The following is a 72089-nucleotide window of genomic DNA, read 5'->3' as shown; positions in this document are numbered from 1 at the left end:
ACTCGAGAGAAACTGCTCTCCTGAACACCTGTGAAAACGTGCTCTCTAATCTTGACTCTAATATATATATATTTTTTTTTATTTACTTGTTTATAATCAAAACCATTAGATTTTTACAAGATGTTGATACGCAAAGCGGTGAAAAGCACTTTTTGTGAAAAATAGATATCATGGATGCAGATAAAGAAGATAAAAATAGAACTAAAAGTGGATAACAAGAAACAGAGGAATAATTGGAACCAGAAAACTAGGCACTTCACTGCAGAAACTTTGTGTCTCAACATAAAATAAAGTCACTGTTCTTTAAATTGCACTTGACTAGTTTGTAGGTTCTGGTTTAGACTCAATGCTGCTTCTAAAATCTTTACTGTCGCTGTCGACCACTTAGTTCTGTCTCCAGCAATCAGATGACACCACCATGTGTTTTCCTCTCGGAGTGGTACGTCATACATCAAAGGGAGCAGATAGGCTTCCCACAAAAATAAGGTTCTAGTGCAAGTCATAAGTAAGTGTTTCAGAGTTTCCACTTTTCCTGGGTCCAAACAGAATCTGCACGTACGAGCGTCCGTTTTCGTACGGATTGCTATGATTTCCTGTGTTGGTAATTGATTGAATCTTATTTTCTTAATATTCCTTCTGCCCTCATTCTCCTTGATCTATCCTCTGCTTTTGACATGGCCAACCTGGGTATCACTGGTCAGGCTCTGTCCTGGGTGACCTCCTTTCACACGTACCGACCCTCCAAGGTCCATCTGCGGTCTTTCCTCTCTTCTATCTCTCTTTCTAATTGTGGTGTTCCCCAGTGGTCTGACCTTTCTCCCTGGCTATTCAACCACTACCTGCCTTCTCTGGCCCACTGCATCGCTACATTCTGTTCCAACTTTCTGTTTTATGCAGGTGACACCCAGCTCTCCTTTAGGCTGCCTCAGCCACCTCTGCTTCTTCTCTCATGCCAGACCTTCTGGACACAATTCAGGAATGGTGTGCTGCCAATGATCCCTGCCTTAATGCCAGTAAGACCAAGATCCTCCTCATCGGGATACCTGCTCCCTCCTTTCCTCTCGCTCTCTCTGGCCGCCCATCCTGGGCCCTCTTCCCGCTCTTTCCTGTGAGGTTAAGAACCTTGGTGTCATCTTCAACTCCACCCTATCCTTCTCTCCTCACATCTCTGACGTCTCTAAGACGTCACACTTTCAGTTGCACCTCCTCAGAGGTATTCTGCCTTTTCTCACTTTCCCCCAGATACTCACTGTCTCTAGAGCCCTGGTCCTCGCCAGGCTGGACTATTGCAACAGCCTCTTTCTAAATCTGCCTGTCTATACTTTTCGACCTTTACAACTCATCCAGAACAGGACTGCCAGGCTTGTCCTTGACCTCAAGCCCAGGGGTCATATCTCTCCAGCTCTGAAATCTCTGCACTGGCTCCCTGTGGCTGCAAGGATCAAATTCAAGACCCTTTGCATTGTCCTCAAGGCCTTCTGGGCCCTGGGACCGTCTACCAGTTTAACTACACGCACAGCCTGCCTTTCCAATTGATAAATCATGACTGATAGCCTACCAGTCCAACTGTTCTCGCTACCCATTCGATTTTGACTGCTTCCTTTGTCTTAGCCTGTGTTAACCGGCTTAATAATTATGCCATGCTGATGCCCTACTTGATACTTACCTACTGTCCTACAGTTAGCCCACCATAATACTTGCACTCGCCGCAGCACCTAAGTGCTGCTTCCTGTGTGCTCATCCGCCATTGCAGCCAGTATCTCATATAATGTACTAGTATTGCCTAGACTGTATCAAGTAACATTAGAATTAGCTCCTCAGCCTCTCGGCCCGCCGCTCTCAGTGAACAGCAAGCGCTAAAACTACGCCCATGGCGACTTAGGAGGGTGTCATCTACACTTGCCGGAGTGTCCTCAACATCTGGTAATTTGCCGCACCCTTTGCCATTCCCACCATAGGCATCTTAAGCCCCTCTACGCACACAGCCACAGCAGCACATCAGGATCTCAGGTTCCTGCTCCTCAGCCCCACCATGCACATCACAACATACAATACCACAAATCTACCTTCTCTACCACCTCCAGGAACAAAAGACTTGGCTTCTGCACCATGACAAAACCCAGCAGACAACATAAAACCTCTTTGATCAACAGCAATCTACAACTAAACAGCACCAGTTCCACAAGTAATGTTCCACACACTCCCACACCTCACGTACCACAAATCCCCTTGCCCAAGCCCCGCAGGTCCAGCTCAACCAGAAACTACCACCATTAAAGGGGCCTTAATCACGCCCAGATCTCTAATTGCTCATGCCTTATATATCTCAGATCTCATCACCGCCAATAAACTTGATTTCTTAGCGATCACAGAAACGTGGTTACACCCGGCTGTGGGCCCTGCGCTTATGATAGCAAGCCCAGACGAGTATAACATTATCAGATCTTATAGAACTACCAAAAGAGGGGGTGGAGGAGCTATCATTGCCAAAAATACATTGGCCATTAGAGAAAGGGATAGCACACCTTTCCCCTCAGGATAACTACTCTCCATAAAACTCCCCCTCTCACCTGAGAGGACACTGCTCATCCACATACTATACAGACCGCCGGGTCAACTATCCCCTTTTGAGGAAGACCTAACATGCCTCCTCACTCAAAATGCCAAGTCTGGACAAATTCTGCTTCTTGGAGATCTGAATCTCAGCCTATATGACAAATCTGATACTAATGCCTTAGCCATCCAAAATACTATTCTAGAATTAGGCTTCTCACTGCGCATATCCTATTCCACACACTGCAAAAGCAGAATATTAGATTGGAAAGCCGACCTTAGTTGCAATACCAAAATCCTCTCTAATACACCATGCGCATGGTCGGATCACAATGTCATCTCCTTCGAATTCCATGATTCTAAACAATTGTCTCCTAAGGATCTTCAAGCCCACCTGCCTTAACCAGAAATAACCACCTTATCTCCTTAGAAAGCATACTGCCACTATTGCAACCTATCGCCCATCAACAGCTGGCACCTAATCTAGACCCTTCAACAATGGTAGATCTATATAATCAGAATCTACTTAAGGCCCTAGACCATCTAACCCGCTTAAATTAAGGAAAGCCAAACCCCTGGCACACCTTAATAAATGGTTTTCTGCTGAGCTGAAAACCCTACATAAATCTAAAAGAGACGCAGAGGCTTCTTGGAGAAAAAATCCTCAGCGCAGAACAAGGCTAATTTCACAACTGCCTCTGCCGCGTATAAAACGGCTATTCGAGTAACAAAAAGGGACAATTATAACAACAGAATCCTCAATGCAATATCTAGTACCAAGGAGCTCTTCACTATGCTCAAAGAATTGGAATCTCCCATCTCCCCATCAGACTCCTGTGGTGTGCAAACATCCAAAAAGCCTTACTCAATATAATTGCACTACTTCAATCCAAAATTGAAGCAAATAAATCCAGCCTGCTGACCACTGCCAAAGCTAGTTACTCAGCAAAGGCACAGCCTGGTCTGAGCCCATTGCACCCTACGCCCAATAATCAAAGCATTTGATTTTACCCCTGTCACCACCTTAGAAGTAGAATCCATCATCAGAAGTCTCAAGCCATCTAAGTGCCAAGGAGTGATTTTCCCAGCCTCAATCATAAAAGAAGGAGCCAAAGAACGTGCCCCTTTTATTACTTCCTTTATAAATGCCTCATTTACCTCCTGTACCATTCCCAAAAATCTTAAAGACGCTTGGGTCATGCCCCTTCTCAAAAAACCAAATCTTGACCCCAATATTCCCACCAACTTCAGACAAATCACCACAGTGCCGTTTCTTCTAAAAATCTTAGACAAGGCTGCATACATCCAGATTCAGAATTATCTTGAGTCGAACAATATCCTAGGCTTCAGAAAATCTGGCTTCTGTCCAAGACATGGGACAGAAACGGCCCTCTTGGATCTGAAAATCCAAATGGATGAGGCAAGGGACAATGGAAAGCCTGCTCTTCTCCTCCTACCGGACTTATCGGCAGCGTTCGATTTAGTCAACCACAATATCTTAACTAACCATCTCACAACAGCGGCCTCCTTCTCTAATAGAGCCGCAGCCTGGGTCAACTCCTTCCTTTCGGACAGATCTATGAGAGTCTTCTCCCCCATCGCCTCAGCTGATCCCGCCCCCATCTCATGCAGAGTCCCACAAGGCTCTTGTGTCTCCCCCACCCTCTATAATATATTCACCAAGCTCCTATTTGACCTTCTAGATGACCTTGGCGTATCTTATACTAATTGCGCAGACGATACACAAATACTCATCATGCTATCAGGCGACCACCAAACAGATTCTACCCTCCTAAACAACATCTACAGCAAAATCCAGGCCTGGATGGCCAAGTACGGGTTATGTTTCAATGACGATAAAACCGAGCTACTACTCATTGGATCAAAGTTGAGACTCAATAAGCTTGGCCCCAAATACTCTGCCTTCATTATTGATGGAAACCTCATTAAAGTTGACAAGGAAGCCAAAACCTTAGGTTTCTATCTAGACTCTGCACTCTCCCTTCAAAGACAAGTAAATGCCACATCCTCCACAACGGCTTATACCTCAAAACTGATCAACGCATGCAGACAATTCTTGTCCGCCAGTAGCTGCATCACCCTTGCAAGAACCCTGATATTGTCCAAATTGGACTATTGCAACACTCTGTACCTTGGCACCAGCCAAAGGAACTTACACAAGCTACAAGTATTGCAAAAGAATGCACTCAGAACTGCCCTAAACATCCTGCGCTCCAATCATATCTCACAAATCCGATGGAACACTAACTGCTTCCCTATCCAAGACAGGATCACCTTCAGAAAGCTCATGATTACTCCCAAGTGCCTAAAAACTCAGGCCCTTAGTACCTGATGGAGAAATTTGCCAGGAATGAATCCACTAGACCCACCAGAGCGAACTATGCCCATTGTCTCAAAACTCCCAAATTCAAAATCCCCAAAGCAGGAGGTGCCAGCTTTCCGGTGCTCATGTCAAGGCCTGGAACAAGCTACCTCCTGCACTCAGGACAGAAGCTAAGTTCCTATCATTCCGGAACAAAGTTAAAAACCTGGCTGTTCTCACAAACCAAGTAGCTATCACCATGTACTATCGTGACTCCAGGACCCAACCACCGACTCACTGACCATGCCCATAGCTTAATTATGCCCCACCTACTAGCCACCTGAGGCTTTGCCACCACCTTCTTAAGCATATGTATATGTATATCATGAACAGTCGAACATATTGTATTTCTTATTATTTTTATATATATCTGTATATAACCTCATCTTTTACTGTAAATATTATTGTATTATACTTTACTTTATTGTTGTAACCTTGATGCACCCTAAGAAAGCGCCCAGATACCCTTGGGTTCGGTGCGCTATATAAGCAAATAAAACAAACAAAACAAACTACCTCCAACTTACTCTTCCTAAACATCTTCCTTCTTGAGCTCTCCACTCATCCACCTTCAATTCTCTGAGGGTCAGATGCTTTTCCAAGCAGAGAATAGGGGGCAATTCTCTTACCTCGGCTGGGGCCTCCCTCTGGAACAGCCTTCCTGCCTCCCTCAAACTTGAGCAGAACCACATCTGGCTCCGGAAGCAACTCAAGACCTTCCTTTTTGCTTTCGCTTTCACTCTTCCTCTACCCTGCTAATGTCCCTGATAGCTCTGCATACTGGTCACCTGGCCAGCCCTGAACTCGGGCCCATGCTCCTGAATGTCCAGTTGCCCTTGCACTGCCTCCGGGCTCCCTCAGCACTTAAGGGTCTGTATCTATAACCCTACAGTCCCTTCTCTTTGCACTTAAGAGCCACCCTCTGGCAACACTTATTGAGTCACCAGCACCAGAAGTGTGCTGCCGATGACAACCATTTGTCATCGGCAGCACACTTCTCCCACTCTGCGGTCACATGGATCCAATCTTTCCTGGACAATAGGACCATGCGGGTCTTCTCTCCCCTAGCAGCAGCTGACCCCATCCCCATCACCTGCGGTGTCCCACAAGGATCCTGTGTCTCACCCACTCTGTACAACATATTCACAAAGCCCCTATTCGATAAGCTGGACAATCTGGGTGTCACCTACACGAACTACGCAGATAAAATAATAATAATAATAATTAGGCTTTTATATAGCGCTACAAACCCTCAGGTATCCGAGCGCTGCTTATTATTACCCACGGTGTGTGGTGCTCATTTATCGACCTCGGAAGGATGAAAGGCTGAGTTTGGCCCCGCCGGGATTCGAACCTGCGTTAACAGGCTCTGCACGGGTGTCAAAGCGAGCGCTCTACTCGCTGTGCCACTTGACCGGCACCCAGATACTCCTCACTTTATCAGGTAACTACAGCGTGGACGCCAAATGGATCAATGAAGTCTTCTCCATCATTCAGGCATCGATGGCCACACATGGCCTGTGCCTGAATGATGATAAGACCGAACTGCTTCTTGTCGGCTCACCTAACACCATCCGAAAACTCTGTCCCGGCTACACTAGCTTTACTATTGACGGTAACACCATACCCATCGCCAAGAGCGTAAAAACCCTCGGTTTCTACCTAGACACGAATACCAACATAGCTAAACAAATTAATATGACTGCCTCAGCCACTGCCTACACTGGTAAATTAATTAGGGCCTGCAGACCATTGATCTCCCCTAACAACTGCCTCATCTTAGCCAGAGCACTCATTCAATCCAAACTTGACTACTGTAATAGCCTCTATGTAGGTGCCAACAAAACAGTAATCAATAAATTACAAGTCCTACAAAACAACGCACTCCTTGCCGCCCTAAATCTCCCCAGAAGAGAACACATCTCCGCCACTAGAACTGCATGCAAATGGCTTTCCATCCAACAAAAAATAGACCTGAAAACCATATGCCTTACATACAAAGCTCTTAACCATCTTGCCCCGCCCTATCTCTCTAACAAATGTACATTAAGACAGAACGCTAGAACTACCAGATCGTCTAACACACTACAACTAACCAGCTTCCCAGCTCTGGCATCACAACTTTGGAACACTATTCCACTGGATATCAAATCTACACCCACTTTCCAACCCTTCAGAACTAAGGTCATCACTTGGTTACTCAACAAATAACCTACCAACTATGTATGTATGCATACCTAATGTTCAAATGTTTCCTATGTTGTTTGCCTATTATTATCTATGCACTAACTGCCTTCCTGTCAACCTTCTTATGCCTTACTACTACTGTACTATTGTCCCCTTCTGTTACCTGTAACCTGATGTTCAAAGCGCACATATACCCCTGGGTCAAGAGCGCTATACAAATAAATAAACAAACAAACAAACAAACTTCTCCTCAGCCCCCACTACCCTTGGCACTTCTCCCCTCATCCCTGCACTTGCGTGAATGTAATGACACAAGGCCTAGAAATATTGTTGTTTGTCCTCCTTCTGTTTTCCCTTCCTTGTCTTGTTGCGCCTAGAAACACTTATCTACAGGCGCATTATAAATGACTTATCATTTCATATCATATTGGCCAAATGTTTATCAATATCATTGTTAGCACTCCATACTTGGCCTAGCCCTCTCACATCACTCTACGAGAATCTCATGCACCACTTCCTGCCAATTACACCTATTTGTTACAGGCCGGATAGTATCCTGGAAGCCTACCTCCTACCGTCTACTTAGAAAGTATATGTTCCACCATTATAACTTATAGCGAGATGTACGCCATCCCGCTTTTAGCGCTATTTCTTATCTATATACAAACCTACTCTATATTCATGATGTTCCCTTTTTGCATTGTGGAAAATAGCTTACCCTGCTTTGGCAATCAATTTGTTACCTTTAAAAACGGCTTAGCCAAACCTGCTTGTCCCCAACACCATCCCAATCCCCACCAGCAATTATACTACATATCTGGCACGTCTTACCTAAGCTCCTTTACTTTTTTCAATTTCAGATTTACAAGCTGCCGTAAATTCTTTCTTGTGGCATTCGGTTGCGGTTTGTCTCATATGGGACACACTGTCGCTGCCTTATATACACGTAGGGTTTGCAGCACCCAGATTTCAGGAAATACTGGTTGGCAGCACAGCCGCAATATGCGGCCTACTGGTTTGTGCCAGGGGAGTCGCCCCCACATCTCAAGCTTGAAAGACACTTGGCTGGTACGCGTGTTGTTAGGTCCCTGGTGGTGACCCCCGGTTTGTGGAGCCGTGCCCCTTTGATCCTGCGAGCATCATTGTTCCGGCCTGGTGTATGGTGTGGAAGTTAGTTGGGGTTTCACATCCTTATCATGAGAATGATCTGCTGTGGAATTGTACGCTGACTTTTCCATTGTGAATGTGGTGTCGGAGCAGCGGTGGGCTCGGGAGGAATTTGGCACATTGGGGAGCATATATGAAGGGAATGTTGTCCTGACGGGTGATGTTTCTGCACTTATGCTATCCACATCTTCACACTGGCTGCAGCACACAGTCGTTTATAGAGCCTTTAGGAAGTGATGTGCATGCTTCCCGAATAAGCCAGAGAATGATTCCCTGCTGGGATACATTATAGACACGTATGGCTTGCAGTGTATGGTTTCTTCTCTCTACAGCATAATCCAGAACCGAGCACTGTCGACCTTGACCAAACTCTATTCTAAATGGGCACTGGATTTGGGCCTAGACATTACAGCTGAGATGTGGGATGATAGGTGTGAACAGACCTGCAAGGTCTCTTACAACTCCCGGTTACGTCTCATTCAATTTAAGGTGTTGCATAGGTACCATTATACCCCGGCCCGACTGAAGTTCTTCGCCCCTACAAACACTAGCTACCGCTCGAGATGTGGTGAAGATGATGCAGGATATGACCATATGGTGTGGGGCTGCCCAAAACTGAGGATGTTTGCACCATACTTACAGATATGACTGGATACAGGTTGGATGCTACTCCCATGCAATGCCTTTTCCATGTATTTGATGGTCAATTTGGGCGAGTGCGTCAGTTGGTGAATTTAAGTTTAGTTCTTGCAGTGCGATGTCTCTAGGCACGTTATAAATGCCATATCATATCATATATCATATTATTACATTGGTCATAACCCTCTTTACCAACTACTGACCAGTGGTTGTGAGCTATGGCATGGGCTAGCGATACTGAAGAACAATGGTCCGCTATGCAGCCATTAGTGACCCGTCCAAGAGACCTATGGTAGCTCTTCAAGGACTATCTTGCACACACACAGGATGCTCACACAGAGACTAAAGGAGGATTACAACTGTGAGCTCCTTTACTGTTTCCTGCTCTCGGTGGGCGAGAGTTTCACCCACAATGGCATACTTCCCTAGCTCTGTTTCTTCATCTTTTAACGTTTAATGTTATCTTCGCTTCTTTCCACTCACCGGTTCACACTTGTGATTTGAACAATGCTGCTGGTCTTCATGTGAATGTGTATTGCTATGTATTGTCTTGAACCAAGTGCTTTAATAAATTAAGTTTAGAAGAAAAAAAACAAGGTATCAATATATCAGAAATTTGAGTTGTGCAGTGTGGATAGAGATTACCATCTGAATTGGTGAAGTGGTTGGAGCCCATTCTCTTTTTATTGCCAGCCTCAAACAAACCTGTTTCCATTACCTGACATTTTTTAACTGTATAAAGAAGCCATGTGGTTTGCCAAATACAATGATAACAAATGAGACCTGTCATCTCATTTCAAATCAATGATTAAAGATCTGTTCACATGAGCCAGTGTGCTGAAGCATGAGACACCAAGTTGAAATACAGTGCATGGTGAATCATGCATATTGTGTTTGGTTTAAACAGCACATGTTATTTACTAGTAACCCTATATGCAAATGTGAATGTTAATAATAACCCTGGAACTATTAAACTTAGCAGCCTGAGGGTGAGTACACATTTATCGTGGAATCGTCCTCTAATCAATGTCATTTTGAGTTTCTAATGCTTGTAGTAATTAGTAAAATTACCAAAATGCATAACTTTTTGAGGGATAGTGGGAGAAATTCATTTCAGGTATCCAGACATGCAGCTTGGCCTGGCAAACATAGTAATCCACATTTTATTGATGTGTCATGTTGTTGTGTTTATTTTTAAGCAAAACATGATGTTGCATTCAGGCGCATTATGAGTGAGATTAGCCCCCCTCCCCTTCTTTAATTGTCAAATGCCTAGCACTATAAATATCCAATGGAGATTGGACCAGAGTTCTAAATAGGTGACACTGCTTCCGTAATCTGAAACCTGCAGGGGTCTGATGCAATTCACTATGAGCCTATTTTAAAAGACACACATATATTAGCATACCTCGGCAACATATTTACATGGAAATGGGAGGGGTGTGCAACAGTTCCAGATAACAGCACTTGTTGGTAATATTGGGGAAAGCAAAAGTCCTCTGTATTATGTGCAAGTGTAACTTAATTACATTTTAAAGATGCTAGCATATTAGAGAAAGTAAAATGTTTTGCAGATTTTAATTATTGTCACAACCCCTCTGCCGTCTTGATTGCTTTGTGGCACATTTAAACCCAATTTTGCCGGTAAGTGGCCGAGTTACAATTAGAATGCTTTTGTTATTTAGACCTCAATATGTACACAGAATTGATTATGGAAATGAATGTGTGTCTAAAATAGTGAGATAAATGTAGCCAGGTCAATTTTGTGTTTGTAGACAAGCTGCCTGTGATTGTGTAATATTGTGGTAACTTCCTCTGCATAAATCTGGGGACCACCTTTGCTGCCGCTCCTTCCTTCCTCCTAATGGTATCTTGATTCTCCTCCATCTCAACATCTGACATCACCAAAAAAAACACACTTCCTTCTTCTTGTTCCCTGTTTCTATCCCTCCTTCTCTGTCAGGTTTGGATAGTTCTCCCTGGTCCATCTGGCCCTGTCTTCCCTACGCAGGGCATGTGTGTGTGTGCATCGGAAAGTAATAAGAAGAGGCTAAACCCTACCCATTTTCTCACTGCGGGCTTGCTGAGTATGGTTGATGGTGTCCCGGGAATGCCAATGGCCCCCAGTGGCCTAGGGGAACTCTGTGTGGGAACGCGAGTTTGCCTGCTATGCTTGGTAGCTCTGTTATGCACTCAACGCTTCCATGCATCGACACAGCCTCTCGTTCTCCTTGCAGTGCGGCGGCTCTGGTGTGCTCCGCTGGCCACACCTCTCCTTTCATCCCGCATAAAGGGGCTATCTTTCTTCGCTAGCAATCCCCATAGTACTTCACTGTTTTTCTCTGTTCTCTCTGTTGCTTGTAGCTTTACCTATGGTGCTGGAGCTCTGAAATTAAGAGCAATACACTGGCAAGTATCTGATAAAACAGGCAAGGCTGGAGATGACAGTGGTCTGCAATTTGACATGCAGGCACAAGGGTGCTTGTTGTACGTTATACGTTAGTGGAGAAACTTTCTCAGTGATTGCGTAAGGTCCATGCCACTGGGTCCATAGTTTGTTTTGAGTGGTAGTTAGAAGGACCATTAATTGGTCCACCACTTGGAAAGTATTATGCAGTTGTGCTTCCTTCTCTCTTGTTTGCTCTGGGCCTCCTCCATTTCAGAGCTCCTCAGCTGCCAGACGTGGTGTTCTGGATCACAGGGTGATCACTGGTTGATCACTGGTTTGTCAGCTGTTAGGCCCCTGCTGTCTTTTTCCATACACCAACTCAAAGGGAGAAAACCCTGTTGAAGCTTTCAGGATCTTCTTTGTGGCAAAAAAGAACCCACGGAATCAATAGGTCCAAGCCCTTTCACCTTCAGCATCTAATTTCCTGAGAACCTGTTTTAGGGTTTTGTTAAACCTTTCCACAAGGCCATCTGTCTGTGGATGAAACACAGAGGTACGCAGGGTACAGATCTTCATCAATTCTTTTATCATGTACATCCGTTTTCACATGCAGCTACTTCCCGGGTCCATCAAGATTTCTGCTGGGAACCCTACTCTGGTGAAAAATGTAATGAGTACCACATGGGGAGAGCTTCCGGACAGTGGGTTACAAAGTCGACTATAACCAGGATATATTTGGTGCCTGATCTTAAATGGCTGTAATGGTCTGAATACGTTCATGCCATCGATTATGTGGCAAGGTTTTCTGGCAGATGGGGCAACACGCACAAAAACAGTTTAATTTTGGTGTACACCCAATAGGATTGCCAAATTAGGGCCTTCTGTGTCTTTTCTAGGCCTAGGTGTCCAGTGGAGGTGTTAGAGGGGGCAAGCTCCAATACGTCTTTCTGGAATGCACTCAGAACCAACAATTGGTGGTAGTTTGGTCGTTGACTCCATCTCCTCACTGAGTCACATTGACTCAATACAGAAGCCCTCTCCTCTCTATGAAGTTTGGAGTCTTCATTGTTCAGCTTTCTTTCTCCCCTACTAGGTTTTTCCTGGCTTGGTCGAGTAGGGGATCTATTCTTTGCGCCTGTGAAAACTCTGTTGATGCTGGACCTGAGAGGTCGCTGTAAAGATTCTCTGCTTCTTAGGCTTCAGTCATTTCTCCAAATCCTGCTTCAGATCTATCCGTACTCTCCAAGGTAGCAACTTCTCAATTTTGGGAATGAGTATTCACTCACATATCAACTGGGTAATGTGTTTCCCTGGTCATTTCTGTCAATCACACTAGCTATTACATCCAGGCAATGCTTATGGGCCAACCCTGACGTGGGTGCCACTCTTCCACAGGTTTCCTCCAGTATGTACAGCTCCAGTCTGGTCCAAACCAGGGCCTGGCCATTGGGAAGAATGATGACTTCTTCATCTCTATATAGGTCACAAACTGCGCCTCCCGCTGTGACTTGAGTGGGAAGTCTAGCTTTGTTTGCCATTCTGGCCACTTTCAAAATCTTGGATGGCAATGGGAAACCTCTGTATTGGGGACTGAATGATTCCACTTTTGATAACATGCAGGTCACTCTGATCTTGCTGAATTACTCCTTGTCGTAGAGACAGTACAATGGTTCTTACTCTTCATTTTCTTCATTTTGTGAGGCCTACAGCTGTCCCTCTCTCTCACTCTCTCGCTTCTTTAATATGACACTCTTCTCTGGGCCCATAACCACCGGTTAGTGTTATTGAACGGTGATCCCTACTGTCTAAATCACTATCTTCTAATACGATAATAGTCTATATGCCAGCTATCTAAACTTACTCAGGGACATCCTAGCTGTCCCTATTCGAACCAAATATTAGTGTTCTGATGGGATTTTGGGACAGTGCCTTCCAATGACTCTCTTTGATTCAGGTTGTTCTAACACACTCTCACTTCTGCCCTTCTAGTCTCTCCACTTCTCCCCTCCTTTTAACTCCTGCCAATGATCTCCTGGCGTTATTATAGCACATTCCTCCGCGTTCTCGCCTCCACCCTTTTATGTTACTTTTCCTCCTTTCCTTCCTTCTGCACACTAGTACCCCGTCCTCCACACTACTACTCCCTCCTGCACATTACTATTCCCTCCACCACTTTACTACTCCCTCCCTCCAGACCACTACTAAATCACCCTCATTCCCCACAGCATAATCCGCTTCACAATCACTCCTTACACTACTTACATGTACTGTCACCACAAAAACATGTGCACCACTGTCACTCATAAGCCAATACATCACCCGTTCCACAAATCTTCTCTACAAGCAACCGCTCTTTCCTCCTGCTGGTCTCCATTGCTATCCATCTCCACCTCTGAATTCACCTGAAAAGCCCACACTTTGTGCTTCCTGTTCCCTGTTTTTATCCTTCCTCTTCTGCCAGGATTGGACAGTTCTCTCTGGCCAGTTTGGCACGGTCATCCCACGCCTATATGTGTGCATTGGAAAGTCATAAATTGAGGGCTAGGCCTGGCCCATTTTCGGTGCATATGCTTGCTACGTACGGTGGATGGCGGACTGGGAAGGGCAATATTTTTGTTTATGTTCCAGGACCTTGGTTTGTGTGGTCTCTGGGTAATTTAATTTTGCAAGGGTGAGTCTGTCTATTCCATTAGTCCCCAGTTGTCTAGGGGGCCACTGTGCGGGCGTGCAAGCTTGCCTGCTCTGCATGGCAGCCCCACAAGTCTCTCTGTGCTACTGTGTATGGATGTGGCCTCTTGTTCCCTGTAAAGAAAAACAGTTGTGAATTAAAATCTACAATACTCATGTGAATCTCATTACTCTTTCTCCCTAACTTCAATGTTGCCTTAGATACTTCAGTGTAGACAATTCATGAAATTTAAATTTGAGTGAACTGAACCATTAGAAAGGAACATTTCATGAACTGGTATACCTTATTAAAAGGTTTTATACACTTATGGGCTAGAAGTTGTGCCCATTTTGGAGCTAATCATTTTGCATTGTGCATGAATAGAGCTTTATATTTCTATGAGATTCCTGAAATACAAAATATAACCAATGTTTGCACAATCAAGAATTTTTTCCTAAAAAGTAATGAACATTTGACGGTAAATGAGAAAAGTAAATTTACATGTAAGAAGATTGTTGTTGTTGGACGATTCTTATACCGCCTACATTATTTACATTTTGATCTATAAGCATATCTGATGTTCAAGTGATAATGACATGTTTGTTGTTCCAAAATAACAGAGATAAGGAGCCAAATGCAAAACTTAAATTTACGTGTAAAATGAACTTGCATTGTTGTTGTGTATCTCTTTAAGGAATGTATGATTTCAATAGTTGCTAAAATGGTGTCCCTCACAATTCCTGTAAAGACTTACATGCCAATTTATAATTAAATACATTAACCACTTAACTTCCTTCAGTCATCTTCCCTCCCACATGTACAGTAATCCCTTTGCAAAATTGTGTTCTATAAAAAGTACAGCAGCCTTGTTGAGTTATGCTGCTACTGTGCAATTATCCTTACTATAGCTCTGCCATGAAGTGTGCGTACTGTCCAATCAAAGGTACAGCAGTCCTGTTGGGACATTCTGGAACTATTCCACCAAGAGTGTAGCCATCCTGCTGGTGAGTTTCGGTATGATTAGATTAATAGTATAGCAGTATTATTGAGGCGTTCAGGTACTGTCCCCTGGCAAGTATAAGAGCCTGGCTGGGAAGTTGTGTTACAATCCCATTAAAAGAATGGCAACCCCGTTAAGAAGTACTAGTGTTGTGCCATTTAAATCATGCAATGTTGTCCTTTGGAGGAATGCAGGTTTGGCCCAATTAAAGATGTACTATCTCTGCTGAGAAAATCAGTACTGGCAAATTGTAAGTATAGAATCTCTGCCAAGAATTGCCAGTACTGTCTCAACAGCAATGGAGCATTCCAACTGGTAAACTGTTGTACTGCCACGTCAAAAGTGTTGCAGCCTCTCTAAGAAATGCTTCTTCTTACCATAAATCTCATCTACCGCTCACCTGTTGCTCTCAATCCCATGTTCCAGTACTTAGAACTCTTTTTGGAATATCTGCCCACTGAACTCTTGACAGAGTTAAATCTCTACAGCATGATGAAATCCCATGATCTTCACCTTGACTCCTCACTCTCGGAACACCCTCCAACCAATGTACTCAGATTCATGCCAACTCACTGGATCTTGGCTTTCTCTCTATCTCGCTACCTCTATTGACCCATCCCCAGCAATCATGCCCTCCTGCACTTCTCTGAATCTGCCCCCTCACTCTATTCCTTCCCACTCCTCTTTTACCAAGTGCAAATTCCCAGGTTGGCTCAATGGCCTGATGTCTTGATTTAGTTCTGTCAGTTCCTCTCTTTTCGCGCTCACTCCACCACTTGCCAACCTCACCGAGAAGCTTTACCCAGACTTGAAACAAACACTTGCTACTCCTATCGACCTTAGTTAACCTGTTCACTCCTTCACTCCTGTCATCCAACAACAATGAACAAACATGCGCCTCCTCCTATACCACTGGTTCAAAATCTGTTCCCTGCCTCTCCTTGGTGCCTAGAAGAAATACCTGCACATGCTTTCCTCTGCTATAGTCCACTCTTACTGACATTTCCTCCACCCTTATTGTTAACTAGCACCTTTCCTCCAGTCTACCAACTCTTGTGTGCTTCTGCACCTTTCCACACCTGACTGTGAAGGAACTCACACCCTTTACCCACACCTTCCTTTTGTATTTCCCATATGACTATTGGGCACAGGCTCCATTCCAAGATGGTGCGCAGCTTACACAGACGGCCTCATTACGGGTCCGGCGGTAACTGCACCGGTGATACTGGCGGGTTGCCGCCAGACCCGTAATGATTTACCAGCACCTGACTTCCCGGTAACACTGGGGAATTACAACCCCGGCAGGCCGGAAAGTCAGGCGCTGATAAATTGTAAGTCCCCATCCCCATAAAGTCCGAAAATAATGGTGCTGGTGCTTCTGTGAAAACCCTGCAGGCGGGTGCCGGTCCGCCCGGCAGATTTACCAGCACCGTTGTTTCCAGACCAGCACACTTATAATGAGGCTCTGAGATTTACTTATGACGAAAATGATTTTAAACAGGAAGGAAGGACTAGAGAAGTTGCCAAGCCACTGTGTGTGTGTTGTATTTGGCTGACTCTGTTCTGCATAGTGCCATTGTTGGCGTCCCCTCATGTCCTGCCTTGTCCCCCCCAGGTCACGTTTTTCCTGGAGACTAGCTCTGGGACCTGGCCAGATTGACTTCTTCCCTCGAAATGCAGTATGGCTGGTGGCAGCAGCTGGAGACTTCCCTTCACTGCTGCTTCTAGCCATGGGCTGGAGAGCTCACGAGTCAGGTGCCCTACTCGCCATCCTAATCATTGCTTCCTGGGGCTCCATAGAAGTAAAATAGGTAACAAGAGGGGGCCTGGTTGGTGTGGGGAATGTGGCATGATTGTTTGGGAGATTGGCTGTTCCCAGATTGATAGATCACTTCTTGTGTACTGCTGCAGAGCAATAGAGGGGTTGAAGTCATTGCTGTGCCTTGCGGCTGTCCTTACACATATTTTCTCCCTGTGTGTCCGAGGGTTTCTGTCCCAAAGGCAAGTGTTTGCAATTGCGACAGGAGCATCTGGAAGGCCGGAGGTTGGCATCCGACTCTACTGCTTCTCATTTTGTCTGCTAACAGGTAAGCACAACACCTTTCCCATCTCTTCAACCTTTCTATGTCCTCAGGGATAGCCCCAACCTATTGTAAAATGGCCACAACCCTTCCCCTTCTACAAAATCCCTATGGCTGATCCCAATAACCTTACCAAGTACAGACCTGTCTCCTTTCTCCCTCACTATAAAAAAAATTCTGAAGCACACGGTATTCATCTACATCACCACGTACTGGGAGACACATGGATTCAGTGGCCTCCTGCAGCCTGGGTTCCACAGACATCACTCCATAGAGACAATGCTCACCCATGTCTCTAACGTCCTTGCTATTACCCAACACTCCCAACCATCCTCAATCCACTTACTTGATCTCTCTGCTCCCTTAAACCCTGCTAATGACTGATCCGGCCTCCGGACGCTGACACCTCAGCTTTCAAGGCCCTACCTTTGCTGGGATTGCCTGCTACTTGTCTGGTCAGTCCTTTCCAATCTCCTGGATGCCAGCACATCCTCTTCAAGCCCCCATGCCAGTCAGACGTTCCTCATGGATCTGCGCTTGCTCGTCTCTTAATCAGGATTTACACGTGCCTCCTTTGGGGTCTCATATTATCACTGTGCTGACCAGAATCAAATCTTGTTCACCTTCTCTTCATTCATCAATTACTGCTTGACTGTCATTAATCACTGGATGGCGCCCCCTTCCCACCACTTAATCATTCCAAAACTGATGTAATTTATCTCCTGGCTTCTAGCGGTTTAGTTATACTGCCCTTTTCTCCTTTTCCACCCCACCCATTCGCCATGTATCAAAACAGGGGGGCTCTCTTTGATAGTAATATGAAACCACAACAATTGTTCATCTACAGCTGCCAGGCGCAACCTCCTAGCAGTGATGACTGGTGAATTTCTTCAGTGGCGGGGCATAAATATATTTCCCGAATTTCATCAAGTGACTGAGAACGTTTTTTAAATAATGGGTTGAAATGAATTTAAAATTGCTTCATTATGGCAAATACCACTTGAAAAAATCCATTGTATGCCGGGTCACCAAAAGAGCACAGGAGCGTTTTCCAACACATTTCCATGAGGCCTACAATGCACTCCATCATTGTCCCTATAAAACACAATTTCATGATCCTTGTGCCCACAATATATGCCATCATTGGTATTGTGAGATACACTTAATGATGTCATGGCGCCTGTACCCACATATGCCGTTTTAACTCTCTTTGGGAGTTACTGGGGATGTTGAGTGAGACACAGGAAAGATATTATATACTTGGACAGCGTGCAGGGCCATGTTATAGAAATGAGGGGCAGGGCCCCTGGCAAGTAAAAGACTGTGTTCCACAAAGTTTTCTGTGGCAGACCAGGCATGTTTTTGTGTCACCAGCAAGTCTGGTCTGTGACTTAGCCCAGTGGGATGTCCTGAAATGTGTCTTTTTGATGGTTAAAACTGGATGAGTGGTGTTTTTTCTTGGAAGGTCCCTGCAGTAAGGCCAGGGCCCCTATACACCTGTGACAAAGTGTTTCATAGAGAGCACTGGAACTCTCTGGTAGTGGTGGTGGTGGAGTTACCCTCCTTGTACTATAATCAACGAATGTCTTGACACTGAGTCATGGAAACAACCACTCGAGAGACAGATATGGTCAGGGGTTAGTCCTACCTGAGCTTCTAATGGGGCCTCCAGAGCCCAAGGGAGTCACACAACTAAGACAGGACTGATGACTAAGCACTAAAACAAAAAACCCCTCTGTGTGCTTCCCTGGCCAGTCCGCTCTGATTTCCCCTAGAGGATTCCTCTAAAGGCCTGGCTGCTATTTTTCCCTCACAGAGATCCAAATGTGGCAGTGACTAAAAGTCCTTTGCTAAAGGTTAGTCTGTCCAAACCGATAAAGGATCCGGGCCTAGCTGACATGTCTGACAGGGATCTGGGAAGGCGGCTTGAGTTTAACACCAAGCATGAAGCATTATCTCAGCTTGTGCCTGTCCTGAACTGAAGATGTTCCTCTGTAATCAAATGCAACATTCAATACAATACTGCCAATGATGAGCGCATCTACATTCAATAGATCGAAGGAACATAACAGATTGGGCATAGTTTCTGTGTGGGAACTCATTTAGTGGAGTCTGTGCTCACTATTTGGTTTTGTTTAAGTATGCATAACCTTGTGAACGATATACGCATTATCATCATATGAAGGGAGTAGTCCACCAGCGGTCATCTCACTGGGATTACCTGTTCTCTCATATGGACAGGTGGTGGCCGTACTGTATAGACACACACATGCAGACCAGGGGTTTGCAGGGTTAGAAAAGATAACCCCTAGCCCATCTGACGCGCTTAGAAACAGGTAGCAAAATTCACTTGAACAAAAAGAAAGGATTACTAGCATTGCCGCTGTAAAATACACTCCACGAGGCCTGCGCCCACTATATATGCCAGGGCTGCTACTACAAAGCACATGTTCTTGATGCCTGTGCAGAATATATCTGCAAGACTGCCAATGGAAATAACATGTTCATAAAGCATGTGCCCACAATATATGGCAGAGCTGCCAAGGTAAAACACATGTTCATTATGTTTGTGCCCATAATATATATTCAAGTATTGGTACTGTAAAACATATTCATGCTGGCTATGCCCAAAATCTGCCATCCTGCTCTAATAAGATCACACTTCCATGCTGGATGTTTTCAATATATGCCAGTGTCACTGTAAGAAGACACTTTCATGGTGGTTGTGCCCAATATTTGCAAGTATGTGTCTGTCAGAACACTGCTTTATTTTGTATTTATTTTATTTATTTTTTACTTATATTGTGCAAACTTTATAAAAATAATAATAATATATGAAGCACTTTACAGCTTTAAAATACACAGCCAGTCATAACTAAAAAGCATATTGAGAAAAAGTGGTAATGAAAGGCAAGACAGTAATCGAGATTAATTATCTATCTATATTTATAAAAGTCAAAATTTGATTGTGGGTTTGTGACTTAGGGAAGCGTTGTTCCTTGTACCATTTCCACACTGTTTCACCAATCTGCACCACATAATGCATAGTCACCTGTAAGGACCATCCAAACATTACTTGCTACATGACACCCCATCCCTTTCCCTGGATTTCAGCACCTTGACACATGAGATGGTTTCCTGAAATCGGTGAAACAGCAATGTGGTCGTAGAAGGACCGGTCTCGACATGAGGAACAAAACTCAAGGTCCCAAAACCACGTTCCAGGCCCTTGGATGCACGGTTTCCAAGATATTTGCCTGCATTGCAGCGGAACATACTGCACCACACCAGGGTGAGGCGACAGGTGGGGAGAGTACGGAAAGTTCCAGTATGAAGCAGCACACCACCTTGTGCCTCCCCCTAACGTATGCCAGCCAGCCACAGGCAACATTCTCAGTGCAGTTTGCTTCAGAGTGCAAAGCACATCAAGCAATAAGCTAATCGGAACAGCGACCTACAGGATCATTGATTTTCAGCAATTGATGAGACTGTTGTCATGTCTGTCCACAGAACCTGTTTGTTTTTATAGTGATCAATAAAAACAAGTTCAATTCATTTAAACTGGCTCTGCCTAATATACACCATCATGCCATTGTACAAACACAAGTTGATGTTGCCTGTGCCCACAGTATATGCGAGTATTGTCACAATAAAACATTTTCATGTTGCCTGTGCACACAATAGGCCTCAATACAAGTAGGGCGGAGTGGGAAAATAATGGCAGTAACAGTATTACCTCCAATATCCCACTCTGCCATGCTACGAGTATGGCCCTGAAGTGGAGGATTTACCTCCAGCATCGTGCTGGAGGTGAATCCTCCAACTAACTGCCGAAAAATCTTCTAAATCTCTGAATTACTGCAGCAGAATTACTGCTGCGATAATTATGCAAAAAAAAGCACCAAAGAGTCCTATAGACTCATAAAAAAATCAGGATTTACGCTGCCACTTCTAATCTGGCTGTAGTCCCGCCAGACCAAGTGGCGGCAGCGGTGATTCAGTTGGGTGGTATCCCAGCGGATTTACCACTGGAATACCACCCAATTCGTAATTCCAGAAATTTCATGTTCCTACGCCAATACTGTATGACAGCATTTCCCTATGTGATTATGTCCCAACTGGCAGGCATGGAAAGGCGATAACAAAGACTGGTCGCTAGAGGAGGGAGTCTGTTCTGCTACGTTGACACTGGAGCTGTACACAGGAGAGCCCCAGAACAACTCTACCTTCACCGCCTTGCTAGCATAGTAAACCCTCATGAACCCTAAACCATGAGAAGAAATAAACATAAGTCTATAACATTGTGGGGTATTTGGTGGTCTGCAAGGTGGGGCCACAGTCCGAGAAAGGGTTGCTGTGTTGACAGCACATCAGAGCAAGTGGACCTGGGCTGCACCACAGAACAGCTTGCACACTGACCAAGCAGAGGCTGCCAGTGGCTTACCAAGTAAGGTCCGCCTGCGAACTGCAAACTGTGGACAGGGAGCGAGACAGGCCACAGAGGAGCCATGAGGAAGTCAAGAAGTTGCGCTCTTTAGCCTCCTGACTCCAAGATGGTGCAGCCCTATTTCAGGCAGTGCAGCAAATGATGCAAAAAGAGATATACCTCGAAGGGACAGGTCTGCCTCACCTAAGAGAAAAGATCAGGCAAATAGAAACACATGGGAAAAAGAAGAGAGGAATTAGTCCTGGGGAATCCCAAGAGCCCAGGCTAACTGTTTAACAAGCACACCCGTCACAAACCAGGGGAGAGGGAGTGATACTGGTGACCACACTATAAAAGATGCCATAACCTTTCTGACTTTCATGCAATCGTGACGTCATTCCAAGGTGCTGAGTTGCAGCGAGAAAGAGATGGCGATGTATACAGAGAAAGTGGAGGACTGGGTGAGGGACAGATTGGCAGAGGAGATGGTAAAAAGAGAGAAAGATCAGGAAGTGACTGGCGAGATCAAAGGGGATGAAAGAGGAGCTAGGAAAGGCTTAAGGAAGTGACAGGAAGGGGAGAGGAAGAGAGGAAAAGCCAAAGGAGGTTGGCAGACGAGAATTACACAGAGGACAGTAGCGTAAGGGAAAAGGTAGAAATGGAGCAAATCCATATTCATAAGGGGAGTAAAAAATGCCCAGGGAGAAGTGAGAGGAGCAGGAGAAGACTCCTATGAGTGGGCCAGAGGAGGTGAAGAAAAAAGGCAAAAGATGAAGAAGGAGAGAGCTGTCTATTGGGGGACATAGACCAACTCCCAGCAGAAGCCAGAGACCAGTGAGAAAGAGATAGAGAGCCTCTTGGGTCAAAGTCCAAGAAGCTGGGGAAGGTAAACCTCTGGCAATTGCCTTATTGGAGCTTAACCTATAACAGGCCGTTGTGATACTGTATTGCCTGACGCCGGGTATCCAGAAACATGACTGCAGTTTAAAGGTCAACCCAGAATGCAGTGCGGCGGGTTGGAGCCTGTAATCATCTGCAAATGTAGACACTGAGGTTGTCCTATCCTGACAAGAGTTTGCCTCACATCAGTTCTAGGAGGGCATTTACGCATAAGGGTTCCTTAAGAAATGACCTGAGAGTAGTTGAAACACGCCTCTTACTGCAAGTGACTCTGTGAGCACACCCAGGGTGGTACAGCCCTGAACCTCAGTTCATTTACACTAGGAAGATCTTGCCTCTGGATGTTAGGTCCTCTTTAGCTTAGGATATATTGATGGCTCTTTTTGTATTTCTATATCCTTGCACTCTTGTGTTATGATTGCCTCCCATCAGTTCCCATAGGACTTGTGACAAAGTCCCCAACCTTTTTCTGGGGACGCCCAGTGGGGTGACCAAGAGGACAGGAACCTCCCCAAGCTAGAGGATGATGGCCCTGGGAGTAGTTGTCACCCCCACTTAGTCCCCACTGTATGCCAGGGGCCAGCCATATGGATCATACAACACACATTGACGCTTGTGATAGAAATCTTTATGGAAAAGAATATCATGTCTCAGGAACTGTAGGTGCCTTAGTGATAATGATAGCAAATTGTGGTCTGATGCAGTGGACCATCTATTCGTGGAACAGCACGTTGCCCATAACCCGCAGGCCACTTAGGGACACTTTTGCTTAAACAGAAGAGGGCGCCAATGGGATAAACATTTATCCCATGAGCACTCACTTTCTGTTTACATGCTGATGCTGTAGACCCCAATGTGGTCCTTGCCACTACAGCGGCACACACCTTGCCAAAACAAACACTCAGCAGTAGAGACAGAGAGGGACTGGCTGCTACTGCGGCCACCACATTACCCAAATAAATGGTCACCCACTAATGCAGAGATAGAGGTGAATTTGATGCTACAATGGCAAACATTGTATACAGTCAAATGCTCACGATTCTGAATATAGACAGACAGTGACAGGCCACTACAGAAGCAGGAGCCAGAAGAGCCGAGTCTCTGCCTACGGGGCTCAGAGTCTGGCAAAGTTGATGTAGGATCTCCACTGGATTTTAAAGATGGTGGCCCTATATTTCAGAACCTCGGTTAATTTTTACAACAGAGCTACCACCCAAAGCACATACACATTTCAAAAGGGGAGAATACTCCAAGTAGAACAACAGGACCTACAAGGAGGAGCGGAGGTGGTTGTACCCCACCAACACCAGGCGACCATCTGGCAGACTGACAGATCGAAATCCCCACAGGCTGTGAGTGATGGGGAGTCAACTCTAAGTTGTATAAACTTTTTCAGAACATCTTTGCAAGTGTTAATCGTTTTCTTCTTTTTTGTAACTTGAACATTGTGCCTCCAGACATGGAGTCTAGATAAGAGAGGAGGCCTACATTTTTGTTAGAATCCAAGTGAGTAGGGAATGACAAGGCATCCTGACCATTTCAAGAGAGACGTTTCGTTTTTTTCTTGTTAACTGCATTATTTTCAGTTTTAGAAAGGCTCATCCCTACGCATGTGCTCCAAAAACTGTGATATGTGGAGAACGTATAGGTGTAATGTTGAGTTTATTTAAACCATACACCAAACCAGTTGCTCGTGATTTACACTGCCACTTATATCATTTTCAGTGATACTGTTAGTAGGTGGCTTATACAGATTTTATATCAACATTTTGTCATTATTGACTCCTGTTCTTGGCAATAAAAGGGAGCATAATTGCCAACTGCTTTGCCAACAGTTTGGCCCGTCCGGGCTTTGTCAAGGCAGGTTAAACATTTATCAAACTGTGAATTTATTTCGGAGTAATTCATATAAGTACATTCCTGTATTAACTCAACATAAGTGCTAAACATGATAGTGCATTATGTTACACAAAACAACACACACGTGGGGGAAAATAGAGCAATAGAGGAAGGGATGAAAAGAAGGAAAAAATACAAAAATAATAATGAATTATGCCTACGTTAGCAAGTTGTATTCAGGTAATTCCAGGTAATAAATATTTTTGATGGCAAAGGCCAATTGTGTGCCACAACAAACATGCAGTGGCATTGAGTGAATGCCGTTTTTGTATTTGGGGTTATCCGTCCAGTGTAGGTGAGGATGCCGAGTGTTCCTCATTATATTTGGAAGGTGCCGGTTGGAGGTCACTGTTAGGTGATTCAGTGTGTCTATATCATGGTTGGTGGTGTGCCTAGTGAACAATGAGCCTTACGAAAGGCATTGGCGTAATAACACCTATTTGGGTATTGACCGTGGAGGGTGTCGTTCTAGGTTGGATAGTTCGGTTGTGCTTAAATGGGATAGTACTCGGAGTTCGTGATAAATTGCTCCTGACATACTTACACAGGAGATCATGCAGATTTCAGAAATGCAGGGGCATGGAGCCGGGAGGATAGCTCTGGGGAAACGCATTTGTCTTGGGAGTAAGACAACGCGAATCCCGGTCTCACGCTTAGAAACTGGTCTTAAGCGCATTATAAAAGAACAAATATATATATATATATATATATATATATATATATATATATATATGTATAATTACACAGTTGTGTAGTTATGGTTAAGTTGCTGTTTCCATAGGAAGAGCACTTTTTGGGCGGCCTATAACTCTGCTCCCCCTGGACGAATCCTCACCAAACATTGCAAAAAAAGTATATGGGCCACTCTGAATTTATTTGCAAAGTTTGGTGAGGATTTGTAGGGGGGGGCGAGTTATAGGGGGGTCCCAAAACTTCTTTTTTTCCCATAGACTGAATGGGGGAAAAACTTTGCGCACGGCTACAGGCCAAACCGCTGGACGGATTTTCACAAAATTCGCGGCAGGGGCTTGGTCCCGAAAGCATGCTTTTGTAAATTTGGTGACAATCCGTCCAGTAGTTTCCTTAAAAACGATCAAAAAGTATGTCTCTAAAAATTAGTGATATCTATGTCCTTTCCGCGGTTACATTTCCCTGTTCGCTCCGTGGAGAAGATTTCAATTGGCTATTCCGTGGCGTGCTGCCCGTGACCATGTTGCGCTTTCACCGATTGGTTGTGCCACAGCACGAAGTGCGTCATAATCTTTCGATACGGCCGCCATGTTTACTTTGTTTTCTGTTGTACGCGTCCATCGCCGCTAACATACATAAACGAAGAAGACAACAATGCACTTGTTACACTTATGGAACACTGTTTCGAAAGGTGAGCGTTAATGAGATATGGCAGTACAAAGTCAAACATTGATGTATTCTTGTTACCATTGTCGTACGGTACAGTGGGACTTGCTACTCATTGTACGAAATGAACTTACTGCGTCCATGTTAAAATACATAAACAACATTGCTGCGGTTAGACTGGCGGCCTACAGTTTAAAATCTAGGCCAGCCACCTGCGCTATTTCGTGTACACAGCACTTCTGCACGTGTATGGAAGTAGCGGTTCTCATGAATAGCTGCTGATATGTTGTTGCAAAATGAGAATGTATTTCCATTCGGAGTGAAGGCCACTTGATTTTCGCTTTTCAATACGAGCTCAGTACGGCCAGATATTTGTCAGCACCCATAAGGGTCACTGGTTTTTTAACCTTGAGCAACAGGGAAAAAGTAGAAAGAATGCAGGGAGTAACAGTTAGAAAAACATATCGTTTGATAAGGTTATGCTTCAAAAACGTTTGTACCGAACATGAAATACCAGTTCCTGAAGAGGCACTCTTCCAAATACAGTACTGGCTCACTGTTCTGAGCGCAATGGAGGCGGTCCACATCATGCAACTTTATTTTTGATGCCTATATACCGAACTGGCTTTAAATTTTTACTTTCCAAAGGAAAACATTTATTTTTCCTAATGATTTACAAGGTTTCTGTGCCGTTGACATTTTTTTTCCCCATATCGACATTGCACATTGTCGCCTTTTGTAGGGTTCCACTATATTTCCCCAAATTAAATTAATATTTAGAAAAATGGTATATGTTACACCTTTGTTTTGTGCAGAGGTTGCGTATTGATACGTTTCATTTCCCCTTTCACCGCTCAGCTACTGCCAAACAAAAATGTTATTATTAATAAAGGCGGTCCAGCTTTCTGTGCCTTTGAAATGTTTTTTCACATTATGGAGATTGCACATTGTCGCCTTCCATAGGATCCCACTACATTTCCTATTGCAATCATTTTTACTGAAAATTTTATTTATAACAACTTTGTTTTGTTCAAAGGTTGCGTATTGATTCATGTTTTATTTCCCTTTTCCCCCTCAGCTACTTCCTTCCCTATTTTGATTGCCACATATTGCAGCTGCCGAGTGACGGCTTTTTTAACCGTCAAATGCAACTGTTCATCATCGGTTGTCTGTGCGTCATAATTCAGTGGGATGACCGTGTCGGTCCTCTATGCCCTTATGCTGCTGTCGCCATAAGGAGTAGCATTCCATCCTTTCTGGTGGTGTAGATCACAGCCATTGACGTCGTCTTGCAAATCAATGTGCGAAGAAAACGACTACTGTGCCGGCAACGCTTACTTTCTTTGTGGGAAAGCAACAACATGGCCATTACCATTAACATTTTCATTGTCGACTAAAGAGACAAACGTACTAGTTTTATGGAAATGTGAATAGGGCGATCATTTTGCACAGTTTATTGTGAAACAAACCTACTTTACTAATTCCATAGGGCGATGATTTCGTTCATTTTATTGTGAAATAAAACTACTTTACTAATTCTTAAATGTTAGTGTTTTTTTCCAATTTACTCCCCAATTTCAAAATGTGGCGTGCGACGTTGCAGGTCCTAATGTGTTCTTTTGTAGGTGATGCATCATGGCACGTAAGTCCTTATTTGGTTACGTTGCCAAGGAACGTTATGGAGAAAGGTATTGCATACCACTTGCTTTGACTACGGGTGGGTCAGGCCAATCTCATATGCTTTAGTGCCATCAGGCCTTATGCTGCTGTCGCCATAAGGAGTAACATTCCATCCTTTCTGGTGGTGTAGATCACAGCCATTGACGTCGTCTTGCAAATCAATGTGCGATGAAAATGACTACTGTGCTGGCAACGCTTACTTTCTGTGTGGGAAAACAACAACGTGCCCATTACCATTAACATTTTCATTGTACTAATTCCATAGGGCGATGATTTTGCTCAGTTTATTGTGAAATAAAACTACTTTACTAATTCTTAAATGTTAGTGTTTCTTTTTACAAATGTACTCTTCTATTTCAAAATGTGGCGTGCTACGTTGCCGGTCCTAATGTGTTCTTTTGTAGGTGATGCATCATGGCACGTAAGTCCTTATGGACGTATTTGGTTACACTGCCAAGGAACGTTATGGAGAAAGGTATTGCATACCACTTGCTTTGACTACGGGAGGGTCAGGCCAATCTCATATGCTTTGGTGCTGTCAGGCCAATATCTGTCACCGTCAGGCCACTTTCTGTCACCCAGATGCCCCATTAACCAACATTAGTTCAGAATGATTGGTATCTTTCTGAAAGAGGAAAAATGAGTTAAGGTGCACTCAAAGTGTTTGCTGTACAGAAATGTTTGTAAAATAATACATGGTTACACCCTCCCAATACACATATTTTCACACCTTTTGACCTGTGCCACTTACAAAATTATGTGTGGAAAGGTGAGTGGTAATGGTGTTGCTTGCAGTATTTCTGACGGATTGCGCTTGCCATCACAGAGTTTCTTGGGATTTTGTACAGATGTAATAAGACTAATCCTTTGCGTTTTGTAGACATATTTTTATAGACAAAAATTACTGCATCTACAACACATGTATGTAAAGGTCATTGACAGCGACCGAAAAGCTTTGTGTTGTGCATGTGGTAGTGTTTTGCTCTTTAACAAGTGTCGTCATGTACATAACAAATCAACGATATAGCATACGTCTCTGAGGGGTAGGTTCTATGTGTGGTTAGTGGCCACAATGTCGGGGAAGTGGGTACTGGCCATTACTGGAAGGGACAAAACATTGCTTTGAAGTCGCCATGTCTACCAGGTACTGGCTTTCTGGTAAAGGTCTTGCTCATAACGACACATTTCTCAAGGAACAAAAATGCAGTGCTGCCATTACGGTCACACGGTTTCATTTTTGCTTTCTGCAGGCTGTAATGGAAAGCAAAGAAGGGTTTCTATCCAACATCCTTCTTCCCTTTCTATGGTGGCCATTTTGTAAAAGGATGTGTTTTCTTCAGCCGGGAATGTCGGAGGTGTTCCGGTTAAAGACAAAAAAGACAAAAATCCTCTTTTTTGGTACCACGGGTTACTGCTGTAAAATCTCGATTGCTAATGGCATTCATCCCCCATTTTTTGGGGAGGAATGGGGGTTAATGATCCAGAGACGCCGTAATGCACTCTTGCTTCTATTGTACTGCAAACTTGCCCTGTGGAGTTCTCTCATAAATGCAGTAGAAAAATGTTGCTAACGTAATGTTATGATTCAATTACACTACTAAAAACCTATGCAATTCAGTGAAAAAAACGTTATTGTTACGCTGCCCTACTAAAAACATGTAACATTCACTACAAAAAAAACTTTAAGGGGACATTATGGTTAATTTGCACTACTAAAAACCTGTGAAATTCACTAAAAACATTTTTATAAACGTGACATTATGGTTCAAAGTAAAATCGAAAAACCCCTGAAATTCGACAGTTATGGTAGGCTAAGCAACCATAACTGCCAGCACCACTGTGCACTGCTAACACTAACACCCAGGACATCAAAGATGACATCACAAATGTCATTGATGACAGCACTGATGGCATCACATGTGTAGACCCTTCGTTTTTGTTCACTGCCATATCTAGGCCAGGTGGGTTTATTTACTGACAGTCAGAAACTTAACTTTCAAAAGGTATTACATTTATAAATGTTGCTATTCTCACATGTTCTTACACTACCTTCCTTTGAATTTAATCGCATCGTTTGATGTACATATATAGCGGAAGAAGCAGGCCTGAAACACAGAAATCATTTGCGTGAATCCAATCATGTAGATTATACACAGTTGCTAATGATACTGCCTCTTGTATGCTTACTTTACTCTCCACATATAAACCCCATCTTTGTATGCATTGTAGTCTATTTATGTTTTGTGTGTATTACTAGCAATATGTAGTGCGTAATGCATTATTAGCAACTTAGTACATGTTTCACAGACCACAAAAGTGTGATACAGAAACATTCAGCTTTTTATTATACAACTTTGGAAAGTACAAACTTAGCACCTCTGTGGTGTATGCTGCAGCCAATACCTACATTTCTGTATGAGCAGGTTCCTCTACTAGAAAGAACACTGCAATGGAATTTTCTTTAGAACACTACATTGCGCGATGAAATATGTACTTTATTACACATGTCCCGATAATCCCTGATATTTTTTTGCTAAAATTATTCACAACCACTCCTCTGAAAAGTAAATGCACATGCGATGTTTTTCGGTTTTCCTGAAGCGCCTGCCATCTTTCAAAGCAGCATTTCACTTGTCAAACTCGACAAACAATCTCTGGGGATGTGGGGGGGTGAGGTTTGGACTGGAAATGGCCGTAAGAAGCCAAAAAACTGCTTGTTTCACCCTTCGAAAGTCTGCGAACACTCCAGATGTCAGGGGCAGTCCTGTGGTGTTCGCAGACACTTCAGAGTCCTAGGACATCTGTACCTATTTTTGCTTTACAGGGTTGAGGAAAAGCAGTTTTTGGATGGTTTATAACTTTTGCGCCACTCCATGAAACTGCATGTAATTTAGCAATTGTCTTCTAGAACTAATCTTGAATGGTTTCGCAAAGTTTTGTGGGATTCTGTCAAGAGAGGGCAAAATTAGAGGGGGGGTCCCAAAATGTTGTAAAGGCATATAAATGTGGTGTCATTTAACGAATCTGCACAACATTTGGCAAACCGATATTGGATCTATATATAAATGGTTTTCTAAAGCTTGGTGGGATTTTCTCAAGAGGGGGCGAAATTAGAGGGGGGTCTTAACATTTTTAGATGGCTTATAACTTTGTTGCTATTTGACGAATGTGGACAAAAGTTTTGAGAAAGATTATAGACCCAACCTTCAATGTCTGTGTAAAGACTGAATGGATTTTGTCAAGTGGGGGCTAAGTTATATGACTATTGTACGTACATACATTTTGACACTTTTAAAAAATAAAACATGGGCAGATTTCGAGCAAACTCGTGAGGAGCATTGGCAAGGACATTAAAGCATGGTTTTGCAAATGTGCCTGTGTTTTATTTTTTGACAAGTGTAATAATGTAGGTACAAAAAATAGGCATATACCTTTGGTCACTGAGGTATAGCCTGTGACCGTGGGCAGTAGCCAGATCGTCTGGGTCGAAAAATGATGTTAAAGTGGCTATGTCTACCTGGGACCGACTATGTGGTAAAGTTATTTGAAGGTAGGATAGATTTGAAAGGGAAAAAAAGTGCTTGTGATAATATGTTCATAGGGTTTTGCAGGCTGCCATGGCAAGGGAAGAGGGGCTGTGTACGGAGCCCTGCCTTCTCTTTCCATGTTGGCTGTCTTGGAAAAGGATTTTCCTTCCTCCTTACAGCGGGACGCCAAAGGCGTCCCGCTATAGGATGAAAAATCTTTGTTTTAGCACCCCGCTATAGGATGAAAAATCTTTGTTTTTTAGCACCCGGGGTTCCCGCTTTGGGAACCAGGGGTGCTAATGGCCTTTATCCCCCATTTCAGGGGCTGCAATGGACGATAATGGTCCGTAGCCCTCCTTATTTATTTATTTATTTATTTATTTATAACACACCAATGCCCGCAGACATCAGGCTGTGTGGTTACAGTATTTGTTGAGGAAGATGAGGTGGAGGAAGACAGCTTACTACTTGCTGAGAAAGGAACAACCTTTCTGAGAGCATTGCAGTCATTGGATTTGGTGTGGCGGCGCAAGGAGGTGGTCCCGTAGGAGTACTGTCCAGGTAGTCTGCGACTGAGTACAAAATTGCACTGAGTGCATTTCAGTTTGGTAGCTTTAGCCTTTGGTACACTCCCAACAGGAGCAAAGAACTGGCACACCCATGATTCGATCTTGGTGCTAGAAGTAGGCACTTCCTCTACCTCATCTTCTTGGTCCTCTTCATTGTCTTTGAAAGTACTGCGTTTTTTTTGTTATGAATGTCTTCCAGCTGGTAGTGGTTGTGGCTCTTGTGGTGGAGGGATGGCAATAACTGATGCCATTTTTAAGATAAATAGCAGTTTTGATGCAATTCTTCCAAGTATGTACTGTGTACTAGATTGGTAATGGATAATGAGTACGAAAAGGTGAAGAAGTTGTGCAAGGTACATTTTGAAGTTGAAAGTTCCTAGATTAGTAGAAAATGCAGTTCCAAACTGTCAGCGAAGGACGGATCTTATCGTGAAGTGCGTACGGGTTCTCGGACACGTCATCATGGCGTGCGCCAGCGTATGGTCATGTGGCACTGTCCGGAAGGTCCGCAATGAAGTCAGATGTTCGTAGATGTCTACGGATGCAAAACTAGTTGAAATAGTTGCAAACAGTGTATAGAAGTGTTAAAAATGATTCTAGAATGCGGGAAATGGCAGAGTTTTAAGGTGACACTTTGTAAATTGGACACAAGTATTGTTATATTTGGTAAGTATGATATTATTAAGTTGTAGGAAAATTGCATGCACTGGTAAAAACCCATGAAATTCACTGAAAAAACGTTGTTAAAGGGACGTTATGGTTAAGTTGGACTAATAAAAACCTATGAAATTCAATGAAAAAACTTTGTTAAGGGGACGTTATGGTTAAGTTGCACTAATAAAAACCTATGGAATTCAGTAAAAAAACGTTGTTAAGGGGACGTTATGGTTAAGTTGCGCTAATAAAAACCTTTGAAATTCACTGAGAAAACTTTGTTAAAGGGACGTTATGGTTAAGTTGGACCAATAAAAACCTATGAAATCAATGAAAAAACTTTGTTAAAGGGACGTTGTGGTTAAGTTGCGCTACTAAAAACCTATGAAATTCAGGAAAAAAACGTTGTTAAAAGGACGTTATGGTTACAAGTAAAATCGAAAAACCCCTGAAATTTACCAGTTATGGTAAACTGAGCAACCATAACTCGCGCCACCACCGTGCACTGCTAAGACTAACACCCAGGACATCAAAGATCACATCACAAATATCATTGATGACATCCAAAAGCGCCCCTATGTTCCTAGACTTAGAAGATGGGCAGGTCCCAAGAATGGAGCCAATGCCATGGCAGATCATGAACAGGTTTGAGGAGATAATCCAACCACTGAAAAGAAAGGGCTCACTGTCTGGATATTGTCCCAACAGTGAGCCCTTTCTTTTGAGTAGTTGGATTATCTCCTAAAACAAATACGAATTTACAGGTTGTCGAAGTAGAGCTGGTAGGGCAACTTGTGTCTGTGAGGTCGATCAGGGGCCAGGTTTTGGGGTCCCATACAGTATATTACAGCAGTGTTACATAATTCAGTTGATGCTTTGACAGCTCAGAGTCATCTGACCACAGGTCAAATTACTGCAGTACATCTCATTACATGTCAGGCTTCACGCGGCGCTCTACTTTCCTTTAGTCCATTTCTTGTTAACCGCTAGTGATTGCACAGGGAGCTCTGTGGCCTATGTGCTACCTTCTCTGCAGGGGAGTTGCTAGGTCTGGAAAAGACCTGGGGCTATGCTGATGTCGGAACTGTTGGGACTGGGGGCTAGCTAGTCTTTTGGCTGTAGCTCCTGAGATTCTATCCGGGGCTACAACCAAAAGATCAGGGGCTATCGCCCCCTTAGCCCCCCCTCCCGAGCAACGTCCCTGCTTCTCTGTCTCATCTGTATTCGTTCCCTCTCTATATTTTTGGGGGATCAACTCCTCTTGCCCTTCGGGAACACTGGAGATTTTATTTCTTTAAGAGTATTTGGGTGTCCTCTTTGCCCACCCCTTTTAGATTCATTCCATCCGCCTTTATACAATATAAAATCATTAGGCAACAGTCAACAATACACAATTACATATAAAATTAGCTTAAACGACAGAATCGCACAATACATTTTGAAACCACACCATTACAATTAATAATAATTTAGTGCTATGACCCCTCAGGTATCTGAGCGCTGTTCATTATTACCCATCATGTGTGGTGCTCATTTATCGACTTCAGAAGGATGAAAGGCTGAGATTGGCCCTGCCGGAATTCAAGCTCTTCACAGATGTCAAAGCGAGCGCGCTACTCGCTATATCATCGGACTGGTTTAATTAAAACTGGGATACAGATAAAATGATCAGGGTCAAATCTGTAGATCCTATTATAAGATTAGGGAAAACATACAATGCATAGCAATGAGAATTTCAAGATACAACACAAGTCCTGCATAATATAATAATATAATAACGTCTCAATTCATTTACAGCGTCACTCCGAGCCAGCTCGATATTGTTCCAACCCTTCCAACAAACGTATGAGCCAAGCCCGAAGTAGGTACTTCACGACAAAGTGAACAACATTCAAGTTTTGCGTTGATTTACACAACCTCATTGCCTGATCAACCCCACAAACTCCCAGTTATTTGAATAGCGGTTTGAAGGATCTACGTCTCAGGCTCTTATAACAAGCACAGATTCATCTCCCACTTTACATACAGGGCATATGCTTGCTCCGTTGATCTTCCATAAAACTTGGTCACATTTAGGGTATTAAACCTACATTTAGCACTTGTGCAAATGGCGGGACGATGACATTTAGATATTCCTCATAGCCAAAGTCAAGTTTGCATTCGAGATATAATTTACCTGTTGTCAGTTTATGGCAAACTAATTCCATCCTACACAGTGCTCGAACCGTAGCCGACTCCTTGATATTAGTTTTAGAGATTGGTTGCAACACATGTGGGTTTTCCCAGGTCTAGCAAGGTTCTCTTTATATGTTGGAGCCACAGGAGCAATTTGCCACCCTCCAGGAACATGACATGCTTAAGGGATTCTCTATATTTATCCAGCCCTGGCATACACCAAATCCCAGTACAGGACAGGCGTTCATGCTATTTCTTTAGTGATGGGCCTTATATCCATCTACAAGTGGAGCGATGTACTGGGTGTGATTTGGGGAAGAAGCAATAACTTTAAAAAAAACATTTCAATGATACCAAGCTCATAAGTATTGTTATACCCAGGGCTTCAGATGAGGAGAGTACCAGACCTTTTTACGCATGAAAATCTTGTATATACGCAAGCTTTATTATTTTCCTGGGTACATTTACACACAGGTTTAGAGCAGAGGGCAGTGCAGTTACCTGACAGAAAGCAGAAGGCTTCCTGTGATTTTTATCTACATGGATGTAATTGCAAGCCACCTCTGAAACGGAATGTAGTATTTCTCTGAAGCCTTTCAAAAAAATAAACTGCCCACTGATTTAAGGAATGGTTTATTTCCATTCAGATTCAGAAGCACTGTGCATGTTTTCCTAGAATTTTAGGATTGTATAATTAATAAGATGGAAAACTAAGTTGCAATTGAGAATTTCTTCTTTTTTTTCTAACAAGTTATGCTTTTTTTCCAGTAAAAGCAAACCAGTATTGCACAATTGTATTTTTCAGAGTTCCGGTGCTGTGTGCATTAGCATGCCGAGGCAGATAATCTTTACACTTCTAATTTAATTTGCAGTTTAATTATAAAAACTGTGTAAAATGATGACTATGCACAGTCTAGTTTACATCCATTCAACCTTGCAGTCAATGCGGTACATTACTACAAATGGTCAGTGGCAACAGAGTCTTTGCTCAAGGATGAGTAATTGTCATTACACTGATCACAGGTGTTCTAGCCTCTCAAATCTTCAAGACTACAAATAAAACATCCAAAACCTGACTCACAAGAAAGTGCAAGCCCTGTTCAAAAACAAACAAATTAAAGTTACATTGGTAATTGAAATAGAAACCCAGCAAAACCTGTCCCTGTGATAATCCAGATAGGTATTTAACTTTATGTAGCGCTTCATAAATGGTTTGGCATACATCTAGGTACTGTGATCATTATACCTCAGTCGATACCCAGTTAACCAACCTCTGAAGGATGTTAGCCAATAAGATAGCTCAGCCGGTTGAGCACTCATTGCTGCAATCTCTGCATGATCTGTGGGTTGCGGGTTCGAATCCCGGCAAGTCCAACTCAGCCTTTCATCCTTTAAGGTCGATAAAGGAGTACCGACTTTGATTTGGTGGTAATTGTGATAAACATGTTCTATGTACAGCGCTTTGCCAAAAGAGCTATATAAATAACCATTTGACCACTAGATTAGATATAGAATTTAGCATGGAGTCATTGCCTCTCTGCACTGTTGTATCATAACATTGGCATACCATTAGGTAGTAATAGCTCCAGGAAGTTAGGACTTTCATTAAACATCAAAAGACAATTCTGGTATAGAATCTCAAAACACAGAATACAAATTCATGTATGCTTTACTATTTAATTGGCTAGGTTTTAGTGATTTCAACATTTAAAGGAATGGTTCGGTCAAAAATTTTTATTGCCCCTACGGGTCGGCCATGTGTTTTTAAGTCTAAGTCGCTCGATTTTAGAAAAATTTCCTATGGACCTTACCAAAGTTTTCGTCCATTATACGCATGCGAAAACAGGCACCACGGAGCTGCCATTTTGTGATAATCCTATCATTTCTCCCATCGCCCTGGCTGACCTGCTTTTGCTGCACTCAATCATATCCCCCGCCCCTGAGCCTGACATTATCAAAACATTCATATTCCCCGTCTCTCTCCGTGACGTTTCTGTGCTGCGTAGGCAAACGCGCGCAGTCGTCTTCTACACGACTTCACACAGAACCCGGAAACCAACACAGATCAACTCACAACACAGCGCGCCACAATTCGGAATATGAAACTGTACTTTAAAATCAAACCGCAACACGGTACATTTGGTAAAGTACATTTATTTGACATTAAATGTTTATAGAATATTCTGCAATTGCCATATGAACTCCGAAAGTCATTTATTTTCTTTTATCTCTAGCCGCAAATCCGGAAAGTTTTATCGTGAGTCACGCGCTGTTCCTTTATGGTACGCAGGGTGTTGGTTTTCGTTCAAAGAAGCACTTTTGTCGCACGTTGAACAGCAAGGCTGTTCCATCAAGTAGGCACCAGGCCAGCGTAAAGGTTGATATGTTGCTTCTAGCCGCTAGTACCGCGTAAGGGCATATGGGCCCTTGGCGATCGTCCCATAAGATCATCAGAATGGTGCAGTTGTTTACATTAAGCTGCAGCTGGTGGCTGAAGAAACGATCTGCCGGTGTCTGAAACTGGTGGCAGGGGCAAAAGGGAAGGAAATGCCTATTTTGAAAACATAAAATTTATAATTAGTCTCGCCAGCCAATCTTTATTAATATTATTCATTTTATTTATTACGGCCGAGCTGAAACTATTTGCTTTCAAGGATAGTGCAACGGAGTATGTTTGGCTCTAAAATCAATGCGAAAACTAACAAAATAAATCGAGGTTAGTACACAATGAGAAACGACTTTTTGTCTACATGTGTGTGGAATGTGGACCTGCATGCCCATGTGCCCGCTACAAGGACAATCCCACAAACCTTCTCAAAGCTCTTCATTCATTCATTTATTCATGCATCCATTCATTAATTCTTCATTCCGGTATAAAAGCGTCTAAAGAGTTACTTACATTATATTTGCAATTTCCATTGTGTCTCTGCGTAATGCAGTCCGTAAATCCCACTGTGCTCTTGACAACAATTTTTCATATACTGAACTAACATGAAACTCGGTCTAGTTTAAGAATTTTCTGCCTTATCGTCTCTTACATTATTGCACCCCCAACCCCCCTTCAATTGAAGTTCTTTCTGCATGGTCCCTGTCTCTCAAGGTCAAAAAACAATAGAACCTTATACTGCCAGTGCGAGTTGTGGGCCTCTTCAGGGCGCAAGCTGAAAATCAAAGCCGCTGACCTTCACTAGAAATGAGCATACATTCTTTCTTTGCAACATCCCGTAGTAAAGCCATCTGTGAGAACTTGAAGTTTCTAATCCATCTATGTAGTGCGCCTCAATGTGCAAATTCGAACTGGCTTCTCTCCCATCTGCAACGGCTCGATTGGCGCGTTCTAAGGCCCCAATTTTGTCCTCGTTGTCTGCGAGCTTTGAAGCCCCAAAGAACCATAACTATTGAGACTTTTAATTTTTTGGAGAAGGTTAGGGAAAGTATAAAGTACCCGAGGAGTTGAGTTGAAAGTGAGATTTATTGTTTGTTTGTTTTATTATTTGCAATACGCAAGCCTTCCCTCGGTTAACAGTGCCCAGCATTTATAAGAGATTGTGAAAATTAGTTACATCAACAAAAATATATACATACACATATACACAAGGTCAGCAATATGAGGTGAATATAGAGAGAATTCAAAGATGACACCCAGGTAGTTCGGCACCCAGGATGGTGAAGGTAGGGCTTAGGGTTAGCGTACTTTGTATGCACACTGTACAATAAAATTTATTTACAAAAAGACAATCGAATTACACATTTTTAAACCGGGATTTGTACTTCACAACCAGCTCTCCTTTGGGTGGACATGGCACAGTGGTAATGTTGTGTGGCAATGAATAGTGCTCTGCACAGAAACGTTCAAAATTCTGTATCTGTGCTTCTCTAATACAGCAACAATAAGGCTTTTGACAAAGTTGAACTCCATTTCCTCATAGACTGGTTTGATCACCCATTGCTTACTTCTTTTTGAAACGGCCTTAGTGTAGCGAGGCATCCTTACATTACCCTTAGTCCTAGATTGTTCACGGCCGACATTCTCGTTATGGGCCAAGACGGCACGTAGAGTCCTATGTCTCATGCCCTGTATGCTGAAATGCAAGCACTTTGGCCTGTACTTTAGGCACATATTGTGGAACACCTTCAAACCTCCTGTGTGACAGAATTCTGTCAGTCCCCTCAAATCTCTTGATAGAGTTTTATCGAAAACAATCTTCTCAATGGCTTTGTGTGTCGGTGAAGATGGATTCAACCACTTCTTCCGTGCCTCCACTGGGGATAAAGGGCCATGTTCACATCGGTGGAAATGTAGGTTTTCTGACCAGCGGTGCACGTTGGTACAGTGGTGCATCAGTGACCGCCATTTTTCAAGTAGTATTTCCACTGACCCTTCACAAGTTTTGGAGCTCCACCAAAGATGGTTGCTGATAGACTGGGACCACTCTGAAATACTTTCCAAACCTTTTTTTTTCCCTGCAGCCGAGATTTTCTTATTGATTGATTTAGCAAGATGCCATACGTCAAATTGATGTTTAATATGTGGGAACTGCTCTCTCATTGTCTCTCTCAATTGAAACGTGTCTGTCCGTGGCTATGAGATCGATGTGCATTCCCCTCGATTGTAGATATTCCACTGATTTTATAAATCCTAGTTTATCCATGGCCACTGAGGATGTACATTGTGTTACCTGCACGACCACCAAACTCACATTTTTCTTACTATCCATGTCCTGAAAGTCGTAGGTGCAGTACTTGGCAGAAAATCCAGGGCTGTCGCACTGTCCATCGCCAGCTAGCCTGAATCGTTTGCCTTCGAATGTACTTGCTAGAGACAATTGTTCAATTTTCCAAGCATCACTAATGGCCGGAAACAGATAATCATGTTGGTATTTGTAGTACTGCGTTTTTTAAATGAAATGGAGTCCCACAAACTGAAAGAAAGACTCTAACTTTCTAAAACTGGAGCCACTAAAAAAGTGATCCAGCTGCACACAGTAGATTGCCTGCTGGCAGTTTCCCCAGCATCGGTTGTGCAGACCATGAGAACGTATGATGTAATCTACAGGTGGCATGTATTGTGACGTTACTGCCTTGTTTTTGACGAGTCACATGAATCAATGGCTTCCCACATACCTTCCCTCTGACGGAATGCCCACATTTCAGCATACTTATAATATCCATCAAACAACTGTCGAATACTATGTATTTGCCCTCTTTCATTAGACTGTCATCCTGCGTCAAAGTTGTTTCGGCCTGTGACGTTGAGGACATATCACCACATTTGAAAGAAATATCGCTGCTATCAAGTTCTGATGCATCGGTGAATGCTGCTGCTGGTTCATTCTCTGTCATTTCAACATCTGCTACCTCAACATTGATGGGAGAACACAACAATGATGACAGCTTTTTTGGTGGCAATTTTTTGGCGGGTGTAGATTGTGTGAATTGATCTGCGACTACTTCAGAGCTATCTTCAATACATCCAGTATCATGTTGTTGCGGCGGTGCGGTCGTACTGTAGCAATGATCCAATACAACTTTGCTGGATTCTCCGGACACATTCATTTCATGTTCAGGCCATTGGACATGAGCATCCCGAGTCTCAACATGCCGCGTCTGAATTAATAGTTTCTCCATAGTGTAAATGGTCTGGCAAGCAACATCTCTCATCGCTTCACTGTGTGTATATGTATAGTTCGTAGACCCACGGGTAACTAGAGGACAGATTGGAAAAGGGATGTTCAGTTTAAACACAAGATAAGGTATAGTACAATTGACTGGAAAAAAACATAAAATAGTCCCCAGAACAAGAAAATTTCTAAAGTTATGAACTGTTTGTAACTAACCTTATTTTTGTTTTTTTTCTTTGCAACTTTTTTGACTCGACCTTCAACATCTGCACGCTGTTGCTCCGATATGTATCCGCATGTCCCCCCTTCCTCTTCCGCTGCAACAACTATATTTTCTGTATCCGCATAGACAGCACGGAACGAGGCTCCATCGACTCCCTGAAACATAGTATTTTCATTACTGTGTATCAAAATATTGTTAGCATAAAACGCACGTGAGGACGAACACACATGTACATCTCAATAGCCAAACACGATTTAAACATTGTGTGGAACAATCAAACGACAAGTATTCGAGCTCTGATGACCTAGTTTGATGGAGCTGTCAGTATCCATACCTCTGGCTCTACATGGACTGCCACGAATGATTGTATTGAAGAGAAGGCATCAGCAACTCCCTGAAACACAGTACTTGCGTTAGTATGGTTTTCAATATTGTAAACATAACAAACACTTGGAGTCGACGGCACAGGTACATATAAAGAGATAACCACAAATGTTGCATTGTCTAAAAGAATCAAGGAATATTTAAAAATGATCAGATTTAATCGACTTATTTCTCCGATTTCTTTACATCTGCATCATCTAAATGGGATCTTGTGATTGTAGTGGAAGCTCCATCATCTTCCTGAAACACAGTACTTGCGTTAATAGGGAAGAAAGTATAGCAAATGGAATCACGTTATATGATCACGCTCGATGGAGCTGTCAGTATCCATACCTCATGCTGCTGAAGTGTCATGATCTCTGCTTCCAAAAGGTCAGGGTTTTCCCAACTCCCTTGGAAGCAGATCCATAACCCAGGTTCCGAATGCCAACCAGTCCCAATTGGGACCTTTTGGACCCAGTCCTGGCGCCAGTGGCACCAGGCTCATAAATATGCCCAGTCCCAGCGCTGGAAGCGCCGGGCTCATAATGCTTGGGTGGACTTACCTGCAGCAGACCATGCTGCTTACTTGCCTGCCAGTTGAGTCTCTGATCCTCTTCTGTTTGGAACTACTTTTCCTGTTGGGTGGGGCAGGAGCCACTCCCTAGATTCAGAACACTGGAACTCTTCTGGAAAGCAGGAACTCTTTTCTTACCTAGGCGTGGCTGTGGAAGGAGACACCTAAGCACTACAGGAGGCTATTTAAACCACACCCGATGGATGAATCTTGCTTTGCGTTATTCTGCATCCTCAGCAGCAGAACGCTCATCGTGTCTTCTGCATCTGATCCTGGGCCTAAGGAAAAAGGCTTACCATTCTGAATCCAGTCTTCAGCAACACCTATAAAGACAAGAAAGAACAGGTTAGCATTACGGTCTTCAGTGAACGCTCTTCACTTACCTGGTCCATCGGCTGTCACCAACGCCTCGCGCTGCATTCCGGCATCTGAAAGACAAAGGCTTACCTACTCTTCGTGCGCTCCGGAAGTCTTCACACTGCATTCCGGCATCTGAAAGACAAAAGCTTACCAACTCTTCGCACGCTCCGGAGGCCTTCGGCGCTGCATCCCGCATCTGAAAGACAAAACAAGGTGCGTTTAAAGACATTGGGGAACTTTAATACTCACGTGCCATTACTCCTTTCCACATCTAACCCAGTGGGTATTCCGGCACCCTGCAGCCGCCCCGAACTTGTACCTGCAAAATAAAAAGACAGTTAGAGCGCATCGTGAAGCAGGCAACAAGCGCTTACTTACGTGCTTCCAGGCGCTTCTATTCATCACACGGGCTCCATCTTCAACTCACTTCAGCCCGCCATCCGCCATCGCCGGAACCCTGCAAAACAAGAGACATCATTACTAAAGACTTTAAAGACATTAGAATTACTCGAAACTTACCGTTCGTGCAGTAAACGACGGACAGCAGTCCTCTGAAGTCAAGAGGCCTGCTCCCCTTATCCAGTGAAGAAACTGGTTACAGCACCCTGCCTCGAGGCAGATGGAGAGCACGGCGTTCACTTACCTAAGGTGAGAGCGTTAACCTTTGGGGTTCTACAGGAGAAGAGAAAGGGAAGAAGAGAGAGACATTCAATAACCCAGTTCATTAATCCCACATTTTCTATCTGCAGACATCTTACCCTTCGAGCCAGACATACAGTGCACAGAGGTCCAGCCCAAAGAGCCAGCCGTGTGTTACACATCACCTTTGAAGATACGGTATACGCCCAGTCAAGACCGGCGCCTCTACGGGAATCAGGTGAGCGTTACAGAACGCAAAGCCTACCACAAAACTCCCGTCCAGGCGCTATGGAAACCTCGGATACCGACCAGCTAGCCCAGTTACTTGGGGAACTAAGGGCAGAAGTGCATGCAGCCCGTCAGGAAACGAACGCTCTAAGAAGGGAACTGATTATTTCCAAGGAGCGAACAGATGATCTCGCTAGACAATTGCTACAGTCACAAGCCGGACAGACCCCGTTACCCGCATCTGGGGGAAATCTTCCTTCTACATCCTCTATGAATCCAGTGCAGATCAACCTACCTGGGAATGTACCTCTGGCTCTGCCCGAACGATTTTCTGGTGACCCAAAGAGGTTTGCAGTATTTATCAATCAGTGCCGGTTGTATTTCTTATGCCGGCCAGCAGCCTTTCCAACTGATCAAGCTAAAGTAGCTTTCGTGCTTTCGTACCTTAGTGGCAATGCGGCAGACTGGTCGATCCCTCTAGTAAATCAAGATGATCCGGTCCTCCATGATTTTCAAGCTTTTCAGCTCAGTATGGAAAAACTGTTCGCAAGACATTCACAGGGGCAGGCCTTGGACAATGAGCTTCTTTCGTTGCGACAAGGTAATCAAGACCTTTTGGCTTATATTGCGTCTTTCAACAGACTGATAGTGGAAACTCACTGGCCTGAGGACAAAAGGATTACGCTGTTTTATAGAGGTCTACGCGGAGAGCTCAAAGATGTGTTAGCCCAAGTAGTGAATCCCCCACAAGATTGTTCAGACTATATAGACTTAGTTGTTCAAATAGATCACAGACTGCAGAACAGGAAGGCTGATCGTTCCAAGTTTGATGCTCGAGTATTTTCCAAACCGCCAACTCCTTCCAAAGGAGTAGACTCCGGGGAACCCATGCAAATAGGGGGTCTGAAAGGTCCTCTAACACAAAAGGAGCGGGAAAGGAGAAAACAGTTGCAATTATGCCTCTATTGCGGAAACTCAGGGCACTTTCTTCGAGACTGTCTGGTGAAACCTGCCAAGAAGGCAGTAGGAGCTGCAGTTACCAAAGTTACAAACTCTGAGCAGGGAAACGACCTCGCCCGACAAGAATAGAGGTCCTCTTGCCGAGCGTGAAAACCAGTTCCGTGACCTCGCATTTTGTGATACCTATGGTCCTCATTAGCCCTGATAATCCGGATCGATTACATGCAATTGAAGCTTACGTCGACAGCGGTGCCATCGGCAATTATGTGGATCATGAAATGGTTTTGAGGATGAATCTAACTCTTTGTCCCAAGGCTGTAAAGGACGTCATTACTACGGTGGATGGTACGGAGATAGCCTCCGGGCCAGTAACGCATACCACTCAAGAAGTTACGCTAGTAAGTCAAGATGGACACCATGAGAAGATCGTGTTCGATGTGATCAAGGCCCCTCAGTTTCAGATTATTCTAGGAATACCTTGGTTAGAGAAACACAATCCTCTGATCGATTGGCGAGCAAGAACGGTCCAGTTTCCAGAATGTGTCTCTACTTGTCACCCTCCACCTGGTGTTGCACTGGCAGCAATTTCTTCAGAGACTCCCCAGTTACCTCCCGAATACCTAGAATACCAAGATGTTTTCCGGAAGGATCAGGCTAACTCTCTACCTCCTCATAGGTCTTATGACTGCCAGATCGCCTGATACCTGGATCTACTCCTCCTTGTAGTAGAATTTATGCCCTCACCGAGCCTGAGAACCTTCACCTTCGACAATACCTGGATCAATACCTGGCAAATGGGTTTATTCGTCCTTCCAAGTCCCCTGCTTCTTCAGCTTTGTTCTTCGTTCCAAAAAAGGAAGGCGACCTTAGAACTTGTATAGATTATCGCTCCCTGAACCAGATCACCGTTAAGAATAGATATCCGTTACCTTTGATCCCTGAACTCCTGGACCAAGTCAGAAAAGCATGCATATATACAAAGCTGGATCTTAGAGGAGCTTACCACTTGGTACGAGTAAAAGAGGGCGATGAATGGAAGACGGCCTTCCGCACCAAGTATGGGCTATTTGAATATCAGGTCATGCCCTTCGGACTTTGTAATGCCCCGGCCGCCTTTCAATATTTTATGAACGATGTCCTAAGAGAGCTCATAGATGTGTGTGTTGTTGTTTACATTGACCACATCCTCGTTTATTCTTCATCGGAATCTGAACATCGGAAACACGTGAAAATGGTCCTCGAACGATTGCGTCAACACAAACTTTTCGCTAAGTTGGAAAAATGTGTTTTCAACGTGACTGAAGTTGAATTCTTGGGATTCATATTATCACCTGGCGGAGTGCCTATGGATTCAAAGAAGGTCGATGCAGTTCTCAAATGGCCATCACCATCCTCCGTAAAAGGTGTGCAAAGCATGTTAGGCTTCGTTAACTTTTACCGCAGGTTTATCCCCGAATTCTCTCGAATAGTCCAGCCCATCACTGCCTTGTTAAAGAAAAACAAATGTTTTGAATGGTCTACCGAGGCGGAACAAGCTTTCCAGGATTTGAAGACTAAATTTATCTCTGCACCAACCTTAAAACACCCTCGCCCCGAACTCCCCTACATCGTGGAAACTGATGCTTCAAGCCTTGCCATGGGGGCAGTTCTATCACAAAAGGACCCGGTAACCAATCAGTTGCATCCCGTGGCATTTTGGTCCCGCAAATTCTCGCCTCCTGAAATCAATTACACGATTACTGACAAGGAACTTCTGGCTATCAAGTCTGCCTTTAAGGCTTAGCGGCATTATCTGCTGGGGGCACGACACACCGTTACTGTGATTACGGATCACCGAAACCCTCAATATTTGAAAACCGCAAAAGCCCAATCCTCTAGACAACTCAGTTGGGCATTATTCTTTGCCGAGTTTGACTTCATTATTACCTATCAACCTGGTACAAAAAACGGTAAAGCTGATGCCCTTTCTCGGATGGGAGTGGAAGAACACTTGATCAACCCTAAACCTGTACCAATCATTCCCGAACAAAGAATTCTGGGTGTAATCGCCACAGAATCCATAGAGGAAGTTAAGGATAAAGCCAGGCAACTTGTAACTCCAGCAGACATACAGAATTGGCATCTGCAGGGAAAGGACTTTGCAGTAAAGGACAACTTATTGTATTTCCAAGAACGATTATACCTACCCAGCACAGATTTACAGAAAAAAGTAATCTCTTGTTATCACGATTCTTTAATGGAAGGACATCCCGGTATGGCCAAGACCTCAGAAAAGATCAAGCGCTACTTCTGGTGGCCATCTTGGAAAAAAGATATCAGAGACTTTATAATGTCCTGTGGAGTATGCGCCCAAAACAAGAGTCAAAAGGAAAGACCAGCAGGCCTCTTACGCCCTATTGACATCCCACCTCGCCCTTGGCATACGCTTTCTATGGACTTCATCACCGATCTACCTCCATGCTCCGGATACAATACGATTCTAGTAATCGTGGACTTATTCTTCAAGATGGCGCATTTCATTCCGCTCAAAGGCTTGCCAACAGCAGCAACTCTGGCCCGAGAATTTCTCGAAAACATCGTCCGACTGCACGGTTTTCCTTCGGTTCTAATTTCGGATCGAGGTAGTCAATTTATTTCTCATTTTTGGCGAAGTTGCTGTCAGTCGGCTCAAATTGATGTGAGACTATCGACCAGTCACCACCCTCAGACCGACGGACAAACCGAGAGGACCAATCAAACTCTGGAACAGTATTTACGCTGCATGCTGCAACAAACTGAAAAAACTTGGAAAGACATCCTTTGGATAGCCGAATATGCCTACAATAACTCTGTCCATTCGGGAACTGGGAAAACCCCGTTTTTTCTTTTGTACGGCAGTCACCCTCGAACCTCGGAGTTGGATCCCCTCCAAGATCTTGAAACACCAGCAGTAGACTACCTGCATTCTACAATCACCCAAGCCTTTAAGGAAGCTGTTTCTCACCTTCAAAGGGCTAAAGAACAATACAAGAAAGGAGCAGATCAACATCGGAAGGAAGCCCCTCAATATCAAATAGGGGATCAAGTCTGGTTATCCACCAAATATCTACCTCTAAAAGGGCCACGCACATTCAACCCAAGATACCTTGGTCCCTATTCCATCACTACCATAGTAAACCCAGTACGGTCAAGTTGGACTTGCCCCCGCACATGAAGATACATCCGGTCTTCCACGTCTCTCTATTAAAACCCGTGCAACCTCAAACCCGACTAACCAAATCTCCAAAACCTATTCTAGTTGATGGAGAACTCGAGTTTGAAGTCAAAAGCATTCTGGACTCCAAGATCTCTAAATCTAAACTATTCTACCTAATTGACTGGAAAGGCTACGGCCCCCAAGAGAGATCCTGGGAACCTGCTGAATATGTCCACGCTCCTCGCCTAATCAAAAGATTTCACCGAACATTTCCTGACAAGCCAAAACCCCCGTAGAAGCCCGGTTTGGGAGGGGCCTTGAGGGGGGGTACTGTCATGATCTCTGCTTCCAAAAGGTCAGGGTTTTCCCAACTCCCTTGGAAGCAGATCCATAACCCAGGTTCCGAGTGCCAACCAGTCCCAATTGGGACCTTTTGGACCCAGTCCTGCCGCCAGTGGCACCAGGCTCATAAATATGCCCAGTCCCAGCGCTGGAAGCGCCGGGCTCATAATGCTTGGGTGGACTTACCTGCAGCAGACCATGCTGCTTACTTGCCTGCCAGTTGAGTCTCTGATCCTCTTCTGTTTGGAACTACTTTTCCTGTTGGGTGGGGCAGGAGCCACTCCCTAGATTCAGAACACTGGAACTCTTCTGGAAAGCAGGAACTCTTTTCTTACCTAGGCGTGGCTGTGGAAGGAGATACCTAAGCACTACAGGAGGCTATTTAAACCACACCCGATGGATGAATCTTGCTTTGCGTTATTCTGCATCCTCAGCAGCAGAACGCTCATCGTGTCTTCTGCATCTGATCCTGGGCCTAAGGAAAAAGGCTTACCATTCTGAATCCAGTCTTCAGCAACACCTATAAAGACAAGAAAGAACAGGTTAGCATTACGGTCTTCAGTGACAGCTCTTCACTTACCTGGTCCATCGGCTGTCACCAACGCCTCGCGCTGCATTCCGGCATCTGAAAGACAAAGGCTTACCTACTCTTCGTGCGCTCCGGAAGTCTTCACACTGCATTCCGGCATCTGAAAGACAAAAGCTTACCAACTCTTCGCACGCTCCGGAGGCCTTCGGCGCTGCATCCCGCATCTGAAAGACAAAACAAGGTGCGTTTAAAGACATTGGGGAACTTTAATACTCACGTGCCATTACTCCTTTCCACATCTAACCCAGTGGGTATTCCGGCACCCTGCAGCCGCCCCGAACTTGTACCTGCAAAATAAAAAGACAGTTAGAGCGCATCGTGAAGCAGGCAACAAGCGCTTACTTACGTGCTTCCAGGCGCTTCTATTCATCACACGGGCTCCATCTTCAACTCACTTCAGCCCGCCATCCGCCATCGCCGGAACCCTGCAAAACAAGAGACATCATTACTAAAGACTTTAAAGACATTAGAATTACTCGAAACTTACCGTTCGTGCAGTAAACGACGGACAGCAGTCCTCTGAAGTCAAGAGGCCTGCTCCCCTTATCCAGTGAAGAAACTGGTTACAGCACCCTGCCTCGAGGCAGATGGAGAGCACGGCGTTCACTTACCTAAGGTGAGAGCGTTAACCTTTGGGGTTCTACAGGAGAAGAGAAAGGGAAGAAGAGAGAGACATTCAATAACCCAGTTCATTAATCCCACATTTTCTATCTGCAGACATCTTACCCTTCGAGCCAGACATACAGTGCACAGAGGTCCAGCCCAAAGAGCCAGCCGTGTGTTACACATCACCTTTGAAGATACGGTATGCGCCCAGTCAAGACCGGCGCCTCTACGGGAATCAGGTGAGCGTTACATGAAGAATATCTAGGGCTGTTGTCAATGTGGTGCACACTTCCGAAAGCTGTTGCGCAAATTCGTATCCGCATGGTCCCGTTTCCACCGGAATTACTTGAATGTCAGGCTCCGCATCAAGTGCATGGGTTGACGATTCAACAACTGCCTGAAACATAGTATTTGCATTATTAAGGATTACAATATTGAAAACACAACACACGCTTAGGGTCGACCGCACAGGTACATAACAACGGCTAACCAAATGAAACATGGTGTAGAACAATCAAACGACAAGTGTTCCAGTCCTGATGATCACGGTCAGTTGAGCTGTCAGTATCCATACCTCGGGCTGCTGAAGAACATCTAGGGCTGTTGTCAATGTGGTGGACGCTTCAGCATCTCCCTGAAAGACAGTACTTGCATTAGTATGGATAACACTAATTATAACTGAAAACAAACACCAGGGGACGACAACTAAGGTGTATATCAATTGGAAAGCACTAACCAAACAATTGGTAAAATAATCACACGATACATACAAACTATTACTTGACATGCATAAAACGCGCTAGAAGTGGTTGATAACTGCGAGCACGTGACGGAAGTAGAATGTTCTTGCTTCAGATTCAAGGGATAGTCAAGAAGTTGTAAAGGTAAATTATTGTTTGATAATGAAATGGCAATATTAAAAATTGCCTTGTAAGGAGACAGAATACTTGAGTAATGCGCAATATAGTACAGTTCCCTGTGCCCATATATAGATTTTGTTTGTGGGTTATGAAATCTAAAAATAATATATTGATAAATGTCATTATTCAAAAAGCTATACACTCATATCAATGTCGAAAGTATTACAAATTGGAAACAACACCTAAAATATCAATGAATCCATTCGGCTACCTACACACTACCGCAAGGCCTAAAGCTAAAAACGGATACTTGACTCACCAGTGGCGGATTGTGGACGAATAGAGTGGGAATAGCGTTTGCGAGCAATTTTTGTGTCGATCGCCGTTTATTCTTCTTTGTTACCCAAGATGTGGTGTACATGTTCGAGGGAAAGTGCCGGCTGCAGATGCGGTATCGATCACCCCTCTTGTCCTCAAAGACTTGTTGAACTCTACTTTCCAGCTCATCCAGTGGATATCCGCAATGTCTGACCCATTCTCTTATTCGATCAACAGTTTTCGGGAATACATGCATTGTAGTGCCTTCAGATTTAACACGGGTCTTCGAAGGGCAACGGCTAATCGAACAGGCAGGCATTGTTGAAAATTCTGAAAAGTAAATATCAAGATTATTATAAAACCTTGATGAATAAAAATGTCATAAAAAAGTAAATGAACCATACCATGCTCAATGCAAGGTTTGTTTTGGTCGCCGGAACTATACCAGTTCATCATGTGCGGCTTAGTATTTGCATAAGTTACAGAAATGTTTTAAATGATGTGACTAAACTCTGAACATGTGACTCGTCCCTTGGATGTTCTGTCTTGCACGAAAAGGAAACATGCTTACATTATAGACTGGACCCCCGAAGGATGCAATTCGATGACAATTGACACAGATCAAAATAAATAGATCTATTGATAGCATAACAATTGAAACTAAAGTGAATAGCAATGAGACCAATGACCATAGCACTATTGGGAACCGTAATCGAAAATAGATAGAAATGTAAAAATGACCGAAATATGACTAGGATACATGGCCTTACCTTGACCAACAAACAGTTGGATTCAGCAGGCCGAGCAGTATGTTGCAGGAGAACAGGTAGATGGCCACAGGTAGCACACTGACAAGTTTGCTCGAAGCGGTCACAGATAGCACGGCGACGAGCAGATTAGCATAGATCTCAGTGCTTCTCAGGTAGAAGGTTCAGGAGTTGACTTGCAAAGCACAAAGATGTTCTCATGAAACATATCAAGTGGTTTATAAAGTATTAGAAACAGGGGTGTGTTTGTGAATGAATGACGTGTGTATGTCGTGGTATTATGTTTATTGCAGGGGGGCGGCCTGGCTCAGGGGAGGCCTGCCTGGAGACACTGGGTCTGAGGAGACCATGTGAACGATGGCCCCTGGGCGTGGGATACCTTTTGAAGTGTACATGCTGTTTGGCACATTGGCCGTTTGCGCCCGTCACATCCCCCCATGCCAGCGCTCATCCCCGGGTGCGAACCGCCTTTGATAGAGGGGGTAGGATGGATGGGCCTGGGGCGTGCAGATAAGGCACAGGAAGACTGCTGAATGGAGACACACTTATGTGGATTGCAGGGGGGCAGCCTGCCTCAGGGGAGGCCTGCCTGGAGACACGGGGTCTGAGGAGGCCATGTGAGGGATGGCCCCTGGGCGAGGGATACCTTTTGAAGTGTACATGCTGTTTGGCACCTTGGCTCTTTGCGCTCGTCACAGCCCCCCATGCCAGCGCTCATCCCCGGGTGCGAACCGCCTTTGATAGAGGGGGTGGGATGGATGGGCCTGGGGCGTGCGGATAAGGCAAAGGAAGACTGCTGGATGGAGACACACTTATGTGGATTGCAGGGGGGTAGCCTGCTTCAGGGGAGGCCTGCCTGGAGACACGGGGTCTGAGGAGGCCATGTGAGGGATGGCCCCTGGGCGAGGGATACCTTTTGAAGTGTACATGCTGTTTGGCACCTTGGCTGTTTGCGCCCGTCACAGCCCCCCATGCCAGCGCTCATCCCCGGTTGCGAACCACCGCCTTTGATAGAGGGGGTGGGACGGATGGGCCTGGGGCGTGCAGATAAGGCACAGGAAGACTGCTGAATGGAGACACACTTATGTGGATTGCAGGGGGGCGGCCTGCTCAGGGGAGGCCTGCCTGGAGACACGGGGTCTGAGGAGGCCATGTGAGCGATGGCCCCTGGGCGTGGGATACCTTTTGAAGTATACATGCTGTTTGGCACCTTGGCCGTTTGCGCCCGTCCCTTGCCCTTATGTGATGTTAACTTTGTATGACATTCGCGTAGATGGGAACACTGAGCAGGACACGGGGCATCCATTTTTGTACCCCCTTTCCACTCCATTTTGGTGACCAGGCCTCACTGCGATAGTACAGCGTGCAGAGCACATGGCCCACAGCCTCGTTCCCACTATGACTGGAAAACTCCAGAGGTATTTGCAACAGCTAATAAATGTAACACATCACTCTCTGAGATCACGGTCCTGCATGTGAACCGGCCTGAACAAAGCACATGGCTCGTTCATCTCCACAAACATGTCCTTGCCCACGCACCCTCGCCAGTTGAAAGTTACTGCCATTCTGACCCTGTTTCCCTGCAAGGTATTCTCTTCATGTGCCAGACCACTGACCACGCCATGATGCCCACCTAGCAGATGCCCAACTAACATTAGACCCCTACTGCAGTATATCGTTGCCTATCAATAACAAATGCCACATATAGGAGATTCTTGTGAGCACAGACCCACACTTCAAACAGTGTATTATAGTGGTCAAGACCCTTGACCTAAGGCCTGTATAATCCAATGTTAATTGATAGTATTGATATATGTGTGACTTTTATACAGACATAACCGACTGAAAGACTTTGAACAAGTGTTATTTAGTGCATGCATTATTGATAATATATTATGTTAGCTTAGATAGTGACCACCCTGCTTCACAGCGACCTGAACTTCACCCATTCCGAGCACAGGTGTCTGACGTCCATCCTTGAATGGAGACACACTTGATTGATTTAAAAAATCAAAACAACCGTTGTTAAACTATATGTGGTGTTTTATTTTGTAGCTTATTTTGATGACACAAAAATACAAAACTTTACACATTGTACAGTTCAGGTTGCAGCACAGCGAGAGAAAATCCCCTGTACTGACCGCTGTCACTCGGGAAAGTTTCTCTTATGGCACGAACGGCACAGGCGGCTATCACTCTTCGAAAGCGGTATCCAAGCCTCCCGTGAAGCCACCATGTAAAGGAACGATAGGCCACCAGCCTGTACCACCTGTGAAAAGGAATGAAACAAACTGTTTTTAAATGACCAAGATAAGTTTAATAAACGTTTGTTGTCAATGACAATTCTTGTAACTAATGGCATTCTGCTCGAACGAATGCTATCTAGACACTGCACACTATTGAAAGACTTTTGTGCGTTACAATGATATATGTATGTAATTTTGGATATAGTAGAAGACCATGAAATGGAAGTGGCATGACAAGCAGAGTATACTTACTCGTTACTCGGATTACGAGGATGAACAGTTGCACGAAGTTCGTGCATAAGCACCATCATTATCCTCAACACGGACCATGTGAGGCAGGCTGCCCTGAAGCCTGGCAGCTCAGTGATGCATTGCGGTCGTGGATCGCCTTCCGAAATGTAGGCCACGCATCCCGAGTTTTCACAGCAGCAGCAGTTCTCGTCCTCGGTTGGCATTAGCTCGCACCGATTGCATGTGCACCAGGTGGAAACAACGTCCATACGACTAGGTCCAGGCTCTTCAGCTGTTGAATCGTCCTCCCAACTGCCGTCCGAAGACCCATCGTTTTCGCATGTTTCCCTTTCCAGTAGTTCCTCCTCAGCATACTCGGGCTCGTACATGTAGGGCATTATTGTATCCATTGTGTATTGCACAAACTAAAATAATTGATAGCGATGGTACTGGTATCTGTTCACACGGGCTACAAGCAACGAAGGTAGCTGACCAGAGCACAGAAACGAGTCACAGAATACTCAAAGTAGCACAGAGAGAGGAATGGAATCGGAAATCTGCTGCTGTGTGTTGTGAAACGGTCTGTTTATACTTATTGAGGAAAGAGGCGTTTTGCCATTTCCATGGCGACACGTCATTAGCTGAAGCGCAGCGAATGTTGACACGAGACATGCTTTGGCGTTGTGAAATGGGCGGCACGCGTCTGCTGATGACAGGCTCAGGGGCGGAGGATATGATTTAGTGCTGCAAAAGCAGGTCAGCCAGGGCGATGGGGGAAATGATTGGATTATCACAAAATGGCAGCTCCCTGGTGCCTGTTTTCGCGTGCGTTTAATGGACGAAAAATCGGGTAAGGTCCATAGGAAATGTTTCTAAAATCGAGCGACTTAAAATGCATGGCCGACCCGTAGGGGCAATAAAAATTTTTGACCGAACCATTCCTTTCAATATATACAGGAGAGATCAAATGGCCAGAAATAATGAAAGGTGTATTCTGTCAAAATGCAGAAAGCTGCCGCATAGTAATGATTTCCATACCGTTTTTTCACACGTCGGCTGGATGTCGCATACATTTTACTCTCTTGCGAAGGAGAAAAGTCATTTTTACTCTCTTAAAATCGCATTTACTCTCAAAGTTTCAAAATAGAGAGTAAAATACTCCCATCTCAAAATCTTATCTGGATCACTGGTTATACCCCCAAAGTGTTGCCCCATATAAGGCTGATGGTTTGGCCAGTCCATTATACACCTAGATCAATGGTAGGATTGCTACACCCCCGTGCCTATTAGCAAACATACTCATGACCCCGCAATTGCGATTTAGAGTTGAGGAGGACTTTACAAAATGGTAACACCAAAGGCCGTTCTCAGAAAATCTTAACCCTAGATAGTCATATAAAATGATACCCTAGATAGTCACATGAAATTATCTGCTCCAACCTGTTACCTTCTTTTTCCAAATCAACGGCTAGGACTTGCAATAGGAGGGCTGGAAGGTAATAGCTTTAGTTTTACTGGCATTGATCTCGAAGCCCAGACTCTTGCAATTCCTGCCAAAAAGAGCCAGGGTCTACCTAAGCTCCACAGGTGTCGTAGACAGAAGAACTGCATCAAGTGCAAAATAAAGTGCTGGGATCTGGTCTGTACCCAGCTTTCTGTGGATCCTTGCAATGTTCAAAGAAGTCTCTAATTACATAATTGATATAGACGCAGAAGAGCAATTGGACCAAGAAACATCCCTGTCTAACACCCTTCTCAACATTAAAATAATCAGAGAGCTCCCTAGACAATCCCCAGTGCACAGCAGCACTATTTCCTGAATATAGGAGCTGGACCAGAGTATGATATGATATGATATTTTATTTGTATCGCGCTCATACATAAGTGTTTCAGAGTGCGACGAGGCAAGGGAGGGGAACAATCAAATCAACGATCTTACTGGGCCCAGTGATATTGAGAACGTGTAACAACAACAACAAAGGTAGTGCAGCCAACAAATTGGCAATTGCAGGTTTAGAGCGCACACAGGGCGTGTGTGATAAGTGCAGGTGAGGGGACTGTATGGTTACAGATACAGACCCAAGTGGAATGTGGCTGGATGGACTTGGACCTGGTCCCGATATCAGGTGGTAAACCAGGTGCACAGTGCCAAAGCATACAGATCAGCAGGGGAGAGCGAAGGCAGAAGCAAAGAGGTAGGTCTTAAGGTGCTTCCGGAACTAGAGATGGTTCTCCTCAAGTTTCAGAGTGGCAGGTAGGCTGTTCCAGAGAGAGGCCCCGGCCGAGGAAAGAGATCTGCTACCAACTTGTTGCTTGTAGAAGCGACTGACCCTGAGGGAGCTGGAGGTGGAGGAGGGAAGAGCTTGAGTGGGAAGGTATTTACAGAGGGAGAGTTGAAGGTATTTTGGACCTAGGCCCCAGAAAGCCTTGTGGACAATGCAAAGGGTCTTGAATTTAATCCTTGCAGCCACTGGGAGCCAATGAAGAGATTTCAGGGCTGGAGAGATACGATCCCAGGGCCTGAGGCCAAGGACAAGTCTCACTTTCCTGTTCTGGATGAGTTGCAGAGGGCGGAGAGTAGAAGCAGGCAGATTTAGAAAGAGGCTGTTGCAGTAGTCCAGTCTGGAGAGAACTAGAGCTCTAGTGACAGTAAGCATCTGGGGTAAGGAGAGGAAAGGGAGGAAACCTCTGAGGAGGTGCAATTGGTAGTTTGACTTCTTAGAGATGTCAGAGATGTGAGGAGAAAAGGAGAGTGTGGAGTCAAAGATGACAACAGGGTTCTTAGCCTCACAGGTGGGAGCAGGAAGAGGGCCAAGAGAGGCCAGCCAGAGAGTGCCAGTAAAGGAGGGTGCAGGTGTGCCGATTAGGAGAATTTCTGTCTTATTGACATTAAGGCAGAGATCATTGGAGGCACACCACTCCTGGATAGCAGACAGACAGTCGGAGATGAGAGAAGCAGATGAGGTGGCAGAGGGTAGCCTAAAAACAAGTGTCATCCACATAGCACTGAAAGTTGAAGCAGAGAGTGACAATGCAGTGGGCAAAGGGTGCCAGGTATTGGTTGAAAAGCCTGGGAGAGAGCTTAGACTCCTGGAGAACAGCACAGGTAGAGAGTGAGATGGAGGAAAGGAAGGACACATGCTGGACCTTGGAGGGTCGATCAGAAAGGAAAGAGGTCAGCCAGGCCAGGGCCTGATCAGTGATACCCAGATTATCACAGAGACGGTTGAGCAGGGTAGCATGGTTGACCGTGTTGAAGGCAGAAGAGAGATCAAGTAGGATGAGGACAGAAAGGATGTTATAGTCAAGCTTGGAGAGCAGGTCTTCAAGGATGTTCAGGAGAGCAGTTTCCGTGCTTCTGGCAGCTCTAAAGCCAGACTCATGGTCATGGAGAGAATCGACAGAGTCGGTGTGAAGCTGGGAGATGGCCAGCTTTTCGAGGAGTTTGCCAAGGAAAGGCATAATAGAGATTGGGCGATAGTTAGCAGGGCATGAGGGGTCGGCTGTGGGTTTCTAGAGAAGAGGGTACACAATAGGTTTCTTCAGAGGGGAGGGGAAGGCTTCGTAAATGTGTACATAAATGTTCTGGAATTTGTCGATCCCTCAGAACCTGTCAAAGCTGAATGTGTGGATCCCCATCAAAAGCAGTCTTCAAATCAATGAACAAAAATGTGTACAATCAAAATCAATAGATTTTGATTCTAGTCAGGGTTACGTACTTCTGCAAGAGTAGAAAAAATCTGAAGGCCCGGTCCACAGTACTCTGCCCAGCCTGAAAGCCTGCTTGCAAATGACTAATGATTACTAAGAAGGAGACCCAATCTTCCCTGAGGAATCTAGTAGTGAGATAGGTTGTTAGTTTGCTGGCATATCTCTTCCCCTTTCTTATAGATTGGTACATGTTCAGCGCTCCTCCATGAATCGCGGATGATGTTATTGCTAATCATTGCATTCAAATATCGACACATTATGGGGCCACAACCACAGGTCCTTCCCTGAATAAATCTACTGGGATCTTGCCCAGGCCAGGCGCCTTCCCTTGTCTTTGTGTACGGAGAGCCGCTTGGACTTCTTTTAGGGTGAAGGCAAAGTTCTGGACAATGGTCCCAGGTTCAGCCTGATGCACAGCCGTCACTTCCTCAATGAACTAAAATAAAGTTCTCGATTCCTGTATAATTCATCAAAATAGTTGAACCACGTGTCAGGGCTAATACAGCCTTGGATGACAGTATCATCCTTTTCCTTGTAATCGGTGACCAACTTCCAGAACAACTTTTGGTCTCTTGTGGCCAATGCTGGATTTGACTTTTATGGACTTCATTCATTCACGGTGCGTCACTCTTTCTCAATTCTCATGCTGGACTTCCTTTGCATCTTGTACTCATGGTGGCCCTGAATCATGCTGTTCTCATCTTCATCTTGTATCCTGGCTTGCAACATTATGTGTTACTAATGACTTCTGCAATTGTATTCGCTCTCCACTCTTGCTTCTCCACTCTTTTTGACTGCTTACTCTCTTTTCTCTCCTCCTTTCCCTTCTCCCTTTTCCTGTCTCCTCCCCTTACTTTCGTCTATGCACTTACTCTATCAGAATTGTCCCTGGACCTAATATGATAGCAACCTCGTCTGTTTCCTCCACCCTCCCATTACCATTTTTTTACTCCCCACCACGCCTCCAGGACTGTCTGAATTGTCGTCAGGCCTAGTATGATAGTCGCTTGTTTTGTTCCACCCCTCCCTTTCTGCACCCCTCTCCCTCACCTTTTGTTTTTCTCCGGCTCTACCAGAAATGTCATCAGGCCTAGTACTGTAGTCGCCTGTCTGTTTCCATTTCCTTCCCACTCTCCCCCTCCCTTCCTTATCTATGTCTTAGCTCTTGCACTATCTGAAATGTCGTCAGGACGAGTACGATAGTTAATTTCACATCCTTACTGTTCATGGCCTGTAAGAATGTGGTTGTACTTTCCCTTGTTCCCTCCCTTGCCTTGAAATGCTTTGAAACACATTGTGTATAGGCGCTATATAAATAAACTATCATATCATATATCCTGTCGTGACTGCTGCTAAAAGGACGTCGCACTTACCATCTTGGTGTAGTTTCTTCTTACCCTTAATTATATGCTTGTACTCCAAACTCAGAGTGCGTGGGAAAATAGCCTTACTACATTATCCATCATACCACCCAGTTGTTTTTAGTGCATGTCTCTTCACCATTTTCCTCGGTTTGGTGTCCAAGGGCTGAATGTTTTTAGCAGGGTTTCAAATTCCTATATCATTCTTTATTCTGAAAGATTATCATCACATAACTTTATGATCTGGCCAAGGGCAGCTTGGTAGATTACTGGAATACAATAATTTTCTTCTAGAAATGCCCATTTTACCGTTTTGCATAAGTGACCAGATATGATGAGAGCTGTGGACTTGCTGTGTGGACGGCTGTGTTCTCTGCTCTGAGAAGGAAAAGCAGATAATGTATCTATGTTCATAAATAGAGGCCTGTATTCACTATGGCTTCTATCCAGGACCTGAAAGCTTTCCAACAGCCCCAATCCCTAGCCAGGATAAGTATGCAATCAATCCTGCTTGGGTGGTCATTACCAACAAATGTATTCTTTGCCGGCTGGTCTCCGGGGAATCTCCCATTACAAGCCCTCAACTCTAGGTCATATACAATGCATGCCACACCAAAGGCCAGCCTATGCGGTTTAACAGGAGGGACTGATTTCAGTTCTGGGATGTCCAAGATAAGATCTTTTTCTTCCCATAATCCATGCAAGTCTCTAATCGGTTCATACTGGAGGTCGAAATCTCCAACCACCATGACATGCAGCTTGCCCGATTTGTGCCTCCTCCCTTCTACTAGACCTGGAAGAAGACCAATTACACCAAACTCAGTGGAACCTCTCGGTCTGTTATACACATTAAGCAAAAGTATAAAATGACCCAAGTCCATTTGAATAATAAGCATCAGCATCCTCCCAGAAGAGGAGATCCCTGCTTGGCCTCCCTCTCATCCCCTTCAAAGCAGGGAGACAAAAGGTGCGATAACCCTGTAAATGGACTAGCTCTATTGCCCAGGTTTCTTGAAGACAGGTTAATCGATGACCCTGAATAAAGTTTGGCCAATTGGGGTCCACCAAATGCTTTTCCACTGCAGCTTTATTCCAAGAGACCATTTTCACAGTGTTGCTGTCCATGCAAGGCAAAGCCTCCTCAGGCAGTGGCAGTCAATCCCTGCCTTCGAGACCATTCTCAACATCAATTATTTTCTGATTAATGCCATTATTAATAGGCTTAGCAGGCTGATCTCCACTCATTGGTACACAGTGATGTTGGAACCTCATGGAGGATAGGTTCTGTAGTCTATGGCAAGGAGCTCTGTCAATTTCACCCCTTCACATGCAGGATCTAATCCATGCACTTATTAACCAGTGATTTGTTAGATTCATAGCATCCTTGAGGTAATCTGGGGACATTATGCATCACTACCAGGCGTCTATCCATAGATGGTGGCCTCACATGTGCCCAATTATTGGCACTACCATAATGTGTGCTACATTTTGCTGTAGAGTGACCTACGCTGGGAAAAAACCTATTAGATGCCGTCTATTGGCTCTATCGTCCATTTTCCTACATCCCAGATTTGTATTACTAACTGAAGGTCCATTGAAGATTTGTACACTGCACATTTGGGGCTTCCATTGGTGGGTTGGCTATGGCATATTTATCAATTATCTCTGTAAGTGCTGTGAATCCATAGGGTGGTTTAGGGGATCTACAGTCCACCTTGTGATCCTCATTCCCCACCAACATGTGCCATAGGACCCCCACAGACGACATAGTCCATACTGGCAAACTAGACTGCGGTTACATGGGGAAGGGGGTGCTTGCAAACCCTATGGGTTAAACCAGGGGTGCAGAATGTACATTTGGTTGAATTACCTCCCATAGTTGCCCTACTAACTTAGTAAGAGGACTAACAAGGGTTGCCAGTCTTTTTAGTTCAATCATAATCTCTTGATTAGTTGCCCCTTGTTGCTCTTGCCGGCCAGTTGGTATAGGTCACTAGGTCAGCCATTCCAGGACTATCTACCATTATTACTCCATCACTAATAGGATTACCAATGCCACCAGTGGGCAATTTTGGTATCGAGTTGTCCTCCTCGCTGATCAGACCTAAAACTTAAAACCTATCAGGTTTACCAATAGTACCTACAGGGGACTTTGGAATCAGATTTCCCTCCTCATTGGTCACACTTAAAACGTCGAATCTATTGGAGGTAGGTACAGTGGGGATGAATGTGACAGTCTCCTCTGCTTTAGCTGCTGAACTCACCTCCCACCCCTGCACCATATGAATGTAAATCAACTACCTTTCCTGTCGCTGTCCTCACAGGAACCCTTCTGTTAATCGGTAGGCTGTAACATTTACCACACTCCTATCTGCTAGTTCTCCCAACTTCAAAAATCTCCAGGTGGTTCATGGGAGCCCCCTTCCCTTTACCTTCCCCGTGGGCCTGATTTCTTTTAGAGACCCCTGCACCTCTGTCCCAGTCTGGGTCATCTTGTGCTGGGACAATCCTTTCTAACCAGTCGTTGGCTATACAGTTCAATTTCAGGCTATTCGATTTAATACCCTTAATAAACTTCTCACTTCGATCAATGTCATGAAGTAGGTCCTTAATTTCAGAAATCAGGACATTCACCTCTTAATTGGTTTGAACATTTAAATACCTTCTTAGAGGCATTGCTAGGTGAGATGGTAGTGTTTGTCATCGTTTTTGCCATATTCAGGTACCACAGGACAAGGCCCTTATCTATGGGGTAAACAGATTAAAATGTGAGGAGAGCCTCTACACTGAAACTGAAATACTCTAAAGGGCAAGGTGTGGAGTGCAAATGCAATGTTCAAAATACAAGGTACAAGGTGCAATGTGCAGCGTGCAAAACACATGTTTATACAAACATGAATTAAACATGATGACCGTTAGTCCGAGCATGAAATAACATTAAAAAACCAGCAATTTATAAATGTAACAATTCAGTTAGTTTTATGAAAAGTAAAATCCCAGAAAAACAGACACATACTAAAATCACATTATGATAAAACAAAGGCACAAAAGCGAATTGCTGCCCAAAAAGTTCTGCGCAGGGCTCAAAGTCCTAAAAAGAATAGGCATTACGAAGCCTTCCCCTCCCCTCTGAAGCACCCGGAGCACGGCACGTGCGATCACTTGGAGGGCTGCCTGAATCCGTCTCCCTCCCCTTGCTCCCAGGTAGCCAGAAAACCCGGATATATATATATAATCAATAATCAATAATCAATAATCAGGGTTATCACATTAAATCAACTGTTAAGATTACTAGCTGTCAAAAGCCAATCCAAACCAATCCAGCGTAATGCAAACAAGTACAATCTGTATCGTAATCTTTGCAGAACGCAATCAATAATTTAAAATCCCGTGTTCACACCTCCGCTATGCAGCTGTACAGTCCAATCCTGGATTGCCACTACATTTCCTTGTGCAATAGATAAGGCTGAAACCACTTAAAGCACCTTATGGCTACCCGCCGCTTTTAGCATTGCCTCACTACCTCATGGCCTTGTCACAGGCTAAGCAGATGATGCAGGTATCTGTATTTTTAATCCAAAAAACAGAACCCAGTTTAACAAATCTCTGAAGCAGGAGGCGGGGCGTCCTATAAATAGTGTTGACAATGGTGAGTGCTGCCTGATGTAAACTGTTGTATTCATAATTGGTATCCAGTCATAATTTCGAATACAATATATTCGAAAGTAAAAATGTCGAAAATATTTAGTCGAAAAACAAAAATGTCGAAAAACAAAAATGTCGACTTTTTTTCGACTTTTTTCGATTTTATGTGTTAATAATAAATATTTTATTAAACTTTTTTTAAAAAATAATTAAAGGTATTTCCATGGGGGGTGGGGGTGATGGGGAGGATGGGGGGGTTGGGGATAGGGGTTTGGGATGGTTTTTTTAATAATTAATTAATTATTTAATATTATATTAAAGATTTTTTTAAAATAATTAAAGGTATATCTATGGGGGTGGGGGGATGGGGAGGAGGGGGGGGTTGGGGTAGGGGTTTGGGATGGGGGGGTTGGGGAGGGACCCCCCCCATAATAAATGTTACTATCTGGGTAAAAAAAAAAAAAAAAAGTGTTTTGGGTTTTCGATTTTTTTTTCGACATTTTTTTTTCGAAATTATGACTTTTCCTATTATATGTATGTTTTTTCGACTTTTTTACATTCGACATTTTTTTTCGACATTTTTGCTCTTCGACATTATGTTTTCGACTTTTTGACTATAAACCTTCATAATTCAAACCAACAGGGCACAGGGCTTGGGGCAAGCGAGAATGTATAGACTGGCTCGTGGTGAGGAGTGTGACAACTAGGATCAGGGTTTGCCTCACGCAATCACCCAAAGCAAAACATGCCCAGACACAAGCACTCACCGCAGAGCACTACTGTACTGTACTGTACTTTGTGGACCTCCCACCATGCTTTTAGGGGGTGCTCTCAGGGTTAAGCGGGAGTGCCCGGCCAGTCACCCAGCTGCTTCTACGCGTCCGCTCCGAGCTACTCCGTTTTCTGCGTTCATGGCTCCTGTTCCTGCTACTCAGCCTCAGCAGGCCAACACTAGAGGAATGGACCTTGGGACCTGGGAGCTTACCGCACGTCAATGGGGCATGGACATCAATTGGGGTCAAATGCGACCCTTGACAATTCCATTGCTACCTCTGTTATTGGCTCTGTAACCTGTGAGAAACCTGACGGTATTCTCCGACCTACTCCCCTGGGATATTCCATTCAGGTGGCCAGGGAAGGCCATCACTTTTGATCCCGACTTTGGGGGTGGAGAAGCGAGGGAGGATCGCCTGAGTGGAGGGTCACAGGGATTGGGTGGAGAATACATGAAGGCGAGACATGGTATTCCTCCTTTCCCAATTATACACCAACCGACTCTCCCTCAGGCTTAAATGGTTATTTCCAATCACACCACGTCTCCCCCTCCTAATTTCCAATTAGTACTGGGACGAAGAAGATGTCATCGGGAGCAATGATGATTACCGATAGGAATACGGAGTGAGGCCAGCCATGTAACACATTTGAATTGTCACACTAAAAGCGTCAGACAAGGTAAGGCACTTTATCCTAACTATTCACACCTGAATCCACTTGTGTCTGTACACCAGTATAAAAGATGTGGTTCTGTCCAAGAGTATGAGCGAGCTGGTGTTGCTGCTGGGACTAGGAGAGCCAAGGAGCAGGAAGCTGCAACGGGAAAAGCCTGGAGAGCGACGTGCTGAGATGCTGGCCAGGTGTGTATGAGGGGCTGCAGCATGGCTAGGGAGCTATGTCTCCAGAGAGCCGTAGTGAGGCAGACTGCGACCTGCTGGACGAGCCCAGAGAAATTCTTGTTCCCTTGAGACGTGTGCCAATCTCAAGTGTGTCTCAGGGGCAGGTGTTGAGGGTCTCGACCCATTGTATCCCGAGGAGACCGCTCGCCAGCACTGTGCTTCCCGGTGAGTTTCGGGAAAATAAATGTAGAAACTCAGAAGCGTGCAGGTGGTTAGAGCAGGAGTGAAAGCAGACAAGATTTGTAAGCTGCACAAATGTAAAGAAAGTAGAAACAAAGAGAGTAAGTAAAGAAAGCGGAAAGCAAGCGAAAGAAAAGCTAACGAAAGATGTGCTAGCAGCACGGAAGTGAGAGAAATTAGTGCAAAGTGAACCTTACAGAATATATGGTAAAAGGATGCGAGCGACCCAACAGACTGAAAGTGAGAAAGCGGAAGAAAGCAAAGAGAGGATGCGAGCGACCTGAACGCAGGAAAGAGCGTGAAAGCGACTCAAAATCAGGAAGAGAGGGTAAAGTGTCCCAGAGGATGAAAAGGGAAAGTGCAAGAGGCATGGCATAGAGAAAAGAAGGTGCAAGGGTGCACAATCAAAGGAACAGCGTAACAGACTGTGCCAGGGGCACAATAAAGTCAAGAGGGGTGTGCAAGAGGCACCGAAAAGTGAGAAAAGAGTGAAGGTGTGCAAAGCAAAAGGAAAGAAAGGTGAAAGAGAAGAAAAAACAGAGTGGAAAGGGCATAGTAGGGAAAGGTGCCAGAAGAAAGATACAAAGTTCAAAGAGAGAGGTCAGAAGTCACAGTGCGAGCCATAGCCCAGCGTTTCTGAAAGTCTCTGACACTACCCCATGGAAGAACTGTGTGTTAAAACAGTGCGTCCCGACAGGGTGAGCTTTTGTTTGAAACTAGAGGGGCCTAGGCTTGGGGAAGGGAACCCTAAAAGGCACACAAAAGACATTGTTGAACTTTCTGAAGAGAGACCTACACTTGGGGAAGGGAACCCTGCGTGGCCTAACATGAACTGTGTCTTTTTTGTTTGGAACTGGAAGGAGCAAAGCTTGGGGAAGGGAACCCCAAGAGACCCAGAGACAGTGTGAACTTTATTTTTTTGATAAAACATTTTTTATTGATTTTTGTTACACAATACAAACAAACAGTGACTCCTGTAGAGTCCAACAACCTAACATTCTAACAATTTGTGGGTCCCGGGCTCAAAAGCACAAAACATTAGTAGTGTTACAGATTCACACTTTCTCGGCAGAAGTGTTGAAGCATTCTGGCATACAGTTTCCAAGGTTTTATTGAGCGTTCTCCCATTTCCCCCAGATCTTGTCTGTTTTCCCAGGGCAACCCCTGGCCGCATACACCCGCCGCTCCATCGCTATGCATGCATCTACATCGTTTGTCCATTGTACATGTTCCGGGGTTACATTAGATCCCCATAGTTTGGTAATGTTGCGTTTGATCAATGCTGTGGAGGTTGCGAACATTAGTTTTTCAGTGCGTGACATAGCTCCCTCATCTTCCACGCCCAGTAGCATCAATTTCTAGTCCCTGGCCACACTACAGCCCAGCACCCTAGACAGTGTGTCGCAGCATTGTTGCCAGTATGATTGGATGTTTGGACAGTTCCATAGTATGTGGAAGAAAGAGGCCTCCTCTTGGCAACAGCGTAGACAATTAGGGTCTGCAATTTTACCCCAGCGGTAGAGCGCTACCCTTGGGTAGTAGATTCTGTGTAGAATTTTGAGCTGGATTAGGCGGAGCCTGGCCAAGATGGCTGTTTCTCTTGGGTACATTAGGATTGTTATTCAGTCCTCAGGTAGGATCTCCCCCACATCCCACTCCCACTTGGATTTCAGACTCACCAATTCGGGTGTGGCAAAGCAGGTGAGAACATTATACATCACAGAGGTGGTTTTGGCATCTATGCGGTCTAGGACTAGTTTCCTCTCTCTATGGGAGTACAGTCGGCCATATTACTCAATTCAGGGAGATGACACTGTAGGGCGTGATTTAGCTGCGTGTGTCGACAATGGTCAGTAGTAGGGAGATCAAATTTATGAACCAGATCATCAAAGGGTACAATCCCAACTTCCTTAATCACATCGCCCACCTTTGTAATCCCCGCAGCTATCCAGTTCTGCCATTTCGGGAGTTTGTCCAGCTCAGAGATATGTCTGTTTGCCCACAGTGGCTGCACCGGGGTGATTTTCCCTTCCCAGTTAATGTATTTGTGTGCCTCTGCCCAGATTGTCGCCCGGTGGGACGACATCATTTTGGGGGTGCTGGGATTAGTTTTCCGGTATAGGGATTCTAGCGAGGTTATTGTCGCTCCTCTTATGACATTGGGTTTAATGTGAGGTAGCGATGGATCTCTGTGCAGTAAGTCATTTATTACTGCCATTTGGCTTGCCCAATAGTATGACTGTAGGTGCAGCAACCCTATGCCTCCCTCCCAAATGGATCGTTGCAGGGTGTTAAGTGCTGGTCTCGGGTGTCCATTATTCCATAGGAGTTTCCGGAGAATTCTATCAATTTTTTTAAATTCCCGTGTGGGGATGTGTAATGGGGCATTTTGAAGGATGTATAGGAATCTTGTCAAGGCCATCATTTTAAATAGTGCCGCTCTCCCTAGTAGGGTTAGCTGCAGAGCGTTCCAGTGTTTAACATCTTCTGCAAATCGCTCTACGATTGGATGGAGGTTTTTCTCTACATATTCATTCAAATTTGTTGTGATCTGGACCCACATGTTTCGGAAGTGAGTACTCTCAACACGAAAGGGGTAGTTTTGTATAACAGCACTCTCTCTTTCTTTTACCGAGAATAGTATAGATTTTGACCAGTTTACCCTCAGGCCGCTGAAGGATTCGTATTGTTTCTCTGTACCCATCCCAAGAATTGTTCCCCAAATCCCATTCGGCGCATTATTTCCCACAGTGCCTCCCAGTAGACCGAGTCGAAGGCCTTCTCAACATCTATTGTTAGTAGTGCTAGAGGGCCTTGTAGAGTAGGGGCCTTTTTGAGCGCTGCGTGCAGTCTAAATATGTTCATACGCGTGGATCTCTGGGGCATAAAGCCGCACTGATACGGGTGTATCAATGACATAGTGACTTTCTGTAGTCGGTTTGCAAGTGCTTCCGCTAGGATTTTAGTTTAGCTGTTAATTAGCGAGATTGGCCTGTATTAGCTACAATACTCACGATTAAAGTGGCTTTCCGCAGGTCTGGGGGCATCTGGCCTTTGTCTAGGTCTTTTTGTGCACTCGTTAAGTTAGGGAGGGCAATCTCTTCTAGTATGGAGAAGTTAGCAGGGGTCTCCGGTGATTTATAGAGTTCCGCATAATAAGCTGCAAAACCTTCTGTAATATCCTGGTCGGTTAATAGCGGCTCTGCGTTGTCGGGTTTGATCATTCTGACCTGTTTGTGCCCTTTGTCCCTGTGTTCCAGCCATGCTAGCATTTTACCTGCCTTCTCTCCTGTCCCATATAGTCTGGCGCGCATCGTTCTGTCTGCTTGCTCCACCTGTGTTTCAGCATCAAGCACTTTCTCTAAATGTGCTTTCTTATGTGCCGCTGTCCAGGAGAGGATCTCTCCTCGCAGCACTGGCTTGTACGCTTCCCATAACATTCCTGGGTCTTCAGTTGACCCTGTGTTTAGTTCGAAGTAGGTGTTTGTGTCCTCTTGGATGTGATATACAAGTTCAGGAAAGCCCAGATAATAGTTATTAAGGCACCAGGAGGGCAGAGGGGTTGGCCTGGTCATTGAAAATTCTTTTAGTAGGGGCGAGTGATCAGAGATTCCACGTGGAAGTAGGGTGGCAGTGAGTGCTTTGTGTATTTCTGTAGATGGTAAGAAAAAATAATCCAGCCTCGAAAGGGAGGCATGGACGCCTGAGTGGAAAGAGTATTCTCGACTCTCAGGGTGGAGGTCGCGCCATACATCTCTCAAACCCAGTGCCGCGGTGAAGGTAGCTAGTTTCGTGTGGTGGCCAGGATTTCTACCCCTAAGGTGCGTGTGATCCATTCCCATGTTCATGACACCATTGAAATCGCCACCAAGGATTAGTGTGTCTGAGGTATCTTGGCTTATCAGGGGAGTTATAGCCTCTGAGTGCCGGCATCAATGTGGGTAGTGAGTATACCGCTAGTACTGTTATGGTTTGGTTCCACAATGTTCCGGTCATATACACATATCTGCCCCCTGTGTCTTGCGTCACTTTGGAGAGTGTGAAAGGTAACTTTTTATGGATCAGTATAAGGACCCCTCTCGAGCCTGTGGTGAAACCTGTGTGCAGTGCCGTGCAATAATTGCTGCGTTTAAATAGGTTGCATGTTGTACCCGCTAGGTGGGTCTCTGTGAGCAGCGCCACGTCCGGTGACTGTCTGTTTAAAGCCTGGGTGACAAGTCTTCGTTTTATCCCGCCGCCCAATCCATTGACATTCCATGTCAGGAGACGCAGGGTTTTAGTGTCAGAGTTAGCTCTTGTCATCTGAGTTGGAAAGGGTTTCTGTTGCGCAGCGCGTGTGGGTTATTGGAGAGAAACGCAAACTGTTGTCTTGCAGTGTGGTGCAACATCGTAGGAGTAAATGTGCAGTACTTTCGAACCCATACAGAACCCTTGTTAAGAAATTCCCCACCCTCCTCTCTGTGATTCGTCCCCTTTGAGGCTTGGAGATTCACGTGTAAGATAGTATGGAGTGCTCTGTATATAGGGTTGTGATTGGTTCGTCGTGTGAACATGTGGTAGCCCTGAAATAACAAAAAACCATGCAAACTCTTCTCTCCCTCCCCTCCCTATACTCCACCCCAACACAAAGTACCTGTTGCCCAAACATTGCTGACACTCAAAAAATTTAGGGTGTCAGCTTAACATTCCCTTACTCAACCAAAACATCCAAGAAAAAGGCTCTATCAAGGGGTTGGGGGTAGCCCTTCCTGGAGTTCCTTCTCCTGCGCCTCTGTTTGAGTCTTTCGTGTTGGATTAAATTGTGTGGTAGGACCAGAAGTCAGGAAGTAACTTGTCATTGTACTGCAACAGTCCGCAGAATATCTCTGGTGCGGGATCCTGGCTTGCTCATTGTTCATCCCGTTCCGCTGCTAGTTCCGGGGCGTCCGGTCCCACCACCTCTGGGTTTCTCCCAGGGGAGGCACGTCCTGGTCTAGGCCGTGGTCTCCCTCTCTGTCTTATTGATTTCATGGTCCAGTTGCCCTCAATGTAAGCTTCTGCCCATTTCCAGGCTTCTTGCGGAACAGTAAAATGTACTGTGGTTCCCTTATGGTAGATCTTGAGCTGTGCTGGAAAGAGCAGGCTGTATTTCACATTCATGAGAGCCAGTTGTCTCTTGAGTGGCTCGAATGATTGTCGTGCGCGTTGCACCTCTCGGGTGTAATCAGAGAAAAATGCAATCCGGGATCCGTTGTGGGTAATTGTCCCTTTCAAGCGTGACATCTGGAGGAGGACATCTCGATCCCGATATATAAGCAATCTAGCGATCACCGTACGGGGTGGCGCACCTGGAGTCGGTTTGCCTGGGGGCATTCTGTGGGCTATTTCCACTGAGAAGAATTTGGAGAAGGAGTGGGGCGCGAGGATATCAGCGAGCCATTGTTCTAAAAATAGCTCCTTGTTGTGTCCTTCTTCTCCCTCCGGGAGTCCGAGAATGCGCACGTTGTTGTGGCGAGATCTCCCCTGTCCCTCCTCTACCCTGGATTCTAGGGTTTTCAGGCGGCTGAGGGCTTGCGATAGCTGTCGGTTGATGCTGTTGATGTTATTTTCCGCCTCAGAGATACGGTGTCCCGCCTCCCCAGTTCGGGAGGTGAGCTTTTGAAGATCATGACGCAAAAAGGAGACATCCGCCGTAACGCTGTCCATTTTGATCTCCATAGAGGAACGAGAGCTGGCGATGGCAGCCATTACGTCCCTTAATGATAGAGTATGTTCGCCAGTGGGGGAGGTTGGTCGTGTTAATTGGCCCGCCGGCACCGGGGTGGTGGTGACCGCAGATTGATCCATGCTACTCTGTGTGGACGTTTTCTTTTGTCTATCCTTGCTCATTTTCCCAGATTATGTGGAGTTTGTGCTCTGTTGGTAGTGTCAATATGACTTTGTCTGTAGGTCAGGGCAGACCCTCTTGCAGTGTCGGTTTTCGTGGGTCGGGGCAGGCAGGGTTCAAGATTCTCCCCCCCCCCAGGTAAGTCTGCCTGAGTGTTTTGAGGATTTGTTTTTTTTCGGGACCAGCATAGTGCCACTATATACCTAACGCAGTCTCTTTGTCAGTGGCACGTGTTGCAACCCACACAGGGAGTGTTTAATCTAGCACACTGTAAATGTAGCTGTGCATTAGGGGGAGGCAGCGAGTCCCCAATGGGCAGTTTCTGCTGTGGGTGGGTCAAGTCCCCCCCCCCCCGAGTGTAGCAGTCAGCCAATTCACCAGTCCACCCCGGCCTTTCGTCCAGCAGACCCCCAGCGGGCAGGTATCAGGGCAATTGTAGCTTTTAGGGTGGTGAGTCCTGGCCTGCGTTTCGTGCTCTGGATGGTGGCCTGCCTCTCCTTGGTGTCTTCCAAGAGGCTGAGCCCCCGTGTGTTTCCCAGGAGAAGGATGGCCGCCACACCGCAGCTTTGCTTTCCCCCCACCTCCCGCTGTGCACTTCCCCGTGAAGCTCCAGGGGCCGGGCCCCATGTTCAGCGGATGTCAACGCGAGGTGCAGTATCCAAATGGTCAACTCAGCCTGATGGGGGAGACTTACTTGCTGCCTGCTCCGTCCAGTTCCGTGGGTCCACTTCCACCTTTCTTCACCACGCAGGCAGAGGCTTCACCCGGACGGCCTCTGCTTCGGGCAATCTCCTGCTTTGGGGACGGGCGAGCTGTTGGGTCGAGCCGGACATTCTTCCTGTTCAGGGCTGCCACGAAAGCTGGGAAGGTAGGTAGTCCTCCCGTACATGGTGTGCGGTCCGTAGCATACGCGGCTGCAGGGAGGCTTTCTCAGTAGCTGTACCTTCCACTGATCATCTGGTGGGTGTCGCGTTAATGTGTGCTGTATGTTTCTGGGTATTTTCTCGGCGGGGTCCGGTAACTTCCTTCACTGTCTCCCGGGTCCACACACCACGGTGGTTTGTGCCGCCCAGATAGGGCGTGTATCTCGCTGCGTCTTCTTTCTTTCTGCGGATCCCCGGCAAGACATTGTGTGTTACCATAGCCTCTCGCCACTATTTGTTTTAAGAGGGAGGCCGTGGGAGGTTGATTATAACGCCTCCTCCGAGGCCAGCAAAATAGAGCAGGTATGGCCGCCACGGGTGATTAGCCGCAATCAGGATCCGTCGGCCATTTTGGACGTGTGCCTTCGGGGGTAGGGGTCCTCTGTGGTCCACCAGATATCTGTGCTATCCAGCCAGATATGCACCGCAAACTTGATCAGCCGAAGCCCCCACCTCACGGGTTCAATCGGTGCGTTTGGTTGGTTTTAAACCCCACGAAATTAGGATGTAAGAACAGGATGTATTTGGCGCCTGCAGGAGCTCACGAAGCTCACGTCCGCATCGCTTGCGTGCAGGCCACGCCCCCCCCAGTGTGAACTTTATTGACTTGCTGCAAGAGCCTTACTTGGAAGGTTCTGAGGGCAACCCTTTTGAGTTTAACTAATTTGAACCGGCAGAACTACAAACCAGTTGTGGTTTACACTTCTTTTTGAGTCACCATTATTACTTTAAGAAGACCCCAATCACATTTGGTTTAATCGTGAGTGCAAGCATAGGTTTGGACACAGACGAACTTTGGTTTTGGACTTACAGACATCGACGGGCCTTAGAAACATCAGTTATGGGAAAAATCCCCTCAGAGTAAGGGCCAGGTAGGCATTACACCAACCCCACAAAGTTTGATTAATAAAGGTTTTCAAACTGTTACTTTTGAGTCTGTGTCTCTCTTGATACCACGCCTGTCTCACAGACCCCTGGTTGCCAAGGCAGTGCTAGAGGCACGGATTCCTTGCAGTGCTAGATGGGCTTTCATTTCTGCAGGGGACTGTAAAAATACACCTTAACACAAGATGTTAACATGTATTTTGCGATGGATAAAAAATGATGCTGCCTGTGCCTAACCCTTAATCCAGGGCCCAGCACAAGGATCAGGGCAGAGCTAGGTCAAGGGTGAGTGCCTGAGGTGAGCGAGGTGAGCAGAACAGACAGCAACCAAATTCCTAAGTGCCAATTGCAACAGAAGAGTATCGTAAAACCAACAGAATGAAGACGACAAGAGACCTTATGTGAATGTGTTTGTGGGGGAGGGCAGGGAACCAACGTAAGTATTCACCTATCCTTCCCCCAGGGTCATTTAGGTACCCTTTGTTATGACCTGAACCCTGGCTTATATTGAGGAGCAGTGGTAGTTAAGAATGAGAGGACTGGCCTTCACAGCTTTTCATTATGGGACAGGGGCAGGCAGAGAGACTAGTGATTGTGGCCTGGGTTATGTTTTGCACAGATATACCTGCACATATATACCAAAGTGCCCAATTTCATCTGGGAAATGTTGACTGAAATATCTTCCGAATGATGCAGGGCATGTTAGAACACATGTTTGCCAGAGGTTGCTTTCTGCATTATGCAAGGGAGAGAAAGTGATAGGTGCAAGGAGAGTTGGTGAGAGGGGGTAGTGAGTGAAAGGGGTGCTTGGGAAAGATGGTGGTAGACGGTGTACATGAGAGTGCAGTGCAGGGAGATCAAAACATTTGCAGTGGGAGAAATGTGTATAGAGAAAATCGGATGGGAAGAGAGTGGTTTGGGTAAGATTGAGGTAGAGAGAGGGAGCGAGGGAAAAGAGGCGCAGGGGATAATGAGGCTGGGCGAGAGGCGCATGGGGAGCGATTGGTGCATTGTACATGTACAAGTGGATTCTAGGGGAAAGGGTTAGTGAGAAAGAAGTGAATGGGGAGAGTGGTTTAGGTAAGCCTAGGGTAGATGGCGAGGGGCCGGAGATGAGAGACACTGGGTTCACTGGGATCCTGAGAGTGTGATAGAGAGATAATACAGATGCACGCCAAGTAGTTTAAATCAGTATGATTAGTTTAGGGTAAATAGTGAGGTGCAGAGGAGCGTAGAGCAGCCAAGACACTAGGTTGCATTAGTCGAAAACAGAAAGAAATGGTGCCCTCAGTCTGTGGAACACTCGCGTCCCCTGCACACTCTGGGTGTTGTCTGCTGACAAACAATAGGCAAACATAAGTTCATCAGGACCAATGTCGGTTAGATTACGTGATTTTGAAAAGCGGAATATCCACTTTTAACATTCATAATAAAGTAATTTGATGGATTCGATAATAGATTTTCTTAAAAAATTATAAGAATGTATT

The sequence above is a fragment of the Ambystoma mexicanum genome, chromosome 4q (assembly GCF_040938575.1).
Source record: "Ambystoma mexicanum isolate Mex_15411 chromosome 4q, UKY_AmexF1_1, whole genome shotgun sequence".
NCBI classification, from domain to species: domain Eukaryota; kingdom Metazoa; phylum Chordata; class Amphibia; order Caudata; family Ambystomatidae; genus Ambystoma; species Ambystoma mexicanum.
The sequence above is the reverse complement of the archived record's forward strand: the minus strand, read 5'-3'. Positions refer to the sequence as shown.